Below are 72,089 nucleotides of genomic sequence, written 5' to 3' on the forward strand. Positions count from 1 at the left end.
CCACTCTTGACCAGACTGTAACAGCACTCTCACCAACAAGTTTTCCCCTCTCCTTTTCCTTTGGACTCAGGGGGCCCAAAGAACACCACTCTGTTCATGCCCCAGGGTGCTGGGTTATATATTTGGGTTTTGTGGGTTAAAACCAATTGTTAGTCTGTATAATCGTACTTATTGTATTATTTTATTAGATTGTTATTCTGATTTATAATCTCTCTTTTGAGTTGAGTTCATTTCCCCTGCTGGTTTACCTTTAAACCAGCACACCATTTAAAATGTGGGGTTTATCTCTATCCTTTTAGAATAAAATGTGTGTGTATTTCAGGCATTTATTCTGGGACCCTACAGGTCTCATCCAAAACCAAACAGCAGAGTATTGTGCCCTCAGCAGAGAGGAGTCGACACTGATGAGGCAACTGCAGCAGAAAAAGAACACAGCTGAGTGACATTGTTCTCCCTCATTCACTTGGTCTCCAAACTCCCATTTACTCTTGCAAACTCTTGCATTGCCTTTCAGTTCCTAACTTCTCTGCTTTTCTCCTCTGACTCTGTCAGATGTCATGAGAGCTCCTTAAACTCCAGAAAATGCTCTGAGGTAGAGAATTAAGACAAGATAGACATTTTTTGTCCCCCAAAGATAGGAAACGGCAGCTTATCTTTGCCAGTACAAGTTTCCCCTGGGGCAGGCTGATTAAACCAGATGAGAAACTAACTGTTAAAAAGTTGGAGGGCTTTGGATCTGATGTACAGTAGGTGGCTGTGAAGGAAGCAGCATAATGGTTGCTTCTTTACTTTTTCTTTCACAGAAAAATAGTCCGAAGGACTAAATGCAACTAGCCCTATTACATGCCAAGATTCATGAACCAGAAATCCCAGGATTACATTTGCTGCAGATAATTTCAAATCCACTCCCTTCTTTATATAATTATAGATATTCTTTTAAATTTAGTCCATACCAATACCGTATTCTGATGAAATACTCATGGAAGTAATTATTTTATAGTTATGAATTAATTAAATAATAATTACATGGCTTTATATTGCCTGATTTCAGACATCATAACAAAGCATTGAAGCTAATCTCATAATCAATAAAGAAAAACAAGCATCAAAAGTTTGGAAGAATTTACCCACTGACTATTGAGTCAGTCCAGATTTCAAGCTTAAACTAGATAACAATGTTTTAGAGAGTTAAAGTCAGGTGAGAAGAATCTTCACATGTAGATCTCCATATACTTTTTTTGGGACCTTTTGTTTATATTGCAAGAACATGAATCCTGATAGCTTCCTTTCAAATCCCATACCCAATTTATTAATAGACAAAAAAATTTATTGTAGAACAGAAGATCTTTATAAGGATGTTTGAATGGAAAGTTATGAGAGCCATACCTCAAAAATATATATTATAAATATAATATCCTTGTCTAGAAGATTTCAATAGACAAGGATTCTTGTGGTTCCAAAGAAACAAGTCTGTCCAATAAATTATACAGATAGTGTAAATCATGAGCTACTGTTAATTATCTTGTAATGAGATAAAGAAAGGAATGATGAAAGTATTTAATTTGATCCCCTTCATACATATTTTTTTGTACAAAATTATAAAAATTAATCAGTAGCCATTACTCCATTAAACGTATGGCTCACTACAATATCAAATGAGTGCTATTTTCTGTGTATTAAATCTTAAGGTTTCAAGACTCTTCTGTCACTGTCTCATCCATGCAGGCATTCATGAAGTCTCTTATATTAGGCAAAGGAAATTAGCTTTATTTAACAATACCCACTATTTCCTCAACAAAGTGGAGACAGGTCACTTCTGACCTCCATTATCACTCTCAGCTTTCCAGCTCTACCCACTGCTTTACAGCACAGCATAGGATAAGCACTGCTTGTCTAGCTGATGTGCACCACTTGACCGTGCAATGCTTTTTAAAGAAAGAAACAAAGTGATTAATTTTGGAATACAAATATTCTAGCTGATATGTAGTATGAGTTCATGCCTGATGAAAACATGGTCTGATTAGTAAAATAATTGAGAGTGTTTTAATGCCAATAAGTCACAAATTATGTAACTTATTCTCAAGTTTTATTTCTCCCACCACTTATTTCTTATTTATCTCATTATTTCTCCTTTCTGAATGTATTATTTGAAATGCTTTTTACAGTACCATGTTAGAACAGAAACTTAAAAGAATTCACAAGAAAGTAGAAAATTATACTTGTTACGTATTTTCAATAATTAATCTATTGTTTCATTGTTTTAATGTTACAAGACTGGAATCTGGCTGACATCAACAAAATAGTTTTAAATGCCTGCGGAACCTAAACAAAGTTCTATTTATGGAGACAAGGTCTGATTTTTAGCTTTTTTTTCCCCATAAAGAAGCAAAATCAGTACTACCTGCAGTAACTGTGTAAATCAAGTTAAACTTATGAGACAAGTGCATGAATGAAGCACGTGTTCTGCACTGTTTAAATTAACAACAAATGGTAAGACAGTTCTGGAACTTAAAATTGTAACATGCCACATGAAAGGATTAAGTGGTCTAAAGAGCCACCAAAGTTTGCATTCACAGTCAAAAAACTTATATAGCCTCAACATAAAAAGTACTTAGGAAGACACTAAAAGAAAAAAAAAATAAAAGAGAAAGAAGGTTTACATAAATTTGGTTGATATTCATATAAAACCCATAAGGTGTCCATACAGCTGTCTTCACAGTATTTTATTATAAATTGTAGGAACTTAAATTGAATTAAACAAAATATGGATTTATATATTAGCTTATAGAATTTTCTTAAATAAAAATGATGAATGGAATTTATAGTTATGCACTCCTTATTAGTAAATAAAATAATCATTCTCTAATTGGAGGAAAGTCATCAATCCCATTTCAGCTGTTAGTGAAATATTTATTATAAAAGTAGTTTAATTCATGTGTGTATTACAGTTTTCAGAATGCTTTTAATTTTTCTATAAAAGTAACTATAGTGGGTTTTTTGGTCTTCTATCCTTTTTTAAAAAAAACTTGTTTGTTTTGTATTTTCTTTCATTGCTCAGAGCACAAATCCTCAATATTCAACACACATAACACAATAGCTATTTAGAGGACTAATGTAGTCATTAAGTATTTTAAAGCAGTTTAATGTGTGGGTTTTATGGGAATACATGTAAACACAGTAGTATAAGTTGAGAGAGAAGGAGGCCTTCTATAAGTAGGTTATGCATTATTGGATAACTGGTTTCAGCTGAACTGCAGTGGAGATCTTATCTTCAAGTGTATGCCATAAATGCAGTGCCAAAAAGTAGGAAGAAATGCGTCTGGCAACCAGACAGCAGTTCTATTCGGCATTTATCCAAAGCTTCTCAGACTCCAAGAAAAGAGATAGACTTTAGTAACCAAAACATTATTCATGGTCATGCACTGTTCTAGATTTCTGCATTTAGGTGAGCAACTGGGGACCTAAATTCCAAAGCACAATTCAGTAAGAACCATGAGGCTCAGTTGTGAGTTTTGTTCCTTATTCAACTGCCATATGATGAATATAGACTATAAACCCCCCTTTTTGATGCCATTTCTCAATTCCTGATTCAATCTGATTGCAGTTCTAGGAGCAAAGACTATTCTGAAATGAAATTTAATGGTGGCAAAATATGGACTAAGTCTTCCACAAAGTTTGAAGCTAGCACTTAGGAAAAAAAGAGGGTTTTTTTGGAGTATACATAGAACAACTGTTTCCTTGCAAAATTGAATTAAACAAAAAGACATAAGCCACTGAAGACGTTTAACATATAGTCAGTGATCTCATTTTGCTTCTACAATGCGTAGCTAAAAAAGCAGTCTGTAAACACCCTCAAATTGTCTGGAAATTTGAAAGGGACAGTTTTTCTAATTCTAGTTTTAAAGCTTTATTTTATTTGAATTTAGTCTAATCATAATATTGAAGGAGAAAATGTTGTCAACATAGTAAAAATTAAGTTTTATTAATCCCAAAATCAGAAGCAGCATTAATAATTTATACCAGCATTATTGATTTATGTCAGATACAGTTGCAGTGTGTATGTCAACAGTATTTTCCCTCCTCGACTCTAATAGAAATTAATTAAAAGTATATCAGGATACAATAAAATTGATATGGTAATTGCAGAGAAGTATAAATACAGATGCATGAGAGAAAACCTTCTGAAGCTTCACTTCTACTGTGTGTACTGTGTCTGAGACTCTGTGGTCACTCAACCTGATTTATCAACAAAATACTTTACAGCCTCATTCAATCTCCTCTTTGCAGTTAGCATCTCTATTTATGTCAGGCTTGTACCCAAATCCTGACATCATTCAATTCCTCACATCAAAATTCATAATAGTATTAGGAACTGCTGACATACACAGAGTGGCAGATGCGTAACTTTGATTCTATTACTTTCTTTCTAGAATGCTTTAGACCTTCCTTCTCCGCTTCATACCTCTCCTACACCGGGTACAAAAGCAACATAAACAGCCTCCTAGTAGCCTGCAAAGAATGGCAAATCTCCCTGATTCTCATCCATCCCATTCACATGACACTCTCCCACCACCAACCTGCCCTCATCAGCTGTTTGCTCTAATACGTTAGATAGAAATGTGAAGCAGAAGGTGGGCAGGGCAAACATTTGCAGGAAAATAATGTTGTCAGCTGTCTCTGCAAGATTCAATAGAGGGTTTTTTTCTGAAAGCAATAGAGGCTTGAAAATGCATTCTGTTCTCTGCTGTCAGTTGGAAATGGTGCCGTCAAATCTTTTGTTACGGCAGTGACAATTTCTGTGTTGTCTGTGTTGACACAACCCTCACACTGTCCTTGGCTAGGTGAGTCTAGCTTTCAGCTCTGATGAAAAGAAATGAAGTTCCAAGTAATTTATTTCTCATTCTATGAATGACTAAAAGCTACAGCCTGCTTAAAACCAGTGGTGGGTTTAGCAAACTCAGAAATTATTTTCCTGTCAATATGTGAGTGAGGGATAAAGTGTATCTGTGATCAGTAACAAACTAGACAAGCTAGGGTTATGATAACCCCTAAGAAATGTTATCTAAATTTTGTTTATTTCTCAGTAGTGTTTTTTGTTGGGTTTGATTTGGGGTTTTTTTCTTACAGATGAATGTTCATCATAACTAGTTTTTTTAAAATGAACATACCAGTTCTGCTGAAATTTTTAAGAGAAAGGATTTTCCTAAACCAGCTGGTTAGTAGGTGTGAGTCATGGACAGCATGCAGAGAGAAATACTAGGGTGTTATGATGATATTCTGTTGAAAAGTGAGTGAAAGAAGTTCAGGTTTCTGCTTTGTTTTTCCTCTCAGTGACAGATGACTGTTTAACCTCCAATCTACCATGATGTGGGTATCGCTCATGTTGGACCTATTGATTTTGTGTAAATCAACATTCAATAGCACAGAGACATGAACAATTATCTTTATTATTAATGTTTTTACAGTCAGACTAGTCACTATTAAGGTCCTAACTATAGGTATGAAAAATTCTTCATACAAAATGTGTTTTATCTCAGGATGAAATTATGGAGGAAAAAAAAAGTAAAATCCAAAAGGCTTGCAAACTATCCCCATCAGCCACATTTAAGAACATATGTTTCTGCAGCATTCTGATACTCAAAGCTTCCGATTACTTTACTGTGAGTACTGCATATATGCTTCTTTGCAGTGTTTGAATATACAGTGTTCTAATTCTACTCTAGAAAAAAAAAAAAAAGGAGAAATAAACAGCCTTAATTAACACTTATTGCACAAGGTCTGCCAACCTTCTGTGCATAGGCAGTTAATAAAAAAAGGCAGGAAACTGAAGGAATAGTCCATGCGCATTTATCCAAACTAAGAGACAAACTAAGAGTAGCTGGCATTGGGCTTTAACAGAATAGCATAATTGCTTATCAGGATAAGAAAGGTGAGTGGCTAACCACTGCCAGTGAGAATTCACTCTGTTCCCTCAGGAATCTGGCTGTTTTCCTTGGCTGCATTTTTTATTTTTAACATCATTGATATATTCTTATAAGGTTAGCAGGTTGCAGAGCAAACTATTGAATTCAATTATTTTTGTTTTCATGAAAAAACTTTATCCTCTGAGAATTCATTTCACAGGATTTCTCCTCTTCTTTTCCAGTGACTGGCAGCAGGGACACTTGGTTGAATGACCTTTTCTATTTAGCTGGGTTGAGAATATACTCTCATACTAGAAAGACGCTTTGTTTCATTTTTCCTGCTATGGTTCTACTGAAAAGTTAGAATTCAGTAGCTGAATTAATCTTTGAGATTTTAATTATGTTTGCTGTAGCAATCTGCCTCCTCACCTTGGGAAGGCTGGATATTTACAGAGTCCATAGATTCTAATTTAGCCAAAATACTTTTTGAAATCAATTAGTTTTGCTTGAATGAGTAACACTAAGAAAAGACGTTTAAGATTGAAGCGTAGTCAGCACATTCCAAATACTGGAGTTATGACACTTTGTTATAAACTGGTATATATCCAATGCTTCTAAATAAATGTTTCATGTGTAAACGGAGTAGTTTTATTACACCACAATCCCTGTTATTCCAAATCACACCTTCATGTCCTGGTGTCATCACGTGCAAGATGGTAATTTTTTCATCTAGATATTAAAGCAGCTGGATTTTTAGGAGATCAGTGAGATGTACCTGTATGGAATAACTCCTCAAAATAACACCACTCTGTAAGCTCATTTCCGATGGAAATACCCAGGGCATGGATACTCTTGAGAGGAGCTGCATATGATCCCAACTTTTAGCTTTCTTTAAATACTGATTCTTTCCCCCTTCTTAAGGATCAGTGCCTGGAAGAGGGATTTTTTTTAAATGTATTAAAATTTAATTTATTAATTTATTTATTTTTCTTGTCTGACAGTTGTTCATTCCAGGGACAAACCTGTGTGTCAGGGTATGAGGGAGATTAAGGTGCCTAAATGTTAGCACCTAATTCAGCCTTGGAGTTTCAGCTATCAGGGAGATATAATACCTTTTTCTAAAATCCCACAGAACAGCTATGTTCAGGTAGGTAAATCTTTTACATGGTATCTTACACATGTGTTCTTTCGGTTTCTTAGACAGTAGAGTGTGTAGTTTAATAACCTAGGTGGTCATTGGGTGAAAGTTTCTTGTAGTGTTTCCTGCTGTCATGCCTGTGTTCCCACCACCTTGCACTTGTAGGGAGGTAGGATTAGCCATATAGGTATCAGTGAAGGCTTGTATGTACTACTCCAATATTTTGTCCTGAATCTGCCAGCACCATTCAGAAACATAATCTTGCTATATATATATTGCATCTTCTATATTCACGTGCTGTTTCAAAACATGATGTGGTAGTAAATCTGTGTGAAGAGCCTGGCTTTGTGAATCTGTAACAAATGAACAGTTTTAAATAGTCTGTTGTGGATCATTTAGCAGAATACTCATCAGCTTCCTAACACTTTTGCCCATCTAAGAGGGTTTTGCCTATCATCTCTAAGGCTGATCTTCAGCTGGTATAATATATGAAGCAAAATTCTGCATGTACAGATTGCCTGTCATCCTCTTTAATGCTGTCAAGGTTTTTCTGAGCCCGGTTTTATGATGCAGGTGAAAAGGCCTAATTCTGCCAAATAATATAGCATCCACTTCAATGTCGAGAGTTGGCTGATGCAGCCTTTTCTTGATTTCTGATATGCTTTTCATATCAGTGATACTACAGAGAAATATGCTAAAATTTTGTGTCTTGTCTTTTATACTATTCTCATGAATTCTAAAATTTTTAGAAAAGGTAGTTTGAAAAAGAGGTTTTGAGGACCAGGCTGTGCTTTGATTAATGTTATGTCATGGTGCTACAAAAAGTTCAGGACAAACTTAGAGGTTTTATATATTATAAGACATCTATTCAGGTTATACATTTTATAATATATGTCTTATATATGTCACAAAATATATGTCGTGAAAGAGTTGCTGATAGAAAGATGTGTAATTTGGAAGGTATACAAAAGTTAAAAAATAAAACCACAGCAATGCCTATGAAATGTAGGTAATGTACTGAACTGCAGTTCAGTACTGTTCAGCTGTAGTTTGATCCATGTAGAAACTAAAATCAAAGGAAAAAATATGGAACACAGTGAGGAAATGTAATTCAGAAAAACAGCAGAAACAGAGAAAGGACATAAATGCACTGGTTGCTAAACTAATTTTAGGTCCTATTCTGAATACTGGCATTCAGAAGATGGATGAATGTTCAGCTGAAACGTGTCTTTCACAGCCCATATATATCTCAAGTAGCTTAAATGGCAGGTATCTTTGATGCAAACAAGGTAATAAGGAACACATTTTACTGCTTTAATTTCCCAATTTAGTAACATTATTCCTGCCTTTCTAATCAAGAGTTTCAACATTTGCATCTCTAGATCAAACTCATCTGCTTTTGACTTTAAATGTTGTTTTTTTAAGGCTGAAACTGGGGAGATTGAGAAATGAGAGACGCTTTCTGCAGAAACAAAGGATGTACATGCAGTGAGACACCCTAAAAAACCCTCAGAAGCCTACAAGCTGAGATGAATCTAGGAATAACAAGACTTACAAGTATGCTTCCTGTTTGCTACAGGGGTCAGTTCAAGGACAAAGTGACAGCTTACAAGGCAACATTTCCCTAAAAGACATTGCCTAACCCGGTGAGAAAAGACATCTTGCAGCTCTTGTTGGTCCCCAGTAAATAAACACAGCCAGGTGCAAGCTGGAACAGTTGTAACAATCCTGGTGGCTGCTGAATGATATATTTTGCAGGGGTCTCTGAAAATTCTGTCACAGCTACAATTTCCTGACTTAGACTGAACAATCTTTAAAACCTGAAGTCCATCAGAAGTAGAAATTTCATGTCTTTTGCTTTTCATTTGTCTACATTTTGATCCTATGTTAAATGTCAATTACAGTTCAAAATCTGACATTATAAAACTAGCCTTAGCAGTTTCTGAGGAAGGAAAAGCAAGGGAGACCTTATTAGTTGTTAGAAATCACTTGATTGCTTTTATTTTTCAGTATTGGTGCTCTGTGTGTCATCCTTTTTCTTATAAAACAGATAGAAACAATGATTGTAACAGAGCAAAGCAATTTATCCAAAACCAGGGATGACATCTGGTCCTTCCTCTTTCCAGTTCTTTGTTTTTAAAGGTTGTCTTAGTAATTTTTGTTATTTGTGTTTACATTTTCTTGTTATTGAATCTCCAGTTGAATTTATTCAATCTGGTGCAGTTCAGCTGGATCTCCTACATATTTCTCCATATCTTGATAATGTATTCTGGGTCTGTGAGCTGGGGTTTTTCATGACTGATCTTCTAGAGATTTCTTGGAATAATCTCTTTTGGCTAGCACTGCAAAGAGTGTTATTTTAATTCCTTTAGCCTGCCTTTTTTTTTAATCTGAGACAGTGATTTGTTGTTTTAGTTCTTCTGTAAATATTTTCTTGTCTGACTCCCATGTTCATTTTGAGCATTTCCTCTTTGTTTCTGATATTATCATCTTTGTAAATAGTTTGAGTTCGATTTGACCTCCATACACTGCTCTTCCCCATCCCCCTAAGAGTTTTATTCAAAGATATATTTTTTCTTTCACTGTGTAGGATGCTTGTGTTTCTCAAGAAAAGAGTAAAGCTGATGAATTCACCATCCTTTCAGAGACATCCTAAGAAGTTTTACCAATACCAGACTCTTCCTGTTAGACAGTGACCTTGACTGAATTTGAAGATTTATGGGTTTTGCCTTTTTTGTGCAGGGCTGGTTTCAGGCTTCTCAGTAAGGCAGGTCAGACAGTGATTGTCCCAGGCACTGTCCTTGGCAAATAGCTATATTGCCAGTCTACCTGGTGCTATTTGGGGGCTGTGCCCACTCTCTAGTCCCATTTGAACAACTTGCCTGACCCCTCTTAAAAGGAAATGTTATAGCCTGTTAAAGCAAGACAAAATTGAGACAGAGTATGTTCAGTTGACAGTTTATTCATCTTTTTAAGTAAACCAAAGTGTATCCCCTCTACATCCAGCAGTAGCAGCAGAGACAGAGTGGGATTCAGAGCAGTGCCAGGAATAGACTCCTTTTTTGGGGATTATGGGAGCCTGCAGCACTCCAGGAACGATGAACTCTGGAGGAGCAACTCCATCCCCTAAAATTCCTGCAGAATCCCACCTGATAGGGCTCACTCCTATACATCTCTCTCAAAGCTGTGATTTTGCTGTGTTCCAATCATCCTGCTGCCTCAGCCACCAGCTCATCCACCTGTATTACACCTGTCTCCGCTTATTATTATTATTATTTTAAATATATTAACAGCCAAGATCACAGTGAGGATCAAGGTACCCTTTTGCTATAGATGCTAAACATAACAAAGCAGCAAAAATCTGCCAGAGAGTTTATAACAATACAGAAAGCTTGGGACAAGAGGTAGATATAGACATACAACAAAGCCTCAAGAGAGGAATAATCTGGTAGGTTTTCTGCCTACCAAAAAGCTAAACGTGGCTTTGTGTATATATTTAATCCATGTTTTGTTTTTCCCTTTGCTTATGTGGCAAGTATGTTCCATTTTTCAGAATGTTAATAAACATTAAGTAGCTGGCTTGAAATTCCAAGTATTTTTTTGAAGGCACATTCATAGACCTCTTTAAGTATGTTGAGCTGCCTATAAGAACTTGTCTTTTGCCATCCTAGCTGTGTCTCCTGCCCTGGTGTAAAGTGGCATTGTGTGGTACTGAGCTGCATTTGTCTCTGACAAGTTTGAGTTGGTGTTTTCTTGGGAAAAGGAGTTTCTCTTCACTGTAACTATCCATACTAGACAAAACACTTAAACTTGCATCTGCTTTTTATGGGCAGTTTCATATGAACAGAAAAGTGAGCTAGAATTTATGCATTTCCCCCTCCACCCCCCAAAAAAAGACCTCAGCAGTTGAGTTTCCCCCACTATAATTTTTCTATGGTGAGCTTTGCACAAAATCAAAGGATAGAGACAAACATCCTGTTAATATCTGTAGTGAGCTCTTCAAGAAGCAAGGCCTTTTACCTATTAACTTGGAATTAGTATGATTAAAGCCACTTGCTTTCAGAAAAAGGTAGAAGAATAAATATTTTTGAAGTAGATCAAAGGTAAAATAACATTAAAAAGCACAATGGCTTAGTTCAGTTCTACCATACTCTTTTGTAACCAAGTTAAATGAAAAAAAAGTGAATTAAATATGGAATTAAGTACTCAGGTACAATTTATGTGTCATTAACCTCAGATTAAATTCTATTACCAAGAAAATAAAGCATCCAGGGAACTCAGTACATTTTTAAAGGGGAAATGGAGGGCAAATAATATTTCCATAATTAAAGTCTTAAATCAAGTTAGAAAGACTGATCCAAATAAAATTACCTACACATTGCAATATGAATCAAAAGTTGTAGAAAACACCATTCAATTTAGTTAATAATTGTAAGCGATTATTGCTTGAGTGATGGCATTAAATGCTGAAGTTAGATTAGAGGTAGAATATTTTAGGCTTAATGTTATGGCTGGCTGACAGATTTTCTTGCTGGATGTGGCAGCACAACTACTGTATTTAGTGCAGGGGTTTGAACTTCCGTCTGCTCATTTTAAAAGTTAGTAGCAGAAGCAAGGCATTTTCTGTGAGTGATCCTTCACACAGAAAGCCATTCTCTACTCCCCCTCTCATGATTCACTGAAGGCAGACTCGTTAACCTTTCTTAGAGTTTATTAAGGAGTTGCTTTTATTTCTCTGACTTATGATGAAAGGAGTAGGAAGGAATGTCTGTTGGTTACATACAAGACATTCTTATTTATCAGCACTAATATTCCATTTATCTTGACTGAATGGATTTTATTCTTCATTCCTTCATATTCCAGTAGAATAAGGAAGCAACTGGAGCAGCACCATCAAAGAAATTTGGATAAACTAAAACCAATTTATTAAAGAAACAAGGATGTTTACACTAGGAAGCTGAAGGTCTATAAGAAAGTATTCGATTTTCAAATTAGGATATGAATGTAAAACTACATTTTCAACCAGAAACCTAAGGACCTCTTCAGCAGAGTGAATAGGTGGACTTATTACAAACAGTTCCACTGCTTTCAGAAGCTTGTATTTCATGATGAAAAATATACATATATACACACATGTATATATATGTATATAGATATACATATATATACACACATGTCTGTGCACACACACACACACACACAGATATACAAATGACTACAGAACCAAATGACAAATCCTGAAAGCGTATCTTAAGTGTTTTCTGCTATTTGTCTCCAAAACATTAGTTCTGGGATAAGGTCAATGTACCAGAAAATTGGTTTCTAGGCTTCAATATAAAGTAGCTGGTCTTCATTAACACTTAAAACAAAACAAAGCAAAAACCCACAAAAACCCCTCAAAACCCCCACAATTTTTTTTTCCTCAGGAAATAATTCCAGTAGTCCCACATCTCAAATTAAAGCTGATAGAATTTTTGGTACACAAGAAATTTGTAACCCCTCTTTCAAAAACAGAATATAAAATAATTTGTGCAATAGGAGAAAAATGCTTTCATAAACTGTGGTCAAACTGAGGTCTATCAGAACATAAAAATGGAAAATATAAATATTGGAACACCAGAATATTTTATTAAACAAAATATCTTTACTTTTAATTTAAATGACATTTTTATTAGTAAATTAATTTACTCTGCCTAACCCAAATTTTTGTCAGTATCACATTACATTATTAGGCATATTTTCTATTAGACATTGACCAACATACAGTGAAAAATTGCAGTTTTTACAATGCTGTATAATCCCGTTCCCAGAGATAAGCTATTTGACAACTCCAAAAGGGAAAGATCATCATAAAATGTTATGTTTCAAAACAGTTTGATGTCAGTCTACTAATCATAAATTTAAGCTTATTTTCCATTTTTCAAAATGTTAATAAACATTAAGTAGCTGGCTTGAAATTCCAAGTATTTTTTTGAAGGCACATTCAAAGACCTCTTTAACTTTTATATTGGGGAAAGCACAAAAAGCAACAGTTTTAGATTTAACCTCACTTAAATATTTTCTCTCAAAATGAACCATAAGACTATGCTCTATTTTCTGCATTTAAAACCCTACCAAGATTAAAGTTTCCCTCCATGCTTTCTTACAAGTGAATATTACTGAACTTTTATTCTATATCTTCTCTTAGGAAGGAAAGGGTTAGTTTTCAGACAAGAGTAGAATTCTAAGTAGGGAACTTTAGTATTTCTCTTAAAGTTTTGGCTTAAAAATTAGATAATAATTTGGTTTCAGCATCAAACATTCAAATTATTGTATTGATTGACTTGACCAAACTATCTAATTAGAATTTATACCCAAGTAGATAGCAAACTCCTTAAAATTTTTAAGGATTAATAATTTTTTATAATTAATCTGATGTTTTAATTTTAATTTTATATTGAGTCCACCTTGATTAATTAGATTTTTATNACTCCTTAAAATTTTTAAGGATTAATAATTTTTTATAATTAATCTGATGTTTTAATTTTAATTTTATATTGAGTCCACCTTGATTAATTAGATTTGGATTGACAGTCCTAGAAAAGCTTAGATTTGTGGAGATATTTTTGAAAGAAAGAAAATGAATAGGAAAGAAAAGAAAATGAAAAAAAAATCCTACACATTTCTTACAATGAGCAGCATGAGTCCATAGCTGTGAAGGAACTGGGTGGATACCAGGTGGCCAACTTAAAAGGCTAATCTGTTTTCCCTAATTAGTCTTTGGTTCTCTCACATCTACCTCCTGTAAAGCAACAGGGTGCAACAGCATCAGCACAAGCACATGTTGGAGTGGAATTAGTTACTGTCACTTGCTGCTCTTAGACATGTTAACAATTCACTTGTTTATGGGTCTGTGTTCATCTACTGCAGCATCCTGACAGCAGCTGCTGATCCTCTCTAATCTGTATTTTAAGTCATTCTCGTTCTTGACTTCTCCATTTGCAAGCAACTCTCCCAGGTTGGTTTCTTTTTTTGGTTGTGTTTGCTTTATTTGTTTGTTGGGTTGGTTTTTGGTGGTTGTTTTTTTTTGTTCTTGGCAGTTGATTTTTACCTGGCTTGAGGAGTCTGATGAGAGACAGCTAGCACAAGTGCCCACGAAAAAGCATGATGAATGGTCTCAACACTATTGATAGGGCAGTCATTATCTTCCATAAGCATAAATTCCTTATCCAACCAAATCCCAAAAATTCTTTGTAATCCAAACAGATTGGTATGCTTAGCATATTATTGTTCAGACCTGACTTTAGCACTAGATTCTCTTTAGAAACTGTCACTCTTAAATCCTGAAGGCATCTGTCCTGAACTGTTTTGACCTTTGAGACATCTTAAGGTTTTAAATTTAATAGAGGTTACAAACCACCTGAGGAAGTCGAGACTGTGGGAAGCTTAATCAGCCCCTTGATAGTCCTGCAACAGGAACAACTTCCCAAGTACCTCTCTCTGGCACTTCCCTAACCTCAACATTTAGACCTTTCATGAGCTCTTGATTCACTTTTAACTCCTTGAGTGTTGAACTATTAAGTGGGGTCTTTTTTTATGTAAGGTGCATTGATTTCACCTTTTGGCAGCCCACTCTTTAACTGCATGAGGAGGATTTCACTAACTCTGCATTTTCATTCACACTGACGTCTTCTTTGACATCTGACATGACTGCCAGGACTTCAGATACTTAATTGCCCAAATGTTCAGGGATGAACAGGAGTAACCCTTTAGACTTCAGTGGAATGATATGCATTTAGACCATCTGACAAAGCTGGAACTATATGGGCATTTTGGGATGTTAGATTTTATCTGCCTCATATGTTGCTTTTTTGGATGAGCCCATTCTAAATGCATTCTTACCCAACTCATACATAATTTTTAGTTCAATACAGTCCTAATAAATAATAAAATGGAAACATTTTTTCCCTTCAGTCAGCACCAGCTTTTACAGTTTTGGATGACCTCAAAAAGTAATTCTGTCCTTTTCTTTACACATAACACATTTACACCCCCATGGCCTCATCATCTGATGTAGGGCAGCCAAAGGATTTCAGTGAGATGATACTCTGGGATGTTCTCCAATTTTGACTGATTCTCAGTGGAATTTTTTCAAGGGCACAGTCAGTTCTCACATCCTCATTTCCCAAAGGAAATCAAAGCAACTTTGCTATATAACTTCCACTTTAGTCTTTGAAAGTCTTCTTTTAGAACAAGGTTTTAAAAAAACTTAAAAAAAAAAAAAAGCTTTTGCCCTGAACAATAATATTTGCATACTCTTCAGTAGAGGAGACCAAGCAGTTTTTATGACTTCATCAAATAGTGAAGATGAGAAATAATTACTTTTAGATAAGAAATCAAGACACTTTTTTGACACTTTTGAAAAATTTGGTTTCATCAGGTGAGTCTTGAGCAAGTCTATAATCATTATAGTATTGCAAGTATTGCTTAGCATATCAGATGTAACAGGACAGTTTCTTACTTTCCTGTACAATATTCTCAATGATTTCAAATCCTCTGCTAAATATTGTGTTGATTTTCATTCAGCATTCTTACTTTATGGAACCTCTTACACAGATTTTTTTTAATTCAATCAAATACATAGTTGACTGACACTGAACTAAAGGTTTCTTTCCTCTTCCTTTCGCTTAACTGTCCTGCTAAATAAATTTGCTTATGAAGGTGTAATATGGGTGTAGAGGTAGAATTTTTGATGAGTGTTTGTAACCTGTGATGATAAAAATCTACCAGGAATTTTGGATTCATGGTAAAGTGACAAGAATTATGTTGGAAAGTCTAATTATGGTAATTCCGTAGACGGGAAAATATAGTTAGAATGAACCAGTCATATCACTTATTGGCATTGACAAAAAATTTAAATCAAGCATTTTATATAAGCTGAAAAATTGGACATTTTAATTTTAGAAACCTTTTGTTTCAGACATAGTGAATTTCAAAACCAAATGACCAAAACAAACTGATAGAGGCCTTCTCTGGCAAAGTTTTAAAGTGCAAATGCCAATTCTTGGTGGACCTTAAGAAAACTGAATATATCTAGTAATTTTTACTGCAACAGTAGCCTGAAATACCATGTGCAACCCGTGCTGCAGTAAAGCTGAGTGATCTTTCGCACAGCAATTATAACATTGAGCATAAATGTGGTCCAAGGATTTTTAAATAATAGAATCTCTCCTATCTCAGAACAAACCTTTTACTCTAAGTAAAAGTCACCTGCTGGCTTTACAGCCTCTGCTCGTTTAACCCACACCTTGGCAAGACGAATTTTCATTCCATTTTGCCGGTGCCTTAGTGACAGATGGACTGGTGCAGTTAAAGCGTTTACAACACACTAAAACCATCCTGATTTTGCCCTATCTCATGTATAGTTTTTTCTGATTTTTCTATTTCCCTTCTTGAATTACAGAATTTCTAATTTGTTGTGAAGTATATGTGATAAAGGTGACCAGGATAGGCTCACTCTTACTGGCCTACCATTAATATTTAAAACTGAACATTTTTACTGAGAGTGTCTCTTAAACTCTACATATAAAGAGCTGTATCCTCAAGGCCAACAGAGGAGGACATCTGTAAGATTGGTATGAGCTGTGACTAGAAATGCATACATGCAATCATAAGAAAGAGCAAAACAAGAGTTAAGAGAGTGGCATGTAATGTTAACAAAAAACACTGTTCACAGCAATAAAATTGAAAAATGTGTTGTTTCTATCCAAACTGAAAAGCCTGCAGTCTGTAACACCAGAGCACAGAAGGGACTGTTAGCAGAAGGGACTGTGCTGTGATAACAGGATGTTGAAAACAAAGTTACAGCACACCACATATCATTATTTCTCGTGTTTGACCATAAGGAATACAGGCTGTAATGATAAAGATTTGTATATTCCAAGCAGAGAAAAAGGGGCAATGACTGGCAACCTTGCCTAACGTTTTGGAGGCTTAGATAAACTAAATTCTGATGCAAAAGAATTACTTAAGTAACTGTTGGCATCTAAAAAGTATGAAAAGACTAAAAGAAAAACTAGTTTCTCATCACTATTCAAAAATGCTGCAAAAGATGTGATGTGGACTTGGTAGATGGCATACAAGTGGTCCTGGTTAGATTACCTGAACCCCCAGCTTGCAAAGATGGGAGCGTGAGAATATGAGTAAGCGAAAACATGTAGAAACTTTTCAAAACAAATGTCACCTTCCTCTTCCATAAATTCCTATATTTAGTTTTGTTACACTCACTTTTTACACCACAGACACCCAGAAACTGGAAAATTTAAGGAGGGCAGGGAAAGAGGGACCACTGGTCAGGTAGACTGATGAGGAGATCCTGTTGGACTGTAATTAGAAGTCTGACAACACAATTAAAAGAACGCCAATTGTCCCTAAATCTTCTTCTAGAATTAAGCATTAAAAACTGCCTAGCTTTTACTTACTTCCACATTATCAGAGAGAGAATTTTTCTTCTCACCTGAGTAACAGGCACAGAGCACTGAGGTAACTCATCCAGCCTGTTTGGGATGATCATGGCTGGTTGCTTTTTATCCAAGGTTAACTCCAGTAAATAAGCCAGAAGAACTTCTACTAGAAAAGACCATTTCTTTCAAAATATTCAAACATTCTCCACTGGTATGGTAAACATGTAGTTTAATTATATGGTATTACAAGGACTTGAAAAATGTCCATGTACTACTAAAACAAAAAAAAGGTGCCTAAGGATTTCAGGTATTTGAAATGTTAGGCAGAAAATAGCACCAATTCTGAGGATATCAATTGGCACAGAGATTTTCATAAATTCCTTTCTCTACTTTCAATAAAATCAGATTTTTTTTCTTTCTTTTCTTAATAATACTTATATTTTTATATTTAAACCCATTTTCCAGTTTCATCAAAGATAGCAAAGGCGAAGTGATCTTAATGGTAATTATATTTCTGCAAACCTTGAAAAATAAGGGCCTAATTGGAAGAGTCAGTTAATCTTTGACTGGCTGACAATATAGACTTCCGTCTTAAAATTTCTTCAACCTAAAATTATCTCTGTCCATACTAGGTTTCAAGGAATAGTTACTGACTTTTTTTCTAGAAACTTTCTCTTTATGTGCAAAATGTGAACATTTACAAAACTCTCCAGATATTATTTTTTGTTTGTTTCAGTGATACATCTTGTTTCTCTTTTACACTGTCAGTCTGAAATGACCCCACAGAAATCTTCTATTATGATTTAAATGAAAATGAGAAGTACTTAAAAGAAAAACAAAATCTGCTCCGGATTTTAAAATGTCAGCGACATTTTAAAAGTTTATTTTGTGCAAGATTTCGTAAAATATTGAATAAATTAGTGGTATTGTCCCTAACTTCTGTATGCAGTTTTGAGATTCATATATTTAATCCCTAAGTGACTTTCAGGGACTCTTTCATTTATTATAGTATTTTCATATTTTTTGTAAAAGAGGAAATATTAAATGTAAAATATAAAAGCAAAATCTTAGCAGGAAATTAGAAGCCCTATCAATTCCACTTTTTAAAAAAAATTGGCAAAAACTAGTGTGCAATTTAAGATAATTACATGTAATCCTTAGTAATCCTCCGCAGACAGCATGAACTGGCAGTCATTAGTATGCTTTGAGCCTATTATTTTGCATACACACCAGGATATGCAGAATGTTAGTGTCCTTGTTGACTTTCCTACTAAAACATGGAAAATAAAGTAAGATCAAATCAAATCACTTCACAACTTCAGTTGACAACTGGGAGAAAAAGAATAGTGAATAACATGAAATTATAATTTTTTCCCTCTTAAAGACTTAAGTAAAAATGCAGAAGTTTGTTTTGGGGGATCTTCTCTTCTATTTCAAATCCAATGGGTAAATGAGTACTTGCTGTTCTGACAGTTCTAAAAGAAATGAATTCAGTCCAATATACTTAATTGAGTTAAGGGATTAATTTTTTTACACATTTCTTGAAAAATCAAAGAAATGTTCAAATTCAAGAGAAGTGTATTGTCTCAAGTCCACACATTTTCAAAGGAAATTTTTAAGGGTATTACTATACCATTCAGCATTCATTATTTCCTGCCTCCTATCACAAACCTTGTAATTCAGGCACTCAGCTGGGAAGAGCAGGTAGGTGGCTACCAGGTTCTGAATTAATAAGCATTCAATTAATACAAATTGGAACAGCTTCACACTCCAGGCTGCTCTATAACTTGCAGAGTAAGGCATTTTGCTGAGAGAGGGAAAATTTCTGTTGAGGTTTGTGTTCTGAGCTAGGAAGAGACAGAACTCTACAGTAGCCTGTATCTTCAAATAAATTTCCCTCTGCCTGTCTTAGTAATGCTGGCCTGAATTTGTGGAATTACACCTGGATCCCAACAAGTCCACCTGCAGAGCAAAATCAAAATGTGTCAGCTAGGAATGCTGCAATTATCTCCTCTAAATTTTTTAATGATTCATTTGTTGTTTTTCAACTGAATGTGTATATTCAATCTAAATTTGTGAGTAGTTTCAGCTACTAAAAAAAGTCAGGTGAATGAGTTCTTTCCAAACAAACAAAACAAAAACAACCAACGAACCAACCAAAAAAGTCTTTTCAGGTCAACCTTTTCACCCAGTCAACATCACTCTTAAAGGCATTGTGACTATTCTATTCTAACATACTAAACCTTGAAAAATTTTTCCCTATCCTGTTAAGTAGTTAGAGTAGTGCTTTGGCATGATTTTGGCCTGATTAAACCAGTATTCTCCCAGATATGGCTTGAAGTTTGTATGAAGGGCAAGAGAATTTCCAGTTACACGTTTGAATGCAGATGCCATACTCTAAAGGGTAAGAAAGTCTAGTAATGGCAAATTAGCTATGGCTTATTTGTGTCATTTGGCCTCAAAGCCAGAGAACAGGTCTTGACAGTGTTTAATTTACTGTTTTTGATGTATCTATGTGTCCTGGTTTCTCAGAACACGCCTTTTTCTTTTCTTCCTAGAAGAAAAGGTATTTACCTTGCTGAGAAAGGAGGAATTTGGTCATATGTATTGGATTCCCAGAAGTACGGTTGCTCCATCAGAGCAAGAGCAATTAAAATAAATTAAAACAAAAAGCAATTAAAACTCTCTTCAATTGCATAGAGCTGAAATTATCAGGAATGCACTGATTGTTCACTGAGTGTATCAGTAAATGTTTAACACACCTGACATATTTAGAGAGTGCTGAACTGGCTGCACATGTATTCAGTGTTCACATGGTGCATGCACAATATGGTAATTTCAACAATCAAGCATTGGACAGTTCACAGTATGTTCATTCTTCTTTGGATTATAGGAATAGCAAAAAAAAAAATAAAAAAAAAAAACAACAAAAGGAGACTTGGTACCTGCAAACTGATCTGAATATTTAGATTAAAGTTTAAAAGCTTGCTAGTGAAATCCAGTTTGTGGTGCACAAGCTGTCATTGACTTCAGTGAGATCCAGGTTTCTCTCTTTCTGGTATTGCAACTATTACTGTGTAATTATGTTGAAGCGTACAAAGTACCTTAACTGCAGTCGGTTTTGGATTGTGTTGACAGCAGAAAAGTGAAAGGAGATTGTGGAACACTTAGATTAGCATGGTGTTCGGTCTCTGACACTGAACCACTGGTGGAGATGTGTAATGTAGAAAAAAAGTATGTGCAGAGGAAGAAGAGAGAAGTGTCATAATTCAGAGCAGCTACAGAGAAGTTCACTGTGGCACAAAGACGGTGAAAAACAGTTATGGTCATAGGCATATATCTTTTCTTAAGGGATTCTTGAACAAATTAAAGAAAACACAGTGGGAAACGGAAGAGAGTCTTCCAACCTGCATATTATCAGTCAAGAAAAGTATACATTATATGATAACTAAATAGATACTCTAAAGAGGGGTAAATATTTATCATTAATACAATATGAGTATGTATCGCTACACTGCATGGAATTGCTTTAGTATACAAAAGTGTTTCCTAAATGATATTAAGTACCCTATCAGTACAATATGTCTTAGAAAAGGTAGAACATTCAGGGTGGTTTGATAGCAATGCAAATATATTCAGCACTTGATACTTTGACACATTTAAATTAGTTCTCATAACAGAATAAATTTTAAAACTCTTTAAAAGCTCTTTAAACCTGTGTTAAACCAGTTTGAGTATGAGGTATTATTTAATATGATTGAACTCATAGTCTGATATACTTCAGTACACTTTCATATATCATTTGCATCGCTGAAAATATCTGATCAAGGCATATTTGAAATTTATAATATTCATTTCTTAAAGTACTTGTGATGTAGTTCAATATTACCACACATAGTATTACAGAATTCAGACAAGTATATATTCTATGATACATTCTGAAGTATGGCTTTTCTTGTTTCAAAGCATATCCACTGGCTTTTTATCATTGAGTGCTATAGTGGAAGAAGCATTTTAGGACTAGTAGGACTAGTAGGACTTGAAGATGCTGCAAGTGGGTTTTCTACAACTGATATCAAGCTAGTTCCAAATTTGAGTTCTACATCTCTTTTCACAGTAGGAGAAAATGCTTTTATATGTAACATTCAATTATGGGAAAATAATAACATGCAGAAGTAAGTTTAACATTTATACAACATTATTTATTAGCACAAATAAGAAAAAAAAACCCTGTGGAAGTAGACCTTAAACAAAGAAAAGGTGACAGAGTGAAACAAAAGATGGAACACCTTCTTACTTTGTGGAAGGAAAACGACAAAATTCATTAGATAATATTTTCTAAAATAAAAATTGGACAGTCATTACAGCACACATATAATTTGAGCTATTAGAATATTACAATATGCTTTCATTTTTAATTTGATGATTTTTTTTAATGATAACCTGAAAGTGAATTTTAATTGTCTGTTCTCAAATAACATATTGGCTCCTTCAAATTAAGCAAAATTAAATGTGCTCATAAAGTCACGAATTTCTTGTCTCAACTCCCACTATATGTTACAACAATTAAGAAATATATGCAGCAGTAAAGATGTTACTGAAAAGGAAAAGAACAGTAGATTAAGTTACTAACCTTTGATTCCATGTATCACACCTTTTAAATGCTACATGATGTCATAAAAAATCATTAGTCTGACAATATTGTCCGCTAACCTGCTTTATGAAAGGCCTCTAGAATATGCAACAACTGACATTTCCTGCCAACCAGGCTTTTAATGATACTTTAAGTGTATTATTTTAATATCTGTTTATTTGCTGACTTACAGAAAAAGCAGTCATTCATTCATTCATTGCAATATACATACATGGTCATATTTGAGTGATCCAGCTTAGAAATTGAAGCCACTCTGACTTCACTTTAACTTTCCTTGCAATTTTCACTCAGAAATAGAAGCCGTGTGGAATCTTTCTGATGCACATACAATATCTGTGTCCTATGAACTTTCTAATCAAATCATACTTTCATTGACTTGTGGTGCCTCACTGCGTTCTGACAAAGTAGAACACTTTCTGTTGTTTCTACGGCTTTAAAATTTCTGGATCTACCTTTTGTGAACCACTTATTGGAATAAACTGGGTCTGATGCTCAATAAGCAGTTGAAAATAATCAATCCACATCAGTCTGCAAGCATATCATACCCATGAGTGATATTTCAGTAATGCACCTACTTATTTTATTTAGCAATGGAATACTTGTCTTGTATTGTTATAGGAATGGCCTGACTTGTAATAATGGACGTTCAACACTGTAGTTTTCCATGAACTGAAATAAAACTTAATTGCTTGTGATATCAGTTCATTATCACCTTTAACGCCCAGTAGTTCACAAATAGTAATTATTGGTTTATCCCAGCAAAACAAAATAAAACCAAAGAAACCAACAAAACCCAACGGGTGGAAAAAAAAACAACAACAAAAAAAACCAAAACAAACAAACAACAAAAAACCCCAAACATGCAAATCCCTCATATAAAACCAAAATCCCAAAACAAAAAATACTGCTCAAAAATCTACATTTAGTGTGGATTTTATAAGGTCTTGGACTAAATTTTCCTCTTCCAGGAATGCCGTTGTTTGAAGAAGGTTGTCTACCCCCACCTAGTGGGCAATGTGTTTAATGACCCGGTGAAAGAGCACTGCCTACATTTAGCCAGACTGGGGCAGCAATTGTTTCTATTATATGTAAATAATTAACACAACTTAAAATATCTGCGTGAATCAAATAATTGAGACTCGTGAGTTCTCATGACAGCTGTGATCTAAAGCAGACTTTAAACGGTCCTAACGAGCAGTACTGCACGTTGTAGCTTGTGTTTCAGCTTTGTGAAATTCAATACCTAAAAAACAGGAGGGTTTTGTCCCGAAGGTATCACACCTCTACAGTCAGTAAATATCTATACATATTTTTCACAAGCTGTGTGAAAATCCTTTCACAAAGGATTATGGGGGAGGAGGGGGTTGGAATCTATAAATAATGCCCTTCAAGTGTTCTTTGCATCCTCCTTTTATCAAAATTCAGACCAGAATATCAGAGTCTATCTTATCTCAGTGATTACCTCTCATTTGGACTGGTGAATGGAATGCAAAGTCTGCAGTACAAATTAGCCAGGGTTTAGGAAGAACCTTGTCTATTAAAGTAGGTGCAATCTGCATTGTAGAATCACATAATCAGGAAACTGTAGATATCTTTCATCTCTTCAAGCTGAATGAAGGTGAGTTCACCCACTTTGAATATACAGGGTAAAACATGCTTTCAAGGAACTGAGCAGTTTTTATTCTCTTTGAAATTATAAGAAGGAGAGAAATGGAGGTGATATTTGCTGGTTCTACATTGCCTTGAGAACACTTGTCAAGCAAGTACAACTCACAGATTTAGTTTTCTCTTTGTTCACAGAGTGCTTTCAACTTCACTGACAAGGTCACTTGTCTTTCACTTGTTCTCTTTCTGGATTTCTCAATCAAGTATTTCTGACTGCAGGGTGGCACAGCTTCAAAAAGAATGACAAGTACATGGAGCACCCCAGAAACTCATAATCATGGTATTAATGACTATGTCTAGTCTACTAATTTAGGCAGAGCCAGGACATTGGGTCTAATACTGGCAAATTCTCTTTCATGGTATTCTATCATCAGCATGTTTTCAGCATCATTTCTTGCCTGTACCAGCCCATATCATACCAGCACTTTCCTAGGCGCAATCCCAGTTGTAGGCTGATAAGTGTTTGTTACAGATAAAAAGTATGAATGAGACCACTAAGAGAGTATCGCCATGAGGACATAAGGCATGTCACACTACTTACCCTCGGGGTCCTAGTGCATTCTATTTATCGTTTTAGAACAGATGGAGGGCATGGAAGGTCAGGCCTTTCCAGGTTAAGGAGAACTGAACCAAGTACTATGCTTCCTGTAGTGTACTCCTACCACTGAAGTATTTTCCAGAAAGGCAGAATTTTTACCTGCCTTTACTCTAAGTGAAAAGCGTGACTTGTGCATATGAACTGAAATGGAAGTTGAAAACCCTAAATCCCAGTTGCACAGAAGCTGCTAAGCAAGATCCTGAAGAAAGGCACTTCAGATACACCTCTGTCTTTGATGCTTTTTATTCCAAGACGCTAAGAAAAGTATCCCAGAATTCAGCATTCTGTTCAGTTTTCTCTGCATCAGCCTCTACCTAATTGCATTCCATCCTGAAGGTGCAGGTGCAGGGATGCCTCTAACACCTCAGTGGGAAAACTGAATTATTAGTCTCAGATTTACATACCTGACTTATAGACTTTATAACTCAGAGTGTCACAAGATCTAAATCTACTTACTCAGTTGACTATGGATATCTTGAGAACAATGCCAAGATATAAGCATGAAGATTAAATGGTGAAAATACACAGTTTTTCAAAGCATGTTTAAAAAAATATTTAGATGTTTAATGTCTACATGTAATATTAAGTGCCCAAAATCTTCAAATAGCAGGTGCATATTCCCAGTTCTAAGGTACCAGTCTTGAATTCTAATATAGGAAATGTATTTAAGAGATCAACAAAGCATTAAAGACTTTCAAACTTTTTAATTTTTCTTTTTCTTTAAATATTTCTTTAAAATACTAGAGAACTGAAAGACAGTGTTTAGCCACGTAGAAAAAGTTAACTTGTGTGGGTAATGGTTGTGCAGGATGGTGAGCAACAATATTTAGATAAGAGAAGGGACAAAAATGTTATGCTTGGAGTATCAGTTTTATTTAATCTATTTTTCAAGATGCCTTTAATTGTAACAGATTCATAGAGTAGAATAAACCTTATTTTACACATTTTGCTGTTGCAACAGCAGCTGGCAGCAGTCACATGATGAGATACAGATTTTCTTTTATATTTCTCTTCCTTTTACATTTTCATGGCTTTAAAAAATTCACCCTTGCCAAGTGTGCCAGGGTTTTGCTCTGGAATTCTGCCCATCCATTCAGACACACAACTAAAGTTTCAGCTTACACCTGAAATGTGCGTAGGAAATAGGAAAGACAACTGTAAAAATAGTTCCTAAGGATTTTTCAGCTGTAAAAATGCTATATCCCCATTCAGCTTACAGAATGTATACTCTCAGGAGATAACAGGAAATGTTCACCAGTGGAAGGATAGCAAAAAAGACCTAGGTAAAATTTTCACTAAATAACTTTTCTTATGTTTGGTTTAAAAAAAAGGCATTCCCAAATGTCTAATTGTACTCTAGATGCAATCTCTGACCTTTTTAATTGCAGAAATTTAACACTTGAAGTGTAGCCTAATGATCATTAGTACATGTCATACATAATTCTAATACATATATGATTTGTTGTTTGAAATTTGTCGAGACTTTGAATGCAAACTCAATAGAAATAATTTGAATGTATTAAAGAAAATAATTTTCAAAAACTACTTAGGAATTTATTTTAAAATTACAAAATCTCATATATAATTTGTCAGTATAATCTGACACAGTGAAAGCACCAACAGTCCTCTTTGATATGGTGTCTGTAAACATAAAATGTTGAGCGACAAAATATTGAGGCTTTTTCATGTTACCGCCCTTGTCCAATTGCAGACTATCAGTTAGAGGCCATGAAATGATTCCACCAAGAAATGCTGAGTCCCCTTTCCTATCAAGAGGAAAAGAAACTTTGCCAAGCAAAAGAAATCTACTTTAATCTACAATAAAGTATTTCTAGATTGATTCAAAGATCCTGTGGTAGGTAATGAATTAGAGGTTCTCCATTTCACTTTGTCTTTTTAGTCATAGATCAGTATGCATTTCAAGAAATTGAATTCTTTTGCAATGCAAAAGTCTTTAAGAAAGGGGAGCTTTGGTTTGAAAAACAACAATACATTATATAAAAGCTTTTGACCATGCTAATTACTTATTGACCTAACAGTCATTCTTTGAGACAATGGCAAATACTTGTAAAGTAGTATTCAATACAACATATAGGATCATGAGATCAAAGACTACGAGACTTTGCCTGTGTAAGGGCTAATGTTGAATGACATTAAATATGGACTTGAGGATTTAGTGCATGGGCATGTAACTTAGAGATTATTAAATTTTACTTACTGAAGGTTTTATCTTATTGTAGGTTTGCTAAGAAAGAAACAGTGTAATTCTTAAAATTAGTTAAGACAACTCAAGATTGAAAGTTCTTTACCTGCTGTATGAAAAAAAGCCAACAGTAAGAAACATGCATTTTAGAAATTCATTACTTGGAGCATAAAATACATGTAATTCTCCATACTCAATTGAAAAATCAGTTATGCAGGAGTTTCATGTGGACAGGTCTTTTCCCGTTCCTCCAGATTCCTACATCAGTAAAACAATGTCACAACAATCAGCTGTAGGCCCTCTTCTTTTTTTGGGAAGACTAGTTTGATTTCCTACCTAATGAAGACCATTACTGGAAATCTTATCATAACAAAAAGGGTGCAAAACAGCCAAGTGCATTACCACAGCCCATTAGAGAAGATTATTTTTTCTTCTATAAGTGTGTTAGTTTGCTATTATGACATTCTGCAGAAGTAAATGGCATATTGAGGTAAAAACACATTCAATATAAAGAAGAAAGGTAGGGTGTCAAGTTATCAGGAATAATATTAACAACACCTCTTGCAAATATAGCCAGTTAAGTTACCTGTGCTGCATTTACTGACTAGCAGAACCACAGTAACTGAGGAAAAGATATCTCAAGCAGATTAAGTCATTTTAAAAACATGCTACTGCAGCTAAAGATAGACCACCCACATCCTGCATTTTCCCTTGGCCGTTCATGCCTCCCAGCCCTCGCCTGCTGAAAAAAAAATAGAAAATTAAGTTGTCAGTGTAAGGAAAACAACAGAAACATGCAGACAGGGTACAAGTTAGCTGAGAAACAGTTGGGTGGACAATTCTATGCCTGTTCCAGAGCAGGATTATGGTAGTTTAATGAGATTGTTGCAGGTTTTTCTGTAAAGCTATATGAAGCTCAAGATGAGAAACTTTTAGGAAGTATTTCATTATTTGATATTTACTACTTTTGCAAAATGGACAGTGTTTCCCTTCTCATGAAATTTCCTTGAGTTTTCTGTTCACAGTCAAGGCCAGGGTCTCCTGGAGGGCCACCAGGCACTGCCAATCCCACTGCCTCAGCCAGGAGCAGGGCAGCCAGGGGGCACAAGGCACCTCACTGGGGATGAGGACAGGTCAAGGTTGAGCTGGGACGTGAGTCGATGAGTGGGTCTGGCTCAGGGGGCCTAAGATCAGACAGGGCAGGGCTATGGGGAGCTGGAGACAGGTTCTGCTGTAGCATGGGAAGGGTGGGCAGGGACAGCAAGAGCTAGTGTTGGGCTCGAGTGCCCTCACAGTCAACAGCTTTATCTGCAGTAATTGTTCAGTGTGTGAAATTGCAGGCTGTGCATTTCAGAAGAGGGAGAAGCAGAGAATCATGAGCAGGTCAGAACTGAAACAATTGTTAAACTATTGTAAAGAACTCACCAATACCCTTTTTGGTTTTTCTCCTTTGGCACTAAATATAAGGAAGCAAAAATTTAGACAGATCTTGCTGCTTGTGGAAAGCTTCTGAAAGGCTACTCATCCTTGGGCTGAATCCAACTTCTTCTAGGCAGATACACCAGCAAAAGTCTTACATGAGCACTTGTGAACAGACCTCGTACAGACTGACTGTGGCGCTTGAAGCCTTTGTTCTCATACTGGTGGACTGAGATAAGTAACCTAGTGTAGAACAACATGGGCAACTACGCACCCCTTCATCCATTCTGGAACCCATAGTCCCTCCATGTGATTCAGACTATCCATCTCTCTCTTCCTTCTTTCACAATGGGGGGTAATTTTTCCATCTGGTAGCTTTGCCCTGCTGTGCTTGGGGATGCTGCCAGCTCAGGGCTGAACTGCCATCACCAGCCACACAAGGTTTACTGAATAGATTGATTTTAAAGTAAATGTATGTATTTGTTCGGGCCAAGGGAACATTAGAGAGTTTCGTTTTAAATGTTAAAGGAGGGGGGAGAAATCTAAGGCTAGAGTTATGCTGTTGCTGGGCAAGTTTTATTATCTTCTGTTTTATCAGTATTTGAACAGAAATGGAAAAGGATTAAACAAGCGAGAAAAGATGGAGAATCCTTACATGCTCACCCAGAGGGAAGATGGAAAAGAGAAAGCAAAGAGCAAGTAAAGTATTAGGCTATGAGTTTCTTCTCTGGTTTTTCTCACAGAAAGGGAGCCAGATGAGGTAATGTGAAAAGCACCAGCACCAACTAACCATAAAAAAAAGGTCTGGCTGTAGCTTGACCTGAAAATAATGATAGGTGATGTATACAGAGTTTAAGGCACAGAAACAGCAACATCCTGGAGGTCTAATGTGAATTACCACTGTGGGGGGGAATGACATAGGGGAACGTATACAAATAAAGAGCATCAAGATTCTGCAGCTATGACAACTGTCTTGGAGCGTGTCCAGCAGCCTCCTTGGGGCTCAGTAAGTTCAAATAGTAAACCTTGCTGTGCCTGGACAGGCCAAGCAGGCTCCCAGGGGTTCCTTGAATATTTCAGACATAGTGGAAAAACAGAAGCAACGAACAGCTCATATAAAATCACAGTCACTGTCAAAACAAAATATCAGTGTCTCTTCTCTAGATATATTACTCTTATGAGACAGAAGTGGGCTGGTATCCCAATGTAGTTAGCATATACAACCAGAGAGGGGAAGACAAAAGTTTAGATTTCTTTCTGAATCAGACAAAGACAGATCACAGAATCAGAGCTGGTCTAGGCATCAGCATGAAAACTGAGCACCTTCCTATTAAACACCATAATGGCTATTTTTCCTGTTAGAGTGGCTTTGCTCTGTAAGGACAGTTTATATATTCTGTGAGTCAGGAACTCATGCACTGGAATGTTCCTTTGGGTTTTATCTGATATACTCACTGGAAAAGGTGGTGATATCAATTGGGTGTTAGAACTGCTCAATTATTTATATGACAAGAATCGGTTTCCTTCCTCCACCTCACCATTCTTGAGCCTTAATCCAAAATTAGAGGTAACATTATAGGTGTTAGTATGTCTCCAGCTCTCTTCAGTCAAAGTACGGACTTGAATTCATGTCTCACAGTCTTGAGGAAATGCTGTAATTCTCAAATTGCTGGATGAAATATATGTTCAAGAAATCCATTTTTCTTTACCTTTAGATATCATTTTACAGCATCTTATAATATTTTATTTTCAGTTCTGATGGAACAATGCATTCAATAACTAATGAAACACAACTGTACATATCTCTGCATGATAAACAGAGATTTTTGCTATATTTAAGGAAAAAAAACCCACAAAACCACAACAAAAAAACCCCCATGTGACAATTGCGCTTTAAATAACAAATTGTGGGTGTTTAAAAATAGCAAACTACATCTTAACAGATTGTTTGTTTTTTACAGCATTGGAAAAATACAGCAGGGTGTGATGTTTTGAATGTGTGCAGGTGTGAATAATTAAAAAACCCACATTTATGTGTTTTTGATTACACAATCATTTTCATACTTACAAGTGATTCTAATCAGCTACACTAAGAGATGATGGGACCTTTATAAATAGCATATACACTAAATTTATGTAACCTCTGTGTAGTTTGGTCTTTTTCTTAACATGCACATTACTGAACAATAATAAAGCTTTAACAATAGCCTTCAAAGTTTTTTTTCTCTCAAAATAACTATCTTTTCAAGGTTGAATTGTTGTAAATAAGTAATTTCCTTCCTCCAAACTGATTCCAAACAGACACTGACATTTTAAATGTCTTAATGGTAATTTGATTATAACAAGCCAATATATATCTATTATTTAAGTAAGCAAAAAATGCCCATTCTGGGTGAAATCCTCTTCTCTTTTCTATTCCTCTGGAAAGGAAAAGAAAAAAAACAAACAAAGCTATGACACAGTTTTGACTGTATGCCTTACATAATCCAAAGAAAGAATGATCACTCATTCACAAATCAAAGCTTCTTCATGAGCAATACACCTCTGCTATGCTGTTGTACTCACATACAAGAGATTTTTTGACAGCTCAAGAGCATTATGCTTTCCATTAGTCTACCTTGTCTTGATTTGCCTACTGCTTCTTTAGGGAAGAAGTGACATGTTGATCAATAAACCTTTTGTGTTTCCAATGGGTCTACACTTACCAGTTTTGTAGGTGATGTTTTCTATCCATCCACCACTCAACTGTTTTTATTAATGCACCAGTACTTAGAGTGTCTCAAGGAAATAAGGGATCCAATGTCCCAACCACTTTATAAGTTGCTCATGCCTCAATGAATTAAATAGTCTAAATACACACAAAGAACATAGTAGTTAGAATCCTACAAAAGTAGTAGAAACCAAATTTACTCATTTGGGATCTATTATGAATGAATAGAAATAGAATTTGGACCTCCGGACACCTATTCAGTGCCTGGTCCCATCAGTATTACAGTATATATATTTATATTAGTGGCAAAAAGTTATGTTTTGTATCAGAATGATAATTTTACAGAAATTGTAGAAATAAAGTTTGTCTTTAAATGTACTTCAGTAACACTACTGTTTCAGCTAAGCTTTCCTTAAGTTTCAAATTTTGTTTTGGGCTTTTTTTGCGTAATTTCTAGAAAATATAGAGTATTGCCTAACAATTCTATGAAAGTACTATAGAAAAGATAATAGTTATTTCTTAGTTGTTCCCTTTATTTTCAAATAACCAGTATAGTTATTAGAATAATAAATAGTTTATTAAATGCATATATTTAGACAATATACATGTTAAAGAATACAAAAATAGTAGAAATAATTACAGTCACATCACAGGTTTTACCTTAAGCAGACAAAAGTTTCCCATTAATATGCTATATTTTATTTTCCTGCTTTACCAAAAAGAATTAAAACACAAAAAAAAAATTGTATTGGAGAACCAAGAAGATTGTTCTAGTGAAAGAAAGAGGAGGAAACAAAAGTCAAAATGAGGGGTATGCGTGGAACGATTGATAGGGTTAAAAATTAGAGGAGACTAAGAATTACAGGGTAAAATGCAGCTGCTGCTCCTCGGATGGAATGTGGTAAACATGCTCCATAAAGATTCACTGAACAATATTAAGCACCTACTACAGGGGATGGAACAGAGAGGAGAGTAGCGTGGAGGTGCTGCAGCCTCCCTCCATAGACATCCCTGCAGGGAGGGGAACACGATGATGCTCCGTAGTTCAAAGACCCTACAGTATCTGTCCACCAAGGGTGATAGGTGCTAAGGACAACTACCTAATTAAATGCTTATAACTAAAGTCACTCAAGCTGCACCTAAACCTAAAGAGATAGTATAAAAGTAAGTTGAGAATAGAGGGAAATTGGAGGAAAACTCCACTAAAACTGCTGGGATCAGTCAACAGGCTGAACCTGTCTTTCCCCCCTTACCCAATAGGGGCACCTATTAGGTAAGAATCATACTCTACATGCATTGAATGTTGCTTTTAGGACTAGAGCTTTTGCTTGCTCTATAGTACATTAGTAATTGCTTTGTATTAGAACCTGTGTTTGTGCTTGTTTTGTAGCATTAGTAGATTGCTTTGAACACGTTTTTCGAGTCAGACGCTATGACCGATGACCTACAAACCTTATTAAACTGTCACAATCTGTATTAATAAAGAGGTCTCCTGTATGCTGTTGGCTTAGCCTGCCACAAAAATGGCAATCGAATGGCCCTCCAATCTTGTGTATCTATTTGGTGACGGGGATGCTGACAGATTGGTCAGTCATAAAGTTTTCAGCTTCCCTGGAGCACCAACAAACAAATAAATCACTAAGGGTCAAGAAAATTTCCCCTCTCTAAGGGTAGGGCAAATTCCCCCTCCCTTTTCTCATGACAGTATGGAATCTTAAAAATAATGTTAGGGGATTTGGGGGTTTTTTTTGAAGGAAACAACAAAAAAACCCATATTTTTGTTAATGTATTCCAATTTTTTTTATTGCTCTAGCATATGTATAAAGTAATTGATGATTTTCAAGCCATTATAGTTTGACTCTGTTGAATTGATCTCTCTAGATGAGAAAACACTAGCCTCAGGAAAATGCTGACTGAATCACAGAATATGCTGAGTTAGAAGGGATCCATCAGGATCATCAAGTCCAACTCTTAGCCCTGCACAGGATAATTACCAAGAGTCACACCATGTGCCTGAGATTACTGTCCAAACACTTCCTGAACTCTGTCAGACTTGATGCTGTGACCACTTCCCTGGGGAGCCTGTTCCAGTGCCCAATCACCCACTGCTTAAAGAACCTCTTTCTAATATACAACCTAAACCTCCCTCCAACACAGCTTCAGCCTATTCTCTCGGATTCTGTCACCACAGAGAAAAGATCAGTGCCTGCCCCTCCTCTTCCCCTTACAAGGAATTTGTAGACTGCAATGAGGTCTCCCTTCAGTCCCCTTTTCTCCAGGCTGAAAAGAGCAAGTGACCTCAGCCGCTCCTCATGAGGCTTCCCCTCAAGGCCCTTCATCATCTTTGTTGCCCTTCTTTGGACNTTTGGACACTCTCTAAAAGATGAATATATCTTTTTTTATATTGCAGTGCCCAAAACTGCACACAATATTCAAGGTGAGGCCACACCAGCGCAGAGAAGAGCAGGACAATCCTCTCCCTCAACTGGCTGGCAATGCTTTGCCTGATGCCCCCCAGGACATGGTTGTCCCTTCTGGCTGCCAGGGCACTGCTGACTCATACTCATCTTGCCATCAACCAGGACCCCCAGGTCCCTTTCCATGGCACTGCTTTCCAGCACCTCATTCCCCAGTCTGTACGAACATCTAGGGTTGTCACATTCCAGTGCAGAATCTGGCACTTTTCCTTGTTGATCTTCACATGGTTGGTGATTGCCCAGTCCCCTAATTTGTTGAGGTCTCTCTGCAGGGCCTCCCTGATTTCTAAGGAGTCAACAGCTCCTCTCAGTTTTGTGTCCTCTGCAAACTTGCTTAGTATCCCTTCTAGTCCTGCATCCAAGTAATTTATGAAGATGTTGAAGAGCACAGGGCATAACATGGAGCCCTGTGGAACCCTTCTAGTGATAAGATGCCATTCTGATGTTGCCCCATTCACTATTACCCTCTGTGCTTGACCCATAATCCAATAGCTCACCCACTACCTGATGTGTTTATCCAGCTGTGTGCTGGACATTTTGTCCAGAAGGATCCTGTGAGAGACAGTATTGAAAGCTTTACTGAAACTCCAAAAAGATGACATCAATTGGCTTCCCTTGATCAACTAGGTGGGTTACCTTGTCATAAAAGGAAATCAGGTTGGATAAGCAGGACTTTCCTCTCATGAAGCCATGCTGGCTGTGAGTGATGACAGTGTTGTTCTTCAGTGCTTTTCAGTACCTCCCAGAATAGTCTTTTCCGTAACTTTAACAGGCACTGAAGTGAGACCGACAGACCTGTAGTTTTCAGAGTCCTCCTTCTTGCCCTTCTTGAAAACTGGGACAACGTTCACCAGCTTCCAGTCAGCTGGGACCTCTCCAGATTCCCAAGTCTGCTCAAAAATCATTGAGAGGGGTTTTGCAATGACATCAGCCAGCTCTTTGATAATTTTTGGATGAATCCTATCAGGCTCCATAGATCTGTAGGGATTCATCTGGAACAGCAAATCATGCACAATTTCAGGGTCAACTGGGAATTGATGATTCTCTCCATCATGGTCCTCCAGCTCAGGGCACTGAAACCCCCTTGGTCTGTTGAAGACAGAGATGAAGAAAGCATTAAACACCTCTGTCTTGTATCTATCTCTGTTTATGAGGTGACCATCCTCATCCTGTAACAGGCCAATGATATTTCTATACTGCCTATTGCCATTAATATTTTTGAAAGAACTCTTTTCATTGCCCCCCCACATTTCTGGCAGCTTCAATTCCATCTGAGCTTTGGTCACACGAATTTTCTCCCTACAGTGGCAAGCAGCATCTCCGTATTCTTCCCCTGTCACTTGACCTTGCTTCCACTGGGCATACACCTTCCTTTTTTGCATTATTTCCAAGAGAAGATCCCTGCTCAGCCAAGCTGGCCTTCTGCCCTGCCTGCTTGACTTCCAGCATTTGGGAATTGCCTGATCCTGTGCCCTTAGAAGGTGATGTTTAAAAAGTGACCAGCACCTATAAAAACATTTTCCCAGGGTACCTTCCTTACTAATTCCCTGAGCAGCCTGAAGTCTGCTGTGATAACCTGGATAAATTTACTTACTATCCTTTGTGTTGTTGCCCAAGAACCTTGCTCCTCTGCCCCTCGAAGTCAGATTCAGATGCAGAATCAGGTCAAACAGCAGTTTCCCCAATGCTAGTTTCAGAATTCAAATCCTAAAAGTATCTTGAATTATAATGGTTGCCACAATTCCACAAATTATACCCATAAATTGCATATGGTCCTTTATTTTTGTTACTAGGCTTGCACTGATATTACCCCAACTCTTGTAGATTCCATAATCACAGTGTCTGAATCTAACCCAATAGAGAATTAGAAAATGTTGAAGCACTAGCAATGAGCTGTCTAAACAAATACCTTCAGCTGCCATCCCAGAAGGAAGTGGGATGTGTAAATTCCAAGCAGATGTCTTGAATACCCTGGAGTATGTAAAACAGCCTATGTTTAGGTAACTATATCTGTCCTCACTAGATTGAGAAGAATACACCAACCATATCAGAAACCAAACACCAGGACACTATGTTTCCACAAGCCTTGTTTTATTCAGCAGCCTTTGGCTAGACAATTAAAATTCTAAGAATGTCAGGCCCCAATACATTTTGCTGTCTGGGGAAGTCACATACCAACATTTTCTACATATAATAGCCATTCCCCCAAGAAATAAGCCTGGGCATAGAAAGTCTATTTCTATGCCTACTGTGGAAGCTCCACCATATTTGCGTGAATTAAGTAAATATTTACTGGAAGAAATAAAGTGAAAATTCAGAGATTTACCAGATATCCATTCAACTTTTCTCTATGCCAGTGAATATTTCATTAACTTTGCAATACACGATGACTCCAAAGAAGAGGCTGAAATACATACAGTCATACATGGCTACAGTAGTTTAGCCCTGGAATGAGTTAAGGCTGAGACCATACACTTTTCTTAATTTAAAAACATATTCCCTCAGGGAGTATGAAACCAAAAGTGAGATGCTTTCTAAAATGTAATTGGTGGAAAATAGGGTCCCAGCATAACACTTTTCTGGGGCTGTCTTTTGCCCAAGATCTCACCTGGTTTGGATGCTTATCTCTCACTGCAGAGTAATGGAGAGTACACGTTCCAAGAGGAATTCTCATGTAACGAACACTAACTATCCTTATTTATCTGTTGTTGTTCTTTGGATGAAGATTTGGGTGCTGAATATAACTGTATATAAACTAAGGTTTATGCAATTCATCGAGAATATTTGGGAGTTTTTGTCCACCAATCTTCTAAGATGCAATTTGTGAAGCTTGAAGCTTTGAGTTAATCACAAGTGCACAAAGATGAAGGAAAAGGTCAATATGTTTTCTATCACCTGTCATCATTATCTTCTGTTAGTTCTGATGGACTCTAAAGTAAATCCAAACACATGATATCATTTACAGTTATGAAAGTAGATTATCTACATCAGCCAGTTTTCTTTTATCTATATCTGGTATCACTTATCAGAGGCAATCCATGTGTAAATGAGAGATTGTTTAACAGCCCATTGTTAGTAGGAAAGCATGCTGCTACCACAATAATTCTCCCTATTGCACCATGGTAATGAACTCACATGTGTACTCTTCATACAGTCTTGCGCTGTACACAAAGCACATTAATTAGTTCTTGCAGCTGTTTTCAACATTAAAAAAATAGGTCATAGGTACCATTAAGAGAAAAGGACAGTAAATAAAATCCAAATCTGATTTAATGCTATGATTTTAATGTTATTGTTTTTAAAGACGCAAGAAAGGCCCTTTAACCAACAATGACAACAAAAAAAGGTGATCATTGAAAATATTCATCCTAAGATTACCAGTGCTTTGCTAACAGACTCATCCAAGCCAAAGTCAAATCTCTTGCTGAGGTAGCTTATGGTAGCATGGAATTTATCTCATTTCATTCATTACAGTTTGAGCAAATGGTTACTATACTGGGAAGCCACTATCAAGGTCCAAATGAAACATTAACATGATTCCCTCCCCTGGTCTATAAACAATTTTTTCTTATAGCTAACATTCTTCTAGTTTTTACAGCAAAATGTAGGGACATCAACTCATAAAGGTACTGACAGTTTTGTGACAAGACCAGTTGTCATCTGTACACAAGTGGTAGTCATGTCTTTTGCCACCATTAGCAGGTTTCCAGAGCCAGTGTGGGGCTTGCTACTTCTTTCTCATGCTTAGCCCTGGGTGATGCATGACTTTCATCTGCATTAACAAGCAGCTACCCAAAGCGAGCAGATTCATGAAGAGGAGCAGCTCATGGTAAGGATCCAGTGTGCACAACACATTCCAGGAAATTTCACTTCTGACTTGCTGCTTTGTGGACTGTGCAGTCAACTGGGCATGAAATCTATTAGGTGGCTCCCAAAGTGAATAATCTATTTTAGTTTCAGGGGAAAGAAGTCTAAATTATGTGCCCAATATCTTGTTGTGCCACAAAGGAAAGCAAATACATGTTCTTGATACAAACTAAAATGCCAATACAGACTCACCCTAAAGCTACTCTCTCTCTCAGCAGAGGCATCTCTTCCATTTACATAAAGGAAAGTTGCTAATCTACAGCTCCCCTCCTCTGCCCTGTTAATGTTGTTAAGGAAGGGCATAAGGAAGATAATTTTGCAGCAACTGACTTAATGAATGCTTCCCATAGAAATGGGACCTTTTTATGGGAAGGGATAGTTCTGTACCATTAAATCCAGTCCTGTACAGGCAATTACATCATAAATTACCTGTTAATTAATCACATACTCTTTTTTTAATTACTTTTTGTCCTCGATATTCCCATTGAAAATTTGAGGTACAGGATAATTAATCTAGTACCACCACTGTCCATTAATGAAAGCAGGTATGCTTCCGATTCCCTCAATATCCCTCATTCCCCACACCCCTTACACGCTGACATACCATGTCCATCCTTTCTTCCTTTTTCTAAACCTTTGCTAGAAAGATTTAGATTTTGTTCACCATGCTTATACACTTGACTTTTAGACACTGCATATCACCATAGCAGTTGTTTTTAGCATTTACTGAGGTCAAATTTACTTTCAACATGGGTGACTTGCATGACAGAACTCACCAAAGTATCTGCTGAATTATAGGGTCTCCATTTTGTTAAAATTTCCAAACCTGACTGGAAATATTTAGACTGACAGTACCTAGGATCACATTTCAATTTTCACAGCCATATTGATTAGGTTGCTCATAGTCAATCTGTAAAGAGTTAATATGAAAATTTCTTTCTCTTCCACAGTAAATTCCAACAGCTGATAACTCACATTGTTATTATTGGTTCCTAAGACTCTTCTGAAATTCTTATTATTATATTTAATTCATATTCATTAGACAAATTCTCAAGATTATACAATATCTTTTGATACTCCATCAAGCTTTCATTGTAGTGATATTTTTGAACTTCAGGATATCAGCAAATTTGAACAATACTTTGCTTCATTGATGTTAATATTTATTCTTTTTTGATCTTGAGGGAATTCTGACAGTAATATAATGTTCCTCAGATCATTATCTATTTACTTTTTTCCTTTTAGCTAGTTCTTTCTTATGCATTTCTCCAGTTTAATGATTTTCTGTGTCTCTCCTATGGAACTGATATTTTACTAATGGTCCAGAAGCATGGCACCTCCTCTGTTTTTTTAGAAAATAAGTTTATTAAAGAAAGTTAACAGCTTAGTTTACCACCTACTATGTCTCCTAAAATTATGTTGCATCTCGTTTCATCTGACTGAGCCGATTCTTCATCATAATACCCACCGTAGAAATACTAATCAATACTTACATAGTATGGTGAATTGTTCAAAAGCAATAACAATAGATTTTTTGACATAGGAAAAGGAGAACACTTTTTAGATGTGATGGAATTAAAAACAAGAGAAAAATTACTTAAAGGTGGTGTCAATACTGGGAATGAAACAGTTGTTTGGAGGCTCAGATTTATATTCAGTCTTTCTTTCCACAGAGTTTACTATGCACAAAATTTAATAACGTTTGGACTTTATGAACTTTATGGTAGCTTATGGTAGTTTATGGTATTGTGTATATAAGTTACATAAGTGACTAGATATTCTTTCGGTTGATGTTGAACGCATATACTGTTATGGTGCCCGGATGAAGAGGGAAATATAACAGAAATCACCAGAATTTTTTGGTCTTCATGAATCCTTGATAGTTGGTCTGAAAACACAGTATCTTTCAAAAAAAAATTTTTTTTTAACATTTTACTAGTAGGGCTTCCAACAGAGCCAGTGCCATGAAATTCTCATGTCATCCTATTCTTTTGTTTCTGAAATTATCAGGATGAACTGGTATGAATAGTTAGATAACAGCAAAAACTGGGAGGGTTCTGTCTAACAGTGGACTTAAACAGCTTTATTCCTCTTAAGAGAAGATTCTTTTTAAAAACTGATGCAGAAAAAAACAGTAATTTCACAGTTTTCTGCTCAGCCATTCCAGTATGGTTTCTTTTTATGTATATTAACTGAGGATATGAACATGTAAGGGTCTAAGAATTCACAGTCTACATTTCAGTCCAGCAAAGTATTTTGTGATCTCATATTACAAGTAATCTTTATTTCATTATTTTATAGTATATGGTCATGACTTTGGGAAAGATCACTTCACAAATGCACCTTTCATCTTTTAATCTCTTTGGCATGCTTTTTGTAAATCACCCCCCCCATCAACTAGTATTCTGAGAGTTTATCCAGAGGATTTACTGACTTCAGACACAAGTACCCTGGCTACCTGTGCTCCACAATATTAATAATCTTCAGTAATTAAAGTGCACTCAGTTAACACGATTCCAAGCCTGTCCAGAAATCTTGTTTTTCTTCTATCTACTAATTAATTTTTCAAAATTTCCATCCACTAAAATGTTGAAATATTAGCTTTGCCCCTGTACATTTCACAACACTTTTAAACGAAGATTAAAAGAAATTGTATTAACCCTTTCACAAGTGACTTGCACAAATCTTGCTTGTTAACATGATTGTGCACGTACATACATGTACATGCATCATTTGCTCTTATGTGTGAAAAATAAAAGACCGGTTTACCATTTTTTTTAATGTGGAAATAGTTATAACAGACTGGATCCTATTATTCTCAGATCTCGCTTCTCTTTGTCAGAAAAATCATTGAAATAAACCAAAATGTGCTAACACAGAAGCATAGTCACCCATATTCCCATTTGTAGAGAAAAAACTTAGGATTACACTTGAGAAGGTAGGAGTCCACAAAATCCTGTACAAGAAGCTGTGTCTGTATCCAGACACAAGAGTTCTTACATCATTCAAGCTAGGTAGGAAGAAGTACCAATGTGCATGAAATTGAAGAGGTCTCAGATGACCAATGGGCAAAAATAATCATATCAATTATAGCATGTATCCCTAAGGAAACTAAATTCATATGACTACACTGGCTGTGTGTGCTATGGCTTTTGAACCACTGGCCAGCTTCGAAAGGTTCTCGAAGAGGAATAAAGGTCTTTAGACCATAAAATTCCTAGAAGTTCTATGAAAACCTGCTGTCTCATTTAGGAATAGTACTGTCAGTTACCTTATTCAGGGGGACTATAAGGTCAGATTAGCTTTATTCTGCTCAAGAGAATTCAAACATAATGCAGAAAACTATAGAAAACACTCTTTTGCTGCTCACAGGAATGTGAACATTATGTTATGTATAGGAAATTAGAGCTTGATTTACAATTCTATCAAAAACTTGTTGTACAGAATCAGACACGTTGGAGAATTTAGGTTGGAGAAGACCTCTGGAGATCAGCTACTCCAGATCAGACTGCACAAGGCCACAGACCCTCTATTCAACCCCTTGTTCAGATTTTGACATTTCTTTGTAAAATTTTTCTTCCTAACATTCTAACAGATTTTTCTTTGATTCCAATTCCATCTCTTTTCCCATTTTCTTTTGCTACACAGCTCCAAGAAGAGTCTGACTTCATCTTCACTCTCCAGATTTAGCAAAAGTCAGGTGTTACATATATATGTATCCACAAATCAGTGAAATGGCAAGGCTTCTTTTTCTAATATTCATTTTTCTTACCTATTCTGATTCTCCTAAATCACTAAATAAATAAATAGCAGTAAAATATCAAGATACTTAACTAGAACTACAGAATTTTGTGAGAAATATAAGCAAAGTATGGGTTGTCTGGAAAAATTATAATCTAGTTAAATTTAAAGGTGGCAATAAATCTTCCGTTGTTGTTCTTTTGTGATAATGAAGTAGTTTAGTGGCTACAGCTGCAATTTTTCTTTTTAATTGCAGTATGACATAGTATGGAATCCCTACTTAACAATGAGCAATGAACAATGAACCTTACACACCTCTAATAATCAGTATCATCAAATCAAGTGTGGCCAGCTGAGGCACTAACTTCATTCTCATCCCTCACTGTGTGAAATTCAGATGGAAAAGGAAAATGATGTCATTTTTTAAAATCCTGATTTGAAGTTTTCCAGAAAAAGATCCCAACAATCCTTTCACACATCATCAGAGTAATAATGAAATACATTAAAACTAATGTTCATTTCCCTTTTGCTCTTTGAAGCAGAAGAGGAGGCTAACAAAATGAAGATTTATAAGACTTAGAGATTCTGTGAAAAATGCATAATACACATGACTTAAACTGTGTTGGATGGAACACAGTATTTATGCTCTAGTAAGACCCTTTTTTATAATGTAAATGTCACAATCCTTTTACACAATAGCTGTGAAACATAAGAACTGGCAAGTGTCTTAAATATATGTCAGATTTATCATCATTTTTAAAATGAGGACAAGTATGACAAGTAGTCAGCAGCAGACAGTAGTGGACCCAAAGCTAAAAATATATGTATAAACAACTGCACTTGAACTCACTGTTCAAAAATGCGTGTAACAAATGTTCTTCACACTCGATTGGAGTCAGTCAGGTCACTTCATGGAGAACATAATACCAGGAATAGAAACAAACATCAAGATTTGTTCAAGCAAATATACCTTCCTACTGGAGGTGGGATGGAGGGATGGGGAAACAAAGTAGGAAACCATTAATATGAAAAATATTTCATTTCCTTACACCATAGATAAGGGTGAATACTGATATTGATGACTGGCAAAAATTATAAAATATTTCACTACCCACATTTCATCTGTGTGCATATTCATCATCCAGTTTAACACCTAATAATTTTGTGCTAGTAAGATATTTTAAGCTAGTGTTTCAGATTGTGATCTATCAAGAAAATTAAATATACATTATATATAGTGGACAGTATATATCATTCAACAACTAAATGTGATCTTACTGTGGTACCCCACTTAGGGAACAGGCTATGATTAAGAGTGCAGACAAACAGCCCATTTCTGTGCAAGTAAAACTGATTAGGTTGTCATCTCTAAAGGTAGTTCATACTCAACCGCTTCGAGACTGCAACAAAATGGTCAGGGTATGCTTACATGGTTAGTGACCAGAAGTTATCATCAGTAGCTCATTTTCTTTGAGAAAGTAGCCAGCTGCTTCTTAAACTGTCTCTAAGATGCAAATGAATCTGTAGGACAGATATCTTCCTTTGGTCCAGCTGGCTCAGTACCTGACATTTTTCTTGAATTCAGACGGAATCTTGCCTTGGACCGATGCCACAATTTCTGATCAAGCCCACTAGATGGTTTGTACCAATTTTACAAAGGTTTCCATTTGGTCAAAAGTCAGTTCATCCCGTGAAAACAGACAGTTCTGTTTTTCTTCAGACTTCCTATTTCCTGAAATTTTCAGAGGAAGATAAAGAAATATGTAGAATATCTGTTTTGGGCAACTGTAAGTAATTTGGCCTGATTCTGATGACATTCTCTGGCCCGTCATATGCAAAACCCCAAATCCATGGGTTTAAGATCTGTCTTTAAAAATCCATTGTCAGAAATCCATAATGTTTATGAAGGTGAACTATTTAAATATGATAGAAGACTTTACTTATATTTACCATAAATGTTCTGTATTTTGCATTCTGGCAGCAAAATTTTTGCAGTCAGTTTGTAATAGCTGTTTGGACAGGTAGTTTTATGAGGTTTCTAAACATATTGAAGTGAAAAAGGGATGTCTTTCTTGAAAAATCCTATTCAGTAAGACAGTTCTCCCTTTATCTTCCCTTATAATGGTGCATTGTAACCCCCTTGAATGTTATAAAATTATTCTGGGGGCTAAGTATGACAGTCTCTGAAACAAAAAAATGGGTTTTGGAGAGGTCATATAATGTTAAATTATAATTTCTAGAAAAAATAACTGAATCTTTAGGACCTCATATCTGTGTATTTGGGAATTGTTTTCCTACCTAATTATGTATATGAAAAACACCTTATTTCTAGTTAGATTATAATTTCTTCTTCAGTTTAAGAGATATTGTTTACATTGCCAAACACGGTTCAGAAAAAAAAATAGTTTTTAAAAAGAAGAACAAGAAAGGAAGAAATCAAGAAATAACAATCGAGGAAATTAGTGAGGACACAAGAAATCTGATTAAGAAGATCTGTTTTTACTTACATAAAACAAACAGTGTACATTTAACTTAGAGAGCAAGCACATAAATCACTTGCTTTTCACACTGACGGTACCAGATGCCCGTATTAAAGAGCTGCAAAGATTCAAGGCTATTGGCTAAAACTCACGACATAGAATGTATAAAAAACAATTTAAAATAAAAAGAAACCAAACTGATGATAATGAAGGTCATATGGTGGGTATCCAAGGGAAGCACAGCAAGAAAAGCAAACTACTTTATTACCTGAAAACATAGAAGCATCTCAAATATTTTTACTTCAAATTATTTACGTCAAAATTCAACCAATTTTGTAACCATCAAAAGTACTTCTCCCAATTCCTTCTAAGACAATGGAGAGAGGCAGTCACTTCCTCTGCTGATTTATTTCCTCTTTTTTAAACTGGATGAAATGGCCTCTAGAGATACCTCTCTCTCTAACTACCTAGTTATACTCGATAAACAGTGTCCCCAGCTTACACATGAATTGAGCAGTAGAGAAACCAAGGTCACACACAAAATCTAGACCTGAGCAGGATTCCATGCAATAGTCCTGAGTGTCATCAATCTACTCCGTATACTAGATCAGCAAAATACAAAATTCATTCCTCAGTTCCTCTTTCTCTCTTTTTTTTGCATGATTATCCTATTTTTTACAAAAATACTTTTCTTCATATGAAAAAAAAAATTCTTTGGTTTCTGCCTGCTTAGAATCTCTGTCTTAGAATCTCCTTTTCACAAAAGGAGAGAATTCTTTAAAAAAAGAATAAAAAGTAGAATCTTAGCACCAAAGGAAGTGAACTGTCTAATGACTTATGAACAAAAATAAGAAAAGAAATGAATAATTAAACAACGATAACAAAACCCAAATCCAAAGGTGGTTTTGCTGAGAAAAACTTATGTAAAGACATGGAAACATGTATTTTAACTTTTTATGCAGACAGACTGAATACCTAAAAGGCACACACAGAAGAATTTTCTTCAGTAGAAGAAAGTTTAGCTCATCTGTCAGATCTGTAATCCATCTGTCACTAAAGAAACAACCATAAAATTTCAGCCAAAATGATTCAGACACTTCTAAGAACAAGTGAAGTGAAAATATTTTCTTTGCCTATGTTAAAAATACTTTGGCAGATGTTTCTTGAGAATGCTTAGCAATTCTTATTTCATGGTGACAAGGTATGCATTGCTGACTGATGGAGATGATCTTTGTGTCTGAGATGTGTCTTTACTGCTGCTGAAAATTCATAAGTGTGAAGTCAGACTGTTCCAGGTTTGGGGAAAAGAAAAAAAAAAGCTTTCAGAAGTATCGTAGGTATTCTGCTCCACAAAAAAATAGAAGAAAGATGTTGAAGGAAACTGCTTGACATTTCCACACTCCACAGTGTTTGATTTTGCTGTATCTTCTCTAATGTCTTGTCTTTATATGTGTGATTGTAAGCATACATACATGTGTGTGTGATTGTGCTGTGTGTTTGACACTGGTGTTTATTTAGTTCTTTGGGAAAAAAATAGAGTTGTCTTTTTCACGTGTTCAGAAACAGGCACCTAAGGTGTTACTGATGCAAAATTCAGTATATCCAGGAGCAGTAGTATTTTCTTAAAAGGTTATATTTTATTGAAGTTACCTTGCATCGATTTCTTTATTCAGGGTGGGTGTACTCCAAGTTTGTCTATTTACTGTAAATATTGACAGAAGCACATTTTTCCCTCATGCACACATACATTAATAGGAAGTGAAAGCCCCACCAATATTCTTGGTACACTGTTTGAAACACTTAATATTCTGTCTTGTGAGTTTAGAAAATAGTGGTTTAAGAGTGCAAAAACTGCACAGAAGAAAACTCAGCATATTGAATGCAAACCTATTTCAAATCAAATGGGATGTGAAAGCATTTTAGAGCTATCTGTTTCATAGACAAGAATTGCGATATTTTAGAATAAATAAAATTCTCTATGTGGCATCTTTATTCTTCCTTAGTCAGAAACTGTAGCACAGCTCACAAGCCAGTCCTAAACCAATTTCAGGTTTAGTAAAGAGAAGGAAAGAAACAAAGAAAGAAGGAAAGGAACAAAAAAATTACTTAAATGTAGAACACCCTCCAAAGACTCTGTTTTATTTATAGCAACAGAGATCAATTAACAGAGAAGATGAGAAAAGGCCTTGTACTCGGTTGTAAGGCTGCCTGTATTTGACAGAAGCTGACCCTGACCCTACCACTTTCATTAAACGTAATGAGAAGGGATTAGCAAACGCAGAAGAATTTACAGGTTTGGTGGGTTTTTTTGTTTGTTTGGGGTTTTTTGTTTTTGGGGTTGTTTTTTTATCCAAATATTATCTAAGGGAAGGATAGGAAAATAACTGCTGGCAAATCCTGGCATCACATACTTCTCTTCTGAAAGGACAAGGAGAACAATGTCCAAAGCGCTCTTACCATGTCAATAACATTGTGTGTCCTGACACAGTTCAGTAGCTTCATTGATCCCTATTCGATCCAGTACCTGGAATGGTTTTATTGTACAATATCATCATTGCCACAAAGCCAAACAAGTGCTTCTCAGGATTAAAACTACATCCATCCTTCTGGGTTGATGCACAGAAGGAATTCAAACAAGAGTATGAACAGTAGATTCATATAGAGTCATCTCATGTGTCCCACATTAACTGAATGGAGATAAAAATGAAACATATTTATTTATTCTGATCAATAAAGCCCCAAATAAATTTAGTTGTTGCTTTTCACCAATGTTCTTTTATTACTAAAACACAGTAATGATTTTACAGTAATGTTCTTCTTGTGACCGTGCTCTTCAGAAGTTTTTTTCTCCTATTACATTTATCCTTGTGTCTGTTATTTTCCATTTGGAGCACCATAAAATCTGTTTCATTTACAGTACTGGCCCCTTTAAGAGAGCTCAGTAAGACTGCTCAATCTAGACAAGATACTTGGTTCTTATTAGCCAGAATATATCATGAATATGGCTGGCTTTCAACGTTTGACTTTAAATTTTAAAAATTAAATTTTAAAATAACCACATGATGAAAGATCTCTAGGAAGATGCAGATTTCTGCTGAATTTCTACAGACCTAGTAAAATATAGTTCTGCTGAAGTGTGGAATGATTGAATGGGTTGTCACATTTTCTTTTGTTTGATTGCCAAGACAAACAACGTAGACTTTTATATACAACATCTCTAAACATGTTAAGCTACATAACCTTTTTCTGTTTATAAATTATGTTATTGCCTTATAATGAAAAAAAATGTGAAAATGAGGAGGAGAGATGTCATTAAAAGATAACTGTTTTATCTGCATCTTAATCCCTTGAATATCAGGCTGCAATTTCCCTTCAGGAGATGAAATACTTTGAAATGGCACTGCTAATTTGAGTGGAATATCAGGACATTAATCAAACAACTGTAGTACCACTTTGCTGGGTAGGCATGACAAGTCATTAGGGAATTGAGCTGGCAACCTGAATATCTAAGGCATCTGGAAACACAAATAGTGCAGTAGATAGTTAAAAGTCTACACGAACCGAGGTATGGGACCATCACATTTACGTGTATATTTAATTCCAAGGTTAAATGAGTTGTGGAGAATTAAAGCAGCTTTGTTTGTTGTTACTATGCTAAAAACAATGTGCTTGAAGCCTTGACTAGCTATATTTTCTATATTTCAATTCAGCTGTCAAAATAGAACCGCCCTCAGCATGTATAAAATAACTCACTAAAAGGTCATCTTTGAATTGCAGATAAACAAAACAGAGTATAGTAGAATTTTTTTTGTAACTGATAGCAAAGAAGATATGGAATAGGATCACTGGGTTGTGATGATGTGAGTAGTCCTAATGAAACACCACTAAAGCTACTAACCATTTAGAATGGAAAACAGACTCATGGGACCTAATGTTTCACTCATGGTAAAGCTTGATTTTCTGGCTCAGTAGCTACCAGCCACAGGGGTGGTGTTACATCTACCTGATACACTGACTGAAACACACCGCTTCACTCTGTTCTTCCTCTCTATTCCTTTGGAATTGTCAGGGTTATAAAGGCAGATCTTTTATGCTGCATAATTCACAGTGTGTGATTTTCTTAAAATGCAATATTATATTTATATTTGCAGAGTAATAATTTGGGTTTGAGAAGAGAGTAATATTTGTTAAAGTACTCTCTCTCTTGTCCTATTGTTGTATACTCTCCTTCAGACTAATTATATATTTTTGCATGTAAGTAAATTGGGAATGAATGAAAATGCCCAATATGAATAGCTGCCTGCCCCATGCTGACTCAGAAGACTGATGATCAGGGCTCTGATGTAACGTGGCAGGAAACAAGCATATTAGGAAAAATATCACAGTCGTTCCATTCATCAAGATCTTCTTGGGGGGGATTATACTTAGATTATCACAGAAAGTCTGAGTTTGGAAGGGACATCTGGAGATCACCTAGTCCACCCCTCCCGCACAGACCAGGTTCTTAAAAGGTGTGAGCAGGTTGCTCAGCAATGTTTCTAGTAGGTTTTTGAGCATCTCCGAGGGTGGAGACTCCACAACTTCTCTGGAATACATATTAATCATTCCCAATCTGTAGTATTATCATGTTTGTCAATCATTAGAAGTTTCAGCAGGTCAAGAAAGCGGGATTCATCCTCTGTAAATGACAGAAGTAAATTCACTCAAACACATCTGCAACATCTCCACATTTAAACTTAAGGTCTTTTTTTTATTTTTTTTTTAATATTTCGATATTTCTCACCTGTTTCACAGTTTAAGGAAGAACCAGCAACAGAAATAAACCAGCAACTGCCACACTCCAGGCCAAGCAACAGAGTACCAGAAGCAAACAATCTCTGCAACATTACTGGGAGTCTAGTCAATTCATTTGAGAACTCCAGTTTGGTTTGCTAAGCTGCACAACTCAGATATAGTTCAGATTTGCCTATCTGAGCTAGAAAATTTAATTTTTTCAAGCTGTGTTCACCATTTGTTTGTGTTAGTTTATGTTTTTTGTTTGTATTGTATTTAACCTTTGGACAACAAAAGTTTTCTTCGTCATTAGTCATTTTAATAATATTTACACCAAATTGTCAGCAACATCTTTCAAAATTGATCATATTATCTAGTTATACAAATCTACTTTCAATAATAAGAAGGAATGGAGTGGGTTAGCTGTTGATGAATGAGTTAGAGTTTAGTTCAGGAAAAAATCAAAGACTGCAGTTTTTCATGAAAAACAGCAGCTGCAACTTAATGGTTATTATTTGACAAGTTTAAATATAAGAATTGTCTCAAACAAAAGTAAATTAACAAGAAATGTTCTTGGAATTTACTAAATTGTGCTTACTTCAGTGAACTTTTGATCTGTTTGCCATTTCTTAAAAAGAACTTTAAGTTCTAAACTAGAGCTTCCAAACTAAACCTTCTAAGCTTCCCATCTGTAGCTCTCAGAGTCAGACCAGCATGAATCACAAAGAACCAATTACTGCAAAGTGTTGCCATGCCAGCAGTGGCATTCACTTTTCTTTAATATTTTCACTAACCTTATTTCCCCTGTGAGCAAAATAGCGGCTGCTGTTTGTTCAAACTTGGCGGCCTTGGTAGGACTAGCTGTCAGACAGCCTGAGCTCCTCTTGCTAATTTCAAGCTCTGTTGAGCAGTACTGTGGTGGCAAGACTATCACTCAGTGCTTAGGAACAGCCCCAGCAGGATATGGAAAAAAAAATTTAGGAAATATATAGATTTTGCTTATCAGGAAAAAATGTTGGAGTTTTTTATGGGAGAATTCACTGTTACTCACTTCTTTAAGAAAAAGTAACAAGAAGACACTGAACAGCACCAGCTGCCACCATATGCTAACACATGGTATAGGTTCAATTACGATGATTAGAAATGTTAAGAATATCTGAATGAGAATAATTTAGCTTCCTGAAATTATCAGTTCTACAATATCAAAGTAAAACCTACCCGAGCAGCATTGGTACTGAAAGACAAATATAAATTTAGAAATAAAGAGAATGTAGATGTGATGTAGAATATACCTACCATCGATAACAGTCAAACCCACACTGTTGTCCTTTTTCTTCCTTTTATTTTTCATTTTTATAAGTGACATAAATTGTATGTGGCACTATTATCCACAGAGAAAGTGCATAGACATCCTGAGTAGGCCCATTGCCAGGCCATTAGCAAGTACTGTCATTGGGGGAAAACATTTTCCTAGTAGGAGGATATCAAATTCCATAAGGGGAAATGCAAACCATGACCCCGGAAAGAAATAAGCCCACGCACCAGTAAACGCTGAGGAGCCAAGCAGCTGAAAGGCAAGTTTGCAGAACAGGACCTGGGGGTCTAGTTGGACAGCAAGTTGAACATGATCCAGTGATGTGCCCCCACGGCAAAGCAGGACAAAAGCATCTGTAGTTCCGTTAGGTAAAAAGCATTGTTAGAAGGCTGAGGGAGATGACCTTTTCACTTTACTCATCACTAGTGAGACACATGTGGAGTGCTGGGTTCAGATCTCCATTTCCCAGTACCTGAGAGACACAGAAAAACTCAGGCAAGTCTAGCAGAGTCTCATGAAACTGATGAAGGGACTGATGGAACTGGCCCACAGGAAGAGGCTGAGACGGCTCAAGGGGATCTGATCAAGTTTTATAAATACCTGATGGACATGAGGTAAGGAAGACAGACTCCTCTTGTGGTACCTAATGACAGGACAAGATGCAGGGGCTAAGTGGGCATAAGCTGAAATATGGGAATTCCTATTTGAATATAAGAGGTTTTTTGCTGTGAAGGTGACTGAGCACTGGAACACGTTGAACAGAGATGTTGTGGAGTCTCAGTCCTTGGAGACATTAAAAAACTGACCAGACATGGTACCGGGAAACCTCCTGGTGGACTCTGTTGTGAGCAGTGGGGTAGATTCCTATCTCAAGTGGTCCCTTCCTACCTCAATTGTTCTAGGATTCTGTGTTTCTATAAGAGGCTGAAAATATTTAGCAAATAAGATCTGAATAGATAGAAAAGAATATCCAGAACCTCTATTACAATCTTGTGAAGAGATGAAGTGAACGATAATAGGACATACAAGGGGTGGATAGAAAGAGATGTCTGTGATTACAATAGTGAGAGTATGCTGACCTAACACAGCGGAGAATCTCATGGTCTAGATAGTTCTAAGATGGAAATAGTGGTCATGGCTTATATTTGTAGCATTACATGGGAAAGGAGAATAGAGATTCTGGAGCCAAAATTAAATGAAAGAGTGAGAAGACTAAGACTGACCAAAGTCATGCGCAGGTCTGGATGGATTGAGTTTCTGTTCCTATATAAGAGAGTTGTGTTGGGAAAATGTCATCAAACTCAATAGAAACTGGAAAAAATCTCATCAAGTAGGTGGATGTCTGCTTTATGAAACTGTCTCTTATTCCAGATGAGCTACATATAAGTGAAAATAGAACCATAATGCTGAAATTTAAAAGTTTATGGGGAACTTTTACACTAAGCACTATGAGAAAGCTCAGAGCTGTAGAAGAGCACTCAGATCCCATTGAACTAAACATTAAATAAAGAGGAATGAGAATCATGTAAAACAATGAGGAATTAAAAAAACAAGTTTATTTTCTAAAAGTAAAACTCCTTTTCAGGATATCATAGATGAGCAGACAAGAGGACATGGACACATTCATCTATTTAAATGTCTGAAGTGTAAAGCATGAAACAGGTAAAATTTGAATGCCTAATTTTTAATGAGGACATTAACTTAACAGACTTATGACCTTGGGAAAAGAAAGCTAGTCTTTCAAACAAATTACTTAAGCAGATCAGACAAAGGTTTTGGCTAGAGCATATAGTAATAAGCCACATGACTGAAATAGTAATAATAATTAAAAAGAGAACAAGTTACATAAACAGGGAGAGAACGATATTAAAACTCTCCTATTAGTTTTCAGATACTAATTGTGACTGAGACAGACTAGAAAAACTACTAGAGCAATTGTGGCAGTTTGAGCCAAATTAGAAATCTAAAATCCAATTTTTAGGTTTCCCCCACCCCTTCTCAACAATTTTTCCTAACACAGGAGAGAAACTTTCAGGCCAGAGGCTTCTGTAGGGGAAGGGGGAAGTATATACATTTATTTACACAAATAAATACTATACAAACTAAAGGCAACTATATATATATATTACATTACTATCAGTCAGTCCTTTCAAGCCCCTCCTTTAACTTTAGTCCAGGAGCAGCCTTTAAGGCTGATATGTAACACAGTCTTTTGCTGTGGGAGTGTTCTGGGCTCTCGAACACTCCCTCCTCACCAAGTTCCACCAGTTATTTGTTGTAGTCTCTCCTCCTCGTGAAGTCCAAGAAGATAGCTTTGAGTCCTTGCTCTTCTGCTGCTGGTGATTTCTCCCTCTCGGTGTCTCACCTCGGTTTGTAGGCTGCTGCATTGTAGCTTATCAAGCGTGCGCGTCCTGGAATCTTCATTCCTCCACGTCAGTTTTTGGCTGCCCCCGGTCAGCTTCGGCAGGCAACTCCCAAGCTCTTGGTTCGTCTCCAATTTCACCTGGGATTCTTCTCCCGAGCACCGGGCCTACTTCCACGGCCCGTCTCTTGGCTCAGCTTCAAGTTGAGCCTCTCCTCCACTTACAGTGGAGGGAAAGAAAAAGCCCCCCTCTACAGCTTCACTGCAGAAAAGGAGGGGTAAGAGGGCTTGGCTGCAAAGCCTGCCTCTCTTCTCTTACCTCAGGTGCTGTGAATTCTTCTTCCACAGCACACACTCCAAATGCTGACTCTAATTCTAGCCAAAGGCTGAGCTGGGGGGTCACAGGGCTCCCCTCTCCCACCCAGAGGGGAAGAGAGGGAGCCCAGCCACCCCCTGGCCTTCTCCACCTACACGCAGCAGACACCAACAGCACAACAATAGCCAAGACAGAACTGCCAACAGCTTAAGGTGCTGTGATATATGATTTTGAGCAGAAGTGAACAACATGGACAGTGACTGGCTCTCCAAGGAACACTGCCCTGGCACCCAATCACCTCTGAGCCCCCCCAGCCTCTCAGGGGGGCCAATTTCAAACTATGACAGCAATAAACACTGATGGGAACTTGTAGTTATTTCCATGAAGATTAAGATAGACATCTGAACTAGTGATATCAGATCAAACTTCAGATGATGGAAGTTACTTTGTTAGACTTCAGCTTCTTGAAGCAGTTATCCAGAAAGCCTAAGATCTACATTGGACTTGTTTCAGAAAGTATCTCTCAAAAAAGCCTTTCTAAAGGTGATGCACTCTCATTCAAAACTACAGCAGGAGTGAATCATATACACAAAATAAACCACTACAGATACCTTCACTTTCAAAAAGGGAAATTATGCAAAACCAGAAAACTTGCTAAAAGTAATCTAAAAGAACTGAACAAAGAACAAAACTTCTTTAGATACGAAGTATGGAACATCCTTCAAGACACCATATTAAAGGGACAAAGTAACTATAAAATCAGTCTAGCTAAATAGAAATAGAATAGAAACAGTAGACAGTAACAATAAACAGTAAAAAAAAAAAAAAAGGATAACAAAAGTTATACTTCAGATAATGAGTATTTTGTCCAAATAAGGTGACTGGAAAAGAAATAAGTTCTACTAAATTAAATCTAGATTTTAATAAGCTAAAAAATTACTTTGAAGAACAATTTGCCAAAGGCATGAAGTTATTAATTAGATGTTTTCAAGCATGTTAGAAGCAAAATACTTGACACAAAGTCTGCAGGGTCAATAGATACTTATTATAGCAAAAGAAGGGTTCTTAATATAGGAAAGGAAAAAGATCACGGTAGAAAATCTGAAGCAGTGATTTGTATCACTTTTCACTACAGAAAAACCTAGGAAGAGTCCCATGACGGAGCTTTTCCTCACAGGAATTGTCCTGGAGCACTGTCTCAAATTACATTATAAGTTGAATGTAAGAACAAAAAAAAATAAATAGTAACTTCATGCTAAAGCTAGATAGTATTTAATTCTAAGCATTAAAGGAATACAGAATTTAAAATTATTTAACTAATAGTTGTTTTATAGACTAATATTTAAATTAGCTGGAGAGTTGGAGGAATGAATGTCTAAAATTATAACAACTTTGGAAAAGTGCTTCAGGGCCAGTCAAACTATTACAGACTAATAGGTTTGATTTCAGAAGTAGGTTAATGTTTAAATTTCGAATAAAGAACAGAATAAGTAAATATTCAATTAAATAAGCCAAGATAGAGAAAGAAGCAGCATAGCTTTTGTAGAGGGAAACTATATTTCACAAACCCTATTAGGGTTCTCTGAATTAGTCTTCAGGAGTGCAGGGTGATGATCCATTTGTTAAACACACTAGCCTTCCAAAAGCTTTTGATAACAAAGTATCAAAAGAAAAAAGCTGATTTTGCATAACTATACAGCATGGTAAAAATGAAATTTGACTGCAGAGAGATGCAGGGAGATCTCACAGTGTAACAAAATGACAAATTGTTATAATGTACAAGCCCATGAGTAAACCAGTATTAGGTATTGAGGTACAATCATGTGTTCTACGTTAATTGTTATAGAATCCTGTAATCATTTAGGTTGGAAAAGACCTTTAAGACCATTTGGTCCAACTGTTAACCTAGTACTGTCAAGTCCACCATTAAACCATGTCCCCAAGAACCACATCTACACATCTTTTAAATACCTCCAGGGATGGTGACTCCACCACTTCCCTAGACAGCCTGTTCTAATGCTTGACAAATCTTTCAGTGAATAAATTTTCTCCTAATGTTCAATCTAAATCCCCTCTGATGCAATTTGAGGCCATCAGCATAGTTGCTAATTGGGAGAAGAGTCCTTGAAAGGACTAAAAAAAGTGCATAGATCATCATCAAGACAAGGGTAAGTTTAAGAGAAGGGTAGGTTTCATGTTTAAGTGTCCAAAGAACATTGCATATAAAGCAAACGTAGATTTTTATTGAAAAATATATAAAGCTACCTTTAGAGGCTCAGTATTTCAGATTTTTCTACAAAGAAAGAGACAAACCAACCCAATCAAACAGAACTTCTTTTCTCCAGGACCAGGTCTGGCCTATGGCCACAGAATAAAAAATTTTTAACATGTCTAGCCAGGAAATATAAAACTTGCTTTGAGTAAGATATTGGATGTCTGTCATTAGAGTTTATGCATTATTAGTCTACAATTCAATGCATATATTGTTATTAGTGTGCAAAGAATATGAATTTAGAAAGACACTGTCTTTTAAAAAGTGATAAAAAGTTGAAATTGTTATTAACTGTTCTGGAGAAGGCCATAATATTGAGAGCAGTGTACAGAGAGAAACGAGACACAATTTATATCATATAAGGATGTTAATTAAAAGAAGAAAGAACAAACATTTTGGAAAGTAATCAGTACAATGTCTTCAGTATTATGATACATTTGATAGAGAAGGATAGACTCAATGACTGCTTAAAGATCCTTAACTAGTCTATGGCCTGAAATTCAACTGAAAATTTTCCATCTCCTGGAATATTTTCTGTATTTGTCAGCAAATGTGAAAAGTATCCAGCAAGCACTATAAAATCATTAAATGATTTTGGTAGAAGGGCTGAAAGAGAATTGTTGACATTCAATCTTCTGTGCGTAAAACACCTGTATGAAGCCCTACAATGGGTATAGCCAGGAAAGTGTAACTCCTCTTGCTTCAAAGAATCTGTCCTTTAATGAACAATCTCTTAACTGAAATTAAGTTGATGGGGGGAAAAAAGCCTTCTTTGGGACTAGCCATACAGAAAATAGGAAGTTTCTTAGATCACTTACATTTGAGTTACCCGTGTTAAGAACACAATTCTTGAATAGGATTCATCTGCCCCCCTTTAGGCATTTAAAACTTAGCCGTCTGAATTTCAGGTAATCTCACAACATTTTCCTTATAATTAAAGGAAAGAAATGGGCACCTCCAGAGAGCAATTCAGCTTCTCACTTTCCCTTATTTTTAAATCATGTTTTGGAATGAAAAGAATAGATGTCTGGATGTGTCTGTTTCTCTTTGCTAAACATGACCCTTAAGTTATTAGACCTACGTGGCTAACTTTTAGCTGTCTGAATTTGTAGAGAAAAATCCGATCTTTATTACTTCTTCTTTTCCTTTATGAAATATTTTTTGCCATTCTGCATCATTCATATAAAGCAAATTATTTTCTATTAACGTTTTAAGATAAAATGCATTTCTCATAAATGTCAGCCAAGAAAGTTTTAATTTAAAGTCAGACTTCTCCAAGAAGTTTTGTCCAGGTGGAAATACAAGTTTATTATTAAAAGAAATTTTGCAACCTCAAGTTATAGAGTTTGACTATAATACACATATGAGAACAAATTATGTTTTGTTGCCAAGACAATAAAAAGTAAAAAGCAAGGAAAGTAATGGAAGCAATTTACAGCTCTGTGGGACAACCAGAGATACAACAACATACTGTATTTCTTAGAGAGGAAAACAATACAATCTATCAAAGGTCTTATTTTATTGCAAGAACAGATGCAGCACATGACAATAAGGAAAATCATATTTCCAATAACCCAAAGTAAGTCTTATTTAACAGTCCATCAGGTGAGTACAAGGAAACACATATACTTCATCTAAGAATTCCATCTCACTCACCCCTACCTACCCTGTCCCAGTACCAAGGGGATAAAAAGCTAAGTTTTGTTGTTGTTAATATTTTTTTACTGCAGTGGAATCCCTGTTCATTTATTCTTTCTTCTTTCAGCAGTTTAATGCTGTTTTCAGAAACATGTAAAAATATTGAGGATAGGGTGAACCAAAATTTTTATTGCACAGCTATTCCTGAGAAGATTATATAGCCTATAGGCCTAGGACACAAAAAGCACACACCACTACCACCCCAAAAAACCCCAACCCCACAAAAACAAAAAAAGCCCTGCCTGTTTTGGGGAAAAGATTAAACACTTTTCTTAAAACCTATGGTCAAATCATGGCCTCTGATTTTAGAACAGCTTTACAATTACATATAAAATAATTACATGTCCAATGACTGCCTTCCAATAGTATTTATAGTCACAATCCCATGCAAAAAGATGGACAAAATGGCAAAGCCGTAGTTTGAAAATGTTCTTAAAAATGCTTCAACATCATCTAAAATCTAGACCTTAAGTAATCTTGCCTGGGTCAAAAGGCACTACCCAGAGTACTGCAATAGAATCTATCATTGAAAATTGTGTGGTTTTCTGCCATCAGCTTCCTAAAATACAATATCTCAAACACAGCAGCAATAAAAAATAGCTCTGAGTCCATACAGTTCCTCAAAACTGGCAACATGTTTGCTGGCTCATGTAAAAAATAGGACTAAATGATGAAAACAAATTTAAAGCTACCATATGACTCTAGTGGTAACAAACTGAGTCTCAGATATTTGTGAATATTTGGAAGGATTGCAATTTGATTCTTATTTTACACCTCCAGTGGCTTAAAATCTCATTGCCATTTTGTAACTGAAAACTAAGTCATAACTAAGCCCATATGAAGATGATGTCTACAGTTCATGTATAAAATCTCTGAACATTAATTTACCTGAACTAAACCTGTTTAAACCTCAGAAGTAATAAGATAGGAGAGAGAGGAAAATTCAGGTACCATTTTCATACCACAAAGTTCAGAATTACATTATTTTCAGAATATAATTTATATTATATTCTAAATAGCAGGTTAAAAGAATAAAATTCATATATTAACATAAACAGAATTAGAGCAATGACATGTACTATATTAATTAAAACTTCAACAGAAATTGAGTTACAGAGGAAAATGAAGATGTAGGAAAAATGCACAGTTCTTATATCTAGGGAGTGATTTGAACTATAATTAAAATCACGAACTAGAAATTAATATAGGAATGGGGAAGATGATGAAGATTTTCAAATCACAGATTAATATAGGAAGCAGCAGGAGAAGCAGTGAATGAAAAACTGTTTATCTATAGAGAAAAATATGTCACTGGGGCTATGCAAGTCCCAGGCCTCAAAAAGCAAGAGATCAAACAAGAGAATGAGACTGTGAAATCCTAATGGTGGGATTCGCCTCAGTTAAATTAGTCATCTAAAATCTAGGCTACTCTACTGAGGTAATTATCAGGGTTCTTGCTACTGCTTACTGAAAATATAGGCTACAGAGAGGGCTGATCACCCTGTATTATTGTATTGGGGTGAATTACCCAGATGAAGTTTATCTTTCTTTCCAACTGCATATGGAGGGAGCCTGGACAACCCTGGAAAACTACACTTCTGCCTTCTAAATAGCTAATATTTATGTCAGTTAATCCATAAAAAAAAAACAAAAAAACAAAAACAACCCCAAACTTTTTTGCAAAGAATATTTTATTTTCAAATATTTAGCCTTAATCTTTGCACAAAATGGAATTCAGCAGATTTAATATCTGAGACACCTTAAGTAAAACAAATGCTGTAAATCCACACCAAAACTTGAAATGAGTTCCACAATGAAACTAAAGGGAGAATATTTGCCAAAACAACTAAAAATCATAGAATCATAGAATGGCTTTGGTTGGAAGGGAACTTAAAGCCTCTTTCAGGGGACTGGGGCACTTTTCACTGGACCTGGTTACTCGGAGCCCCATCCAACCTGGCCTTGAATGCTTCCAGGGATGGAACATCCACAGCTTCTATTGGCAACCAGAGCTTACTCATCTTTACCATACTCTGATGTCCAATCATGCAGTGTTTACTCAAACTAAAATCCCACTGAAAACTGTGATTTTTTTTCTGCCTCTTGAGTGTATGACAACAGGTCTATAGAAAAGTCAGAAAAATTCAGCTTCCTCTCTGGTAAGCTTATTAAAAATGGAATGTCCTAATTAGGAATCGTATAGGCTACTCTGTGAAATCTACTGTCAGCAGTGAAAAGGACAATAATAGCATCTCTTCACAGGCTCAATCTGTGAAATACAGTAACTGACTAATAATCTAGTTCCTTTTAAAGGTGTAGACAAGATATTCAGCTAAGGTATACTGATCTACATGATTTCCTTCAGCAAACCTTTATCCACTTTTATCAATTGAAATCTGATACTTTGTGTCTTCAGTGCCCATAAGTTCCTAATTTGTCTAATAAGGCACAGAGCTCCTCTCACTCGGTAAAACATGAAATCCGTCTGCTCTTTTGCCACTGTTTCTCTAAACAAACACAGTAACAGCAAGAAAAAATATTCTGGCGCTGATTTTTTATTTTTATCTTTTTTTCTAGATCCGTGAACTATAAAAGAAACAAATAATACATACAAAAAAGTGATATGCTTTTTTTTCCTAAGGAGTGAACCTCATTGAAAGATTAGAAATTATATTAAGTGCTGACTGCAGAGAAATGTGGAGTCATTAGCTTCTGCAGAAATGAGGGTTTGTGCATTTATGGTGGTTTCTTTTCCTCATTTTATCTTATCTAAATAAACCAAGGCAATACGCTGACTAATGAGCATCTCACTGAATACATCTATGTGAAAGAATAACTTTGAAACTATTCACTCGCTAAACATGTTCATTATACTCACTTTAGACCATGTGTTTCTATGGCAAATTGAATCACACTACTGAGCTGAAGGCAATTTAGTAAAGACCATTATTGGGTTTTTTTATTATTCTTGTTACAGAATTTGACTTAACTTGAAATCTGTGTTACTGCCTTGACAGTGAAGAGCACTGAAATGTTATTCTTGGTACAATACATACCATTTGATACACCTATCTCTGTGTGCTTATATATAATTTATTCTATAACAATCATTTTATTTATCCAGCTAAATACATTTAGACACTGATTGTTTGGTTGGTTGTTTTTGGTTTTTTCTCCTGAAGGCCATATTATATTTTATATTTAATGGTAATTTCACTGTTTTAACTAAGTTTCTTTTCTGTAAAACTCAAACAAATATAGGAAATTTTAGACAATAAAAGGAATATTTTTACATTTCTGTATATGTTTGCCAGGTGTAAAAACCTGTCTCTCACACTGAAATGATGATGTTTTCAAATTTAAAACTATTTTTCCCTTAAAAAAGACCTGTTCATGATTTCCCTATACACACTTTACCCAATATGGCCAATTAACATGATTTCGAAGCTCTCTCACACTGATATATCTATAACAGACAGACACAGTAAAATGTACAGCATTATCTTTTTGTCAGATTTTATGCAAATAAAGCTTAAAAACTTCTTAGTATTAAATTAAGTAGTGTGTCACATCCAGAATCCACTCTCTAGATGTGTTAAATAAGAGTAGATCTGCTCTGGTGTCCAAACATAAAACCCAACAGCCAGGCTAAAGAGACAGATTGTAGGGAAGAGGAAAATAGGAAAGAACACTTGGCCCCATTCTCCTTGTATTACCAAGCAGGAAAAGAAAGCACAAGAGAGCTGTTCCACAACAGAACCACATCTATTGACAGGCTGAGAGTACTCCACCATTATCTTCCCGTCTGTTTACTACCCTCTAAAAGGCTGAGAATATTTTAGAATAAAAAAATAACATCAACTTTTTCTTTTTTTACTTTAGCTTTAGACCTGCCAAACAGAATTTAAGAGATTTTTAGGACTCTTACTTTTTTCTGAGATACTTGCTTGAAGAGATTTGATGGCAAAATATACCAGTTGTTGCCATTGTGATGAAAGAAAAAGGCAGTAATTACAGGTTTGGGAACAGTTGTGCATTACCCCGTTTGTATTTTACCAGACATCTCTGCTACGTAGTCTCTGAATGTTCGTGCCCTGTGAGGGACAGTGTCCTTGAATTTGTTTGAGAGATTTGATTGTTATCTATGCCAACACAAAACATAGAAACATCTATTTTACACATTGTTTAAAAGCTGTTTCTCAAGAAAGAGTATTAGAGTTCTATTTTTTAAAAGATACTGCTTTCCAAAATCTGTTGTAGCACACTCACTATAATGGAACAGTTCGACATTAAAACAACTTAGTAGAATTAAAAATAAGTTTTTAGGCTACAATGTGGCTTGAAGTATTTGAAAGTCTGAGCAAAAGGGATTTTTCTCTCTCTTTTTTTTATTTGAAAAAAAAATTCATTTCTTTCTTGTGATAGTTTACGGAAACAGATTGAATATGTGGCAGAGCATCTGTCACTGCTCCTTAGTATAAACAGAAAAATGGAGTTAGTCACTTATTGATAAGATGCTTTTAATTTCAATAATGTTCATACTTTTATCAAAAACATGTTTGTTTTTATTTTACTGCAAAAATATTGTAAGCAGTTTTCTAAATCAGTCATTTGAACATCATATTTAATCATTATATAATTATGGCTTCCTCATGTAGTGATAAAAAGTAAGATTCATCTCATCTCTACTGTCACTCAAAGTTATTTCAACTAAGAAGCTCTCTCTGGTTAAAGGAGAAAAACAAACACATTCATGATATTTGTCAGACATCTATATTAAATATCTATTGTAGGATGGAATTTAATTGCAGAATAATATTAGAAAGCATTGGCTATTTCCAACAAAAGAAGCCAAGTCCTGTCCCTAATAAAGTCAGCTGGAAGTATGGATTCGACATATATATCTTTGATTGATTCAAATTCTCTAGAGGTTCAGTGTCAGGGCTTCTTATAACAGGAGCAGCTTCCAAGATTATTTTATCAAAATAAGGTCCATAACCACAGAAAATTTTAGTACAGGAAAAGGACAGAAGAATAGTTAGGAAAATGAGGACAGATGACCTATAATAAATCAGGTATTATTAATTTACAGTTGGCTGACATGTCATGACATATGGAAATACACATTATATCCTAAACCATTCTGAAAATCCAGATTTCCTTTTAATGAGAGTGATGTTTACAAAATTGTGAAACATTTGGTCAAAGCAGGACACTGAAATTTAATAACTTTCTTTAGTAGCAAGCCCCTGAAAAACTGTGTAGTTTCTACACTGGACAACTCAGGAATTCAAATAACATTACAATAATGATAATTAGGTTTCATAATTCTTTTACACCTATTTCATGCAGTTACAAATTTACACTAATAGGTAAAATTGTTCCTTAAATTTTGATATGCACAGCTAAACAGAGTATTAATGTGTTGGCTGTTACCAAGTCAATCATTTTCATTTGAAATCCCACCATGCTTATTACACTTAATAACCGACAAGCAAAGTAACAGCAAATTCTGAAGTTTACAAAATTGTTTTACTTAATCCAAACCAGAGAAGTAAGCAAAATATTAGAGAGAACTAAACTAATGAAGAGAAGGGAGAGATGATATTCTGAATAAATAAGTGTAAAGTAATTTATACATGAAGAAAATCTTAAATTACTTGCTTACCTCTATCTCAAGAAAGGAACCATTAGTCATTGCAGTAAGTTGGAGATATTTGCTTAATTTACAACTTCAGTCAGAAAGCAAACAAAACACCAAGCTGCATAAAAAGTAATATCATGAATAGCAGAGTTTCAAAGTTCTTTTCTATAAATAAATATTTTTATTCATTATATCTGGAACATTACATGTATGCACTACATCGTGGTGCTAGGAGATAAATTAGCACAAGATCTTAGATTTTATGTATTATATTCCAGCTTCTACCAGACTTCAAAAAATCATGGAAGACTATATGCACAGATGAATGGAGTAGGTCGCAGTGGCGGTCTGAAAAATAAAAGCTAGACACGATCCCAGCATGGGGGAACTGGAATGGTTTATTGAACATGAGAACACTATTTTAAAGGCATCTGGGGCTGGACATGTTAATGAAGAGGACAAGCTATGTTAATTAGGGAATTACACGAGTTTTTACTACCATTGCCCAATGGGTTAAATATTTCCCTTAACCAAGATTACATAGGGGGAAAGGGATTAAAGGGGTTTAGACATGGTCTGATACAATCATCTCAAAAAGTCCTTTCTTAATTCTTCTTGGAGCCAGGTTTATATCTCCAGATTACACGTTAACAGGTCTTAGGACAAGGGTCCAAACTTCTTGAATCGCGAGATGTTTGTCAACCTTGTTTTCTTTTGCTGAAAGCTGGGTTTGGGCTCCCACAGGTCGCCAACATCAAAATAAGACAGCTCGGGATGAAGGTGAGTGTTACCTAAATGTCTTGTTTCTTGTCCCAAGAAGGTCTGTTTTTTACTGTTTACTTCAAAAAATTACATGGAAAAGAGAAGCTTCGAGAGAATGTCCAAGATCATGGAAGATAATAGTTTGAAGGAAGATTGAACAGATTGACTTTTTTTTAAAAAAAATTTCAAAGAAAAAGCTATGGTGTAAGCATATTAAACTGGTCTTATACCACAATTAAATAGGCAGCATAATGATAATAAAAGAATCAGACATTTTAAAAATCAGTAGGAGAAAATATTTCTTCACATAATGTGTAATTAAGCCGTGGGATTCACTTTCAGCATTTTAAAAATACTAACAAGGAAACTAAGAATGAATTTCCAAGTCCTTTGCCTCAAGATGTAAACTGAATGCTTACTATGAGAGATCACTTTAGTGAAATGTTATGCAATTTGTAAGGATATCTGGTTAGTGCATACTCAGCATAAGGGTCTGCATAAGTGCATAAGACTGTGAAGGGAGTATAAGAGTATAAGACACTAGAAGGCAGAGAAGGAAAAAAATTAAACACTTTCTGTGTGGAAAAAAATGCTTTTTAAACTATCAAACTTGTATAAACAAAAAAAATGCATGGTATTGTGTAAGAAATATTCACAATAAACAAGAAATTATATTGACTCAATTTTGCTTTTCATAATAAATAAAAAGAACATAAGAACAGTTTGTGCTTGATATTTGTACCATCCTTACCTATAAACTTCCCAGTTCCATTTCACTGTGACAATCAGCCTGTAACAAAGAGATTATATTTACTATGGTAAGTACCATGCATAAGCATTGTATTTCATGGAAGTTATTTTTCAAATTTAATGTTATGTAGGTAGTAGTTTCCATGGTCATAAAACTGAGTTAACTTAAGAGAGACCTATAAAAATTAGATTGTGTATATCAAATACTGTGCTGAAATGTCACACTGAAATCCATTCCAGTAGCCTGTGTAACTGTGTATATTTAGAACATTGGTTCAATTCACTTTGGAATAAATACTTGAGTGTGAAAAGAGCTGTGATTTTACAGGAATAAAAAACTGAAAAAAAAAATAATAGAGATTTTAATGCTTCTTCTCTCTCTCTCTCTTTTTTTTTTTTTTTTTGGGGGGGGGTAATGCATTCTATGTCCCTGGAATACCATGTTCCAGTTCAGCTAAGCACTTGGGAAAATCACCATTTATTTCTGTAGTTTTTAGGCAAATTCTTCAATTACATTCTTATTGATCACCAAAGAGCAGAGCACTATCAGGACTATATAAATAGTTCCTTTTAAATGGCCAAAGGTAAGTTTTCAGAGAAAGATTTCCATATGCAGGTAACAACAGGTACAAAAGTAGTAGCTACATCAGGGAAATATGGTAATATATTTACACCATTCTTTACCCTAATACCTACTATCTCCCATGAAACTATAAATATGTTAAATATGTTTTAATTGCCTGATTTACCTCATTAGTGAAGAAGAAAACTCTTTCAAAAATGTATGAACAGCTATTCAAAAAAACCCAACCAAACAACTATGAGTCAATACTCATGAGTCAATACTATGAGTCAATATGAGTGAAGACAACTGTCTAGCACTAACAGATTAAAAGCTGTGGGGTGGAGGTGGGTTTTTCTGTTTGTTTAGGATTTGTGTTTTTTGTGGGAGAGGAGTGTCCTAAAACATTTTAGTCCTTATTAGAAGTCTGTATACTGGAAGGTACAATATGATACAAGTCATGAATGGCAACTTTGGTCTGCAATCCAGCCACCAAATGACCACAGAGGGAAATATAAGAGTTATTTTCTCTAATCTTTGATTTCTTTGCTAAGATCAGTTAAATATGACTATTTTTGATTATATATAATGGGCATTTTTGCTTTTTTAACTTGAGAACAAAAAAAACATTCTAGAAGACAGTCAGCAAGTTTGAAATAGCAAGTGCTTATTGAGATGTAGAAATATTGGTTGCTATAATATAATAAATGCAGTCTTAGACCTTGACATATATATGTAGTCCACCCCATATGTCTCTTTCAAAATACACAGGCACCTTACAGCTGCAAAATAATTGCCGCCAACTACTATAAAATAGTTCATCATAAACTAAACCACACTAAAACATCTAATGTCATGTAAAATGCTCTTTACTATTCAACCCATCGATTACACTAGTCCTCAGTATCTTCTGCTTTTGAAAGACAAACTGCAAATTGTAAACATCACCCACTTCATCTTTGGTCATCCTCAAGGATAGCAATGCTTTTACAGTTGGAACACGTTTAATCTGAAACATTAGAAAACTACATTTTTTTCATATATGGATAGCTGAGACATCATTTCTTGTGCAAGTAGTGAGATTTACTAATTGCTGGTTGTCTCTTCATCTCCCTTTACTTCTACAATTGTCACTCTCCTAATGTACATAAAGGTTTAATAGGAAACAAGACATTCAAATGTTCAAGCTGAGCCTACTCAGACTTTTTCTTAATATAAGGCCTTCAAAGACGATTTGGAGGCTTACAAAATCAAAAAGGCACATTTTTTTGAATAAAAATAAAAGACTACATGTTGTGGGTTAGCCTTGCCTAGGGGCTAAAAGCCTACCCTGTCATTCTCTCACTTCTGCTCCTCAAATGGAGAAAATAGCATGAGAAAGTTTATGGGTGGAGGTAATGACAGGGAGATCACTTACCAATTTCTATTATAGGTAAAACAGACTCAGTTAATTTATTGCCAAGTAAACGATATTTAAGTGGAGAGAAATAAAGTAGAATATTAAAGCAACTCCTTTTCTCTGCCCTCTCCTATCCCAGCTTCATTCCTGCCTCAGCTCATACCCAACTCCCGAGCAGTGCAAAGGAGATGGAGGTCACTCAGTTCATAGCAACTCCTCTCAGCCTCTCCTTCCAGCTTACACTTTTCTCCTGCTCACACTTGCTCTCTCTGCAGGACATACTTCCTTCAGGTAATGTGCCAGCTGCTCCAGCATGGTCCTCCCCGGGCTGCAATATATATCTGCTTCACTGTGGTCCTTCCCATGGGCTGCAGGGGAAACTCTGATACTTGGAGCACCTCCTATCCTTCTTCTCTCACTTTGGGGTTCATATTTCTGTTTCTCACTTTTTCCCCCTCCTTCTCTATCTTCTCATTAATCACTACTCCTTCTTAAAGACACTTTCCCAGAGGCATAACCAGCTGGGTTCTGGGGCTAGAACTCAGGTTTTAAATAGCAAAAGATTTTTTGGGGGGACTTTGACACATGATAAAAAGTGGTCACCATCTCTGGAACTGTTCAAAAGGCATCTCTATGTGCCACTTAGGGATATGGTTTAGAGATGATTACGATGGGGCTAGGTTGAGGGTTGGAATAGGTTATCAAGAAGGTGTCTTCCAAACGTGATGATTCTGTGATTCTGTGAAAAAGTTGATAGATTGTGGCAGTCTGAAAATGTGTGATTAGTAAGGAAATCGTAGATTTTACATGTGAATTGTTTTATTGTATTGTGTACTATTTATAAGGTATGCATGTTCTGTTCCTTCATTGGCTGATATTTGACGCAGTACCACATATGGTTATGTTCAGCCCCTGTCTCCTATGATTGGTTATAATCTGCATGCTCCGCCTAAACCCCACCTTCTGTTCCAGTGCCTTCCTTACCCATGTTATTTAAGGATGGAGCCATTTTATGCAGTGTTCTTTTATGGTGTTTTTGTTGCTCCATTTGAGCCGTTCAGTTGCACCCTGGTTTTATAATAGTCACCTTACCAGTTGCACCCCAAAAGGTTGTGGAGGTGTTCAAAAGGCATCTCTGTGTGCCACTTAGGGATATGGTTTAGAGGTGATTATGATGGGGCTAAATTGAGGGTTGGAATAGATTATCAAGGTGTCTTCCAACAATGATGATTCTGTGATTCTGTGAAAAAGTTGATAGATTTTTTCAGAAACTTGAAACAACTCATGTTTGAAATGCAACCCTAGTATTCAGTAACATAGGTAGTTGAACTAATTCTCCTAGTTTATACTCTGTGATAGTTTTAGTCTAGGCCTTCCTGGAGACCAGCTTGTAACCAGGGACGTACCCTATGTTCCCAGTATTCCATGCTATTCTTTACATAAGCAGAGGTATAAATAAGAAGGAGAGAGAAGGCTGTTCCCTTTTCTCTTCCGGTGGACTCGAGAACGGCAGGTCCCTGTGGTTGGTCTCACTCATCTGGGCCTGTTGTTTTTGCTGATTCCAGGAGGCAGAGGGTGCTGGCGGTGCTTGGTGCAATTCTGCTATCTCAAGGAGAGTAGTAAGATTTTCTTTTGCTAGTTTTTATTGATTGTGCATACCCACTTGGGGTTTCTTTTGTGGTTTTGTCCCTTTTTCCCCTTTCCCTTTAGGAGTGTTTGGGGTTCCTTTTTATATGTACATAGTATTTTAACTGTATATAACTGCGATATATGTAAAACTATATATATTTTGATATAAATCAGTTGGTTTCAGGGTTTTTTTCAATTTCTATAGTTTTTTTTTCCTTTGCCCAAAGGGCAGGAGAGGGGAAAAGGTTTTCAGTATAGTCTCGTGGACTTGGCAGGGAGCCAGGTTCAAACTTACTCATACTCTCAATCACATTTGACTAATTTACAGTTAGAGAGGAAAAGGGCTGCTGATAATTCAAATTTGTAACTACTTGGATCCAGTCTTAAGCTGTTTCAGGGGAGGTTCAGGTTAGACATTTAGAAAGAAATTCTTTACAGAGAGAGTGATCAGACATTGGAATGGGCTGCCCAGGGAGGTCATGAAGTCACCATCCCTGGAGATATTTAAGGAGAGGCTAGATGTGGCACTTAGTACCATGTTCTAGTTGACAGGGTGGTGTTGGGTCATGGGGTTGGATTCCATGATCTCAGAGGTCTTTTCCAACCTGGTTGATTCTGTGATTCTGTGATTTATCATTATTTAAAAATGCTATTCTTTTTTTTTTTAATTAAAAAATGTGATTTTAAAAAATGCTTAACATAAACATTAATTCATGTAGTTACCAAACACTTCCCTAGAAATGTTATAATAGTGGAAAGACCAGTATTTCATAGTATTTCTGAAGATATGAATCTGAATTTCCCTCAGGAACCATGATGAGAGCTTCCCCCTGTTGACACTATAAATATTTTTCAGCCATTTTGTCTGGAGAATCAAAACTACTAGATACATTAGTAATTATCTCATTTTATTCCATATAGTGGCTAGAGAACGTAGCATTCCTTAATCATACAAGTTTTATTTCTGATTTACATACTCTGCTGAACAAAGTCTTTTGGCTTTGCAGGTCTATGAGGGTATTTTTTGTTCTTCTGTTGTTCTACGCAAAAAATAATCAGTACTGGAATCCTTCAGTCAGCACAAGTGGCTTGAACAAATACCAAAACATGTTAAATACAGCAGAAATACACTATACTGTATATATTACAAAGTTAGTCTGAAGCTTTATTTTTTTCTCTCTGCAAATAGAGTCTATAAAACAAGCCACACTCAGAACCCTGAGGCAGATCAATTTATGGCCATAAAATTGTTTTGCTATTTTATTTCCTTGCTAGAAGAGAGGAAGAATTTCTGATTGATGATGTTTTCTGATGTATGATTAATTACATACAGTGATAAAGAGACAAAGTTATTAGCTGGGGAACAGTAATATGTTGAAAATATAACAATAAAGCAGTAAGAGATATTCTGTAATAGAAAGATTATGGTGACATTTTCCACCCTATTGTGATTACAGAAAAATAAAAAATTTGGGCGGTAAATGACAAGTTTATATGGTGCAACAACCACGAATCTCAGTAAGCTTCTGTGCAAATTCTGTCTTACGGAACAAAGTGTTATACAACACTGGGACTGTAGTTGTTTTGCAACGTGCTGCAGTCTGAGCCATCCCTGGACATTGAGGCATCTAATATTTCTACATTATGGAAGGAAGGAATTTTCAGTATTCAAGAAAGGTATATCAATACTGGTATATCAATAATGACCAATTGTACATCTGAGATGTACAATTCCAAATGTAGGTATCACTCAGCATGGTGATTCAGTGAATAATATTTATAATATTTATAATAGTAAACGGATTCATTTACTAAGACCAGCTGGCACAAAACTGTCAGTATCTGTGAGTAACTCTCTTTTCTTCCAGAACAGAGTGACTGCATAAAAACTGCTTAATGGGAATGGTTCCTAGAATACTCTGATTTTTCAGTGACATTTTAGAATAAATTTGAGAGGATCCATTCTAACAGATTATTACTATGAACAATCACAATTCAGTGCAATTGAACATTTCAAGGTAATGTTTATTTTAATATATGTAGATTTAGAATCAAAAAATGTACTGAGTCAAGTGAGGCTAGTGTCCAATACTACAGAAAGTGACAGAGAAGCTATAGAAAGAAATAGAGGGAAAAATTCTATAGATTTATTTCCAGTCAGTGGGAAAGGATTCCTTGAAGAGCTGAAAGAGTTTGGGAGTGATTTTCAAAAACTGTTATGATTCTTGAAGAAAATATCAGGAAAATTTTTCTCAGTAAATTAATCCAATTCATATGAGACACTGCAAGTGAAGCAAGTCAAAGGGAGAAAAAGTATCATGAGGAATTGACATTTACCAAAAGAAATTACTTCTAGGGCACTCATGTAAACTATGACAGCTAAGAGATGTAGAAAGAGACCTACTTGGATAAATCTGATACTTTTCATTGATTCAAAAGCAAGGGGAAAGCATTGCAAAAAGTGAACGAAAAACCAAGCCAACCAAGCTCCTTGCAACCAACTGGAATGCAATTTGACAAACATGAAATGGGACCCAAATAGGAAGAGACTTCCAAAGTATCAGGAATCAACTCCACAGCAATAATAGTAAAAATAAAAGCAAGGCAGTAAGTGGTCACTACTCAACAAAGGGGAACACTTGATAACAAACAGCTGGCCTAAGTATAATTTAGGATACATTTACCCAGTTGAAAATAACAACTTCAATCTATACAAACAACAAATGCTGAGCTCTTCTATTGGAAAATTAAAATGGAATATAAGAGCATACTTATTTTTTTCAGATTGTCTGAATCTGATGGATTTCACAATGGGGTAATGTAAAGATAGCTGAAATTACACCAGTTAATCTTGAATTAGTGGAGATTGGCAAATGGGTGAAAAGACCAGAAACAGGAAAAACACTGAGCTGATTTTCAGCAAACCAAATGAGACTATTTCAAGGATTAAATGTTCTAGTTTCAAAAGAACTCCAAAACAAATAACCAAATAGCCAATTTGTAAATATGAGGAAGCTAACAATCAGCTAATGTATCTATATCAGGCCAAACTGGGTTAAGCAAAGTACATTTCTTACCGCAACTGAGTAATAGATATTGTGGGTAGGAAATAAGTCGTAAGGATATCTTGACTACAGAATGGATTTTCATACTGATTAATATGACAGTATTGTAAGCAAGCTAGGGAAAAAGGATTCTGGAGCAAGTATAAGATCTTCCACAGGCATGATACACTAATGCAGAAGAAGGGCTATATTATATATAATTCGTATATAATTTATTTAAAAATTGTAATGTTTATTCTAAGAAAAAAGAGGAAGAATATATACTACTTAGGTACAAAAAAAGCTATTGCAGATGAAGAAGCTGTCTCTTTCTTTTTTCCATAGTGGATATGAGATCTAGACCACTGTAGCACAAAAGATTCAGGAAAAGTTTTGGTGAAATGCAACAGTGTTTTGGAATAGAAAGCCAGACCCATGGACAGCAGGACAGAAAAAGACCAGGCAGGGCCATCATTGCTGCTGGTGGGCTTTAAAAACAGAGAAGGTAAAGGTCTGCTAGGAAAGGAATAGGAACAGTTTATACTGATTTGAGGGAGGAGCTAGATAAGATCAGATTTAGCACCATACACTTCAATTTTCCTATGATCACTGCCTCACTGATGTCTGTTCGCACAATCCAAACCTTCATGTTCTTTGGTGGGTATGGTACGTTCAGTTATGAACATCTCTCTAGAAAAAGACGAATATAGCAGCCTCAAAGATATGACAGAAGGATTTGTAATCTGACACAGACATGCTGCCTCCTTTATGCTTAACCCTAGTGCTGGAAAGTACACAATATCTTACTGCAAAGGTCATATGCCATTGAAAGTAAGGCAGAACTTGTTTGTGAAACAGAACACCTCATTTCAAGTTTGGAACTCCCTTGTTTATTTGACCCTGTTTGTAAAATGCAAGTGATTATATTTTCTTATTTCTTGAGCATTTGTTTTGGGCATGATGAACTTAATTTAGCCAACTAACACAAAAAAAGGATTTGATTTGAAAACATACATTAAACAAAAAGTTAAAGTAGAAAGGCTGCCAAAATAGAAAGAAAATCTATGTTTCTTCTTCTTTTTCATCATTATTGTTTTGTATGTTTTTGCAAAACAATGACAAACCAATAAGATCAAAACATATTCAGCCAACTAAAATGAATTTTAATTTTATTAAGCTTTGGAAACAGAGTAATTTATGGATACCTTTAGACATTTATGAAAAGACAAACCAGCTTGACATTGACTTTGCAGTCATGCAGCTAAAATGAATAAAAGTGCCCTGGGTGACAGAAGATCAGAAAATAAAAAAAATAAATGCAATTCTCTAAATTGCAGGTGGTGTTCTATCTTGAGGGATGTTGAGATTACAAAATCAGACAAGTTTGGAAACCTATATGATTCCTCCTTCTGCATTGTCCAGAAGTGTGACTGTCTCCAGAGTCTGGCTTCCTTATAGTCTGATTCAGTCACTCGGTCCCTCCAGTAGTGAAACTAAGTGTATACCTGATAAGTAGTTTACACTATTTACAATATATATGTATATAGATATGTATTATACATATATATATACGTGTGTATATATATACATATATATATTATACATATATATGTGTGTATATAGAGATAGATATATGTGTATATATATATACATACACACACAGATCTGGCCACAGATCACAGGCAGACCCTCTGAGCACTCACATGAACACCAAGGGCATCAATGATGTCATTGTCCTTCCCTCTCTGACTGAGCAAGGTGAAGTTCTGACAGTGCAAAAATATTTATATGCATATGTAAAAGGTGGGTCCACTCAGCACCTGGTCTCAAACAGTCATTCTGCTCAATAGCTGTCCCTTGATCCCAGTCTGCCTAGTTTCTGGCATCTGGTATACAATCCCCGAAGGCCTCAGCCCCACTCCAGTGGCTGGTACAGACCCCTTCACTTGCACACACCCACCCTAGTCACACAGCCAACCTACCTCTCACCCTTAGGGACAGAGGCACTTACCCCATGCAGATGTGTCCCTTAGAAGCCCACTCACCTCCTGCCTCCCAGGCCACTTCACCTACTTGCTGGTTAATCCAGATTTATCTTTGCTATTGTTCGCACACTCACTTGAGCATCTGCACTCACGTGCTTATACAAAGAGTAAAGTACTCCTCATTGGAAAATAGAAGAAGATAAAAAGGAGATAGGACAAACTGAGGTGATCAGGCACAAGGCAGGGCAGGAACAGACAAATGTATTGACCAACAAACTATC

Source organism: Lepidothrix coronata, unplaced genomic scaffold (genome assembly GCF_001604755.1).
Source record: "Lepidothrix coronata isolate B3197 unplaced genomic scaffold, Lepidothrix_coronata-1.0 Scaffold227, whole genome shotgun sequence".
NCBI lineage: Eukaryota > Metazoa > Chordata > Aves > Passeriformes > Pipridae > Lepidothrix > Lepidothrix coronata.